The sequence below is a fragment of the Uloborus diversus genome, chromosome 10 (assembly GCF_026930045.1).
Source record: "Uloborus diversus isolate 005 chromosome 10, Udiv.v.3.1, whole genome shotgun sequence".
NCBI lineage: Eukaryota > Metazoa > Arthropoda > Arachnida > Araneae > Uloboridae > Uloborus > Uloborus diversus.
Window position 1 is genome coordinate 15,205,970 of NC_072740.1, and position 72,089 is coordinate 15,278,058.

Consider the following 72,089-nt stretch of genomic DNA (forward strand, 5'->3'; position numbering starts at 1 on the left):
TACATAAACCCCCTCCTTTCCTAGGAGGAACTCTCTCTTTAGAGTAGTAATTATAATTGCATATTAAAGGAATTTTATCATCTTCGCACCAGGTCTCCTGGATACAAATTACATCCGGCTTGGACCAAGAAATGAAAAGTTTTAACGTGTCAATGTTTTTACAGATACTCCTGCAATTCCAGCAAAACAAGAAAAAAGGCATCACAAACACACACACAAAAAGGGGAGAAAACCCCCCGAAAACAGCAAAATTAAGTGGAGATATCCGCAGGCGGAGTATCTCCTGGCACCACTGTCATGTCCATAGGGTACCCTAAGATATCTTCACACTCGCTACGAGGGGTACAATATCCCTCCTCGGATAAAAAGTCATTTATTTTTATTAGTTCTTCATGCAAACTTTTATTTTCCTTTTCTAGATCATCTGATTGGGTCAAGTTTGTCTCTTTATTGTTAATTATTTTCATTCTATTAATTTCCAATTTTAAATTAAGGATCTCTTGCTTCAGAATTTTTATGTCATTATCTTTTTCTTCTATTTTTTTTAGTAATAAATTTATTTGAGTATCTTTTCCTTCCTTTAGGGGACTGTTTGGTATTTTGCTCGGTGACTGTGAGCAAGTGGCATTCGCATAGGTTTTATTGATGATAGTGTTAGTTGTTTGTGTATTTCCTGATCTTTTATTCAGGGAGGGACATTTGGTGTCTGTCGCTTGATGATCACCTTGACAGCGGAAACAAATAGGTTTTTTGCCGCATGCTGTATGGCTGTCTCCACAGTCTGGGCATTTAATTTCCCCTTTACAGAATTTTTCAGGGTGTCCCACTTTTAAGCATTTATGGCATATTCGAGGTCTGTCTATGAATTTACTAATTCTGTACCTTACTCTGCCGATATTCAAATGTTCCCTGTTACTTTTTCCTATCTCTTTGATGAGAATGACAGGAATTGGCTCTTTTGTTCCCTTTTTAGTAAATCTACAAATTTGGGACACATTTATATTTTCTTCTTTTAGTTTTATAGCAATGTAGTCGAGCTTTATGTCTACGTCAACATTTTTAATAATATATTTTGTACAAATATAATCTTCTATCACCCTTTTATTAACCTGAACATCTAAAAAGGTTTTAAGTTTTATTGTTTTTTCCAATGTTTCCTGATTATTTGTTGTCAGAATGATATTTCCATTACGGGAAAAGACAACCGAGTCTCCTTTATTTGTGAATTTGTCAAGTTCCTTGTGAAACTTTAAGCCTTTATTTGAGGGGATTTGACCTTCAATTCCAGAAATGGCTAATTTTATATTTTGGCATCCATTTTTTAATGCTAGCTTAAATATTTCTGAGTCAAATAGGCTATTTTGATATACTAAATGGTCATGCTTACGAATTTTATCACAAGCCAGACTTTCTTCGTTATCAGATTCTTTACTTTTCCGCTTTTTATTTGTCATTTGGATATAAGCATTATAACCAACAAATAAAAAAGAATAACCACCACGAGAGAAAACCAAAAAAAAGGGTACAATACTTGAGTCTTCAAAATAATGTCCCACCGGAACGGAAGCAAAACACGAGTCAAATGACTCAAGGAAAGGGCATAGAAAAACTTGTCTCCTCCGTCAAAACGATGCTCCTATGTCCAAATGTCAACTTGACAACGAAATTAAACGTAAATTTAGTCACTTCATTTGTGATAATAATACATTTAAGAATTTTACTGTATTTTAAGTGTTTTTATTAAAAAATTTAAAGTGTTAGTACTTATTAATGAAATATGATGTAAAAGTATTTCTTAATAATCAAGGAGAATTAATATGAATAAGAACTAACTGTAGGCTAATTTAAACTGTTATATAGAAAATAAATTGGGTAGTACGCATTTGATGTTGAAATAAATTGGTCATGGGTTATGGTATCAGTTCTTAAGTTTTAAAAAAAAGTTTTATTGTCTTACCACTGTAAGGAAACATATTTAACTTTAGTTCGTAGCAATATTTATAATTCTATATTTTGCAATTCTATTTTCGCTCTTGTTATAAGCTATGGAGCAGAATCAAATTTTAAAAAAATCTCCCAAGTTTTATTGTCTATGAGTGTGTGTGCTCGCGCTTTATTTTTTTTTTTTGCTTGTTACTTATTGCCTACTACCCAAGGGGTTCGCCAACTTCTTTCGGAGTTTGGAAGGGGTTCGCTTAAGGGAAAAGGTTGGGAACCGCCTGTACTCGAGATTCTGAAAACGAAAAAAAAGAAAAAAAAACGTTTTTTTTCCCCAAAAGTGTATGAAGTGGATATAATCCGTTTTGAAAGTTCCTCAAATCATTTTTTCTTCTGTCGCGCAATAAGATTTTCACTCAATGTCACAATGGCTCGTGGAAAAATATCCATATCTAACAAAAAGATAAAAAGTGACAGGATTGAGAAAAACAGCAAAAATATATAGAAATTTATATCACTTAAAGAAAACACAGTATTTATGACGAAAAACGTGAGGTTATAGCGCCTTAATCAATTGGTAGACTAAACAGCTGTTATTTTTAAACAAAGATTGAACAACCTAAAAAATTCGAAAATTAAAAATTTCCAACTTGATTCCATTAACTCGCACAAGGGTGTAGTTGTAAAACTTCAAGTTTCTAAAACTAATCATTTCGTAGAACCGTATGGGATACACTAAAAGGTTTAAATTATTTAATATGCATAGTCACAAGACAAGCAGAAGAATATTTGGAGATACGATGAGGATATTAAAATTTATAAAAAGGAAAAATGTCTTTGGGATGAATTTCTGTACAGATGGCAAAACCTGATGTTATTGTTTTAAGCTTTTCAAATTCATAGCTAATCTTGACGTAACAAAAATTACTACTCCAATGGAGTTGCACGCATTTTAAGCCAGTTTATCGGAAGCATCTGTTATTTGAAATGGGGTCAGTAATTTTTAGATATCTTTTAGTTTTTATTGGGTATTGATAAATTGAATTAAACCAGCATAACTTAACTGACACAGAGCCTGTTGCTATAAACCTCTATTTTTATAAATAACTAAAAAAATTACTTGAAAAATTACTCCCAATTATTGAATGCACTTTTGGTTTTACTTAACGTAATGTGAAGACAATGTAGTAAAACTTAAGCCTTGGTTTCCTAGAAGCGAATCGCCGATCTTCGACGTCGCTCATCGACGTAACGCTGAAATCAAAGTCAAGTGGATTCCGACGTGACCACTCAGAACGCCGAATTGGCTCGGGCGCGCATGAGCAGAAGAATCACGTTTTCGCCTCGGCGAGGAACGACGCCGACGCTAAGCGTGTTCGCTTCTAGGAAACCAATGCTTTAGGAAACTTGGAAGACGTTGGAATGTGCTACTTCAACGAAATAATTTGAAAAAAGACTAAAAGTACACAAATTTGATTATTCTGCCTTGTGCAGGTAAAGGGCAGTAACTGCAAATTTTATATATTTCAAATTTTTGCATCTTTGTCATCTATTGTACGTTAGCTTTATTGTACAAGCTTGCTTATTTGGTTTCCGCTGAAAAAAAGACGCGAAAAAAACGTCTAATTTCACGATTTCCCTATGGTTAATAGTGAATCCGACACACATTTCTTCAAATAACTCGAAAACTCATTTCTGCAAATACTGCCGTTTACCTGCACACGGCAGTATTCATAACCCGAGGATATGCAAATATAATTATTTTATAGCCCTGAAGATAATGGTAATCATTTACTAACTTGAACTATTTTCTTCCAACTTTGAATGATTGTTATCCCTTCTCCAGAACAAATTGCATGCACCATGTGTGTCGACTAGGAAGCCTTCTTCTCTGAAACATTTCTACGCTTGTTAAACGTTTTGTAAATTCGTAAATGTGTTTACACGACCCTTTAGAGTTTAGAGTTATCGCGGTCGTGGTTAATTATTTTAAACAGATAAGCAACCCATCATCATTAACAAGGAATGCAAATTTTTAACTAAAACTTCGACGGTCGTAAAACAAGAATGAAACATTTTGATGTAAAGCAATAAATACATCATCTTATTGAACTCTCCTGGCATTTATTCGAGGGATGTATCTCCAAATTGATTTTACAAGTTACACTTTATATTCATTGTTAATCATTTCATCTTCCGCATCCATTGCATGTCAAGTCAGAAGATTTTCAGTGCACGATTAGTTTGAGAATTTAACAGCTTTAGAAACTTCTAACGTTTCTCATGGGAACGAAGCGCAGTAAACATAAATTAGCATATCGTTGCATCACTCTAACTCTACTGCTTGTTATTCATCCTTTAAACTCGCGTGCGTCTTTCGCTTGCATCAAGGGCAAGATTCCAATCTTGAGCTCTTTGAGCAGCTGTCAGGTCTTAGAAGTATCTTAGTTTCTTCAAAAAAGGAGTCTCTGGATTTTATTTTCTATGTAGTGTGGGCTTTGCGAGAAATAGCCATTAAACACGCAGACAGCGCGCAAAATGTCGATGAAGAGATTGATTTTACATTTATGTAGGAATCACTTTAAAACATTCACTCATCGTTTTTTGTTGTTTACTACTTCGTTTATCTAGTTTTCTGCCCGTGATAGTTAGGTAAATGAAATACTTTTACTGAAACATTTATTAATTTTCAATGTTTTAAAACTTACTATTTCAAAACTACCTAATGATTCATAGCTCTTACTGTGATTTTGCGTGTGTGTTTACTGTGATTTCTCTGATAAATTTAAATAATTTTGTTCAGACGATTTTATGGAATAAATACAGATTTTATATCGTAAACTATTTTATGCTTAATCGTGAAGAGATTCTCAAACTCTCTTTCACACTGGTAGCAATAAAGGCAGGAATAAAATATAAAGCAATATAACAATACCTGAAAGAGGTTAATTGCTAGTTGTGATGTGGGTTGTGTAACAAATCTTTTAATCGAGATGAGTTACATCTCAGTAAAAAACGTATCCAGCTAAAGTGCTGCACACAGCACTAATGTAAAAGCCCCACAACGCACTGTCTTGCTGTTAATGAGGGAGCCCAGAAGTGTTTTATTGAATACCATTTCTCAAAAAATATAGTTTTTAACGCATAAGGGTCTTGGGAAAAGTGTGGGGTTGTGTTTAGGGGGACTCTTCCTAGATCATCTCAAATTTGTTTTACTGGATGGAGATGTTGAGACTATGTTGACTAGTTTTTCTGGAAAATTCCTTTTTTAAGAAAATAATCAATTACGTGTGTTCTCTTTTCATGTATGAGTGCAAAACAAAAAAGTTAATTTCGGGCCTACAGCATCTTGAAAAAGCTCACATAGGCTTCAAGTGCCTCTTCTTAATAGTGCTGTGCCGTGACACTTATCGCCTTTACCTGAAGTAGTGCATCACCAGTGGCGGATATAAGGGGTGGGTCATTGGGGTCTCACCCCCTAAACCGTCAACAATATTATTCGTCCACATTGTGTTCAAACAGTTTATGAATAAAATGTTAACAATTTCAGTAATCTTTTCAATTCATTAATCATTTTTAAAAGCTAATATTTGAAATATTGCTTCCTTTCATTGCTTATGAAATTAACTAGTAACCTTATGCTTTACTAAGTTCCTTATTGGCTGATATGGTGCTTTTCATTGGCCCCCCCATGCAGTTTCAGAAGTTCTCCGAACCCAAAACCGTTGGTTCATCCATGCCGGGGGGGGGGGGACTAGATCCCAGTCCAAGTTTTTATGTAGTGGAAGAATAGGGATAGAGCTATAAAATATATTTTTTTGAAGAAATTCTAAGGGGCATGTTTTGAGATATTCAAGGTCAAAAGTTACGGGGAATGACCTTGAAACTTAAACCTGTCGTAAGAAAATCATGTTTTATATCAATAGAAAGCTCTATTCTTTAGCTTTACAATGGTTTTTTAATTTTTATTCTACTATATTTAGGAGAGAAGTTACAGTCAATAAGGAATGTCACAACAGTACAGTCAGCCAATAAGGAATGTCACAACTTTTCGTTTTTTTCGTACTTTTTCAGTTTTTTAACAGCTCTGTATTTCGTAAAATTTTTAAAGTAGAATTCTAAAAATTGGCGGGATAACTTATCTTGACATATGTGTCCCTCACACCAATTTTTGTTAAAATCGGAGATGGTGAGGTCAAAAAGTGATTGATCTGACATGGAATTGCCCAGTGACATCATAACCGCACCTAATTAACCACGCGGTGTAACCGGTGAATTGTATTCAACTTCTGAGCTTTTGGTCTTCAAAGGGTTAGGCCTCCCCAAAGCCTATCACATTATTTAGAGAAAATCATGGTTTGTATTTGGTGGAACTCGAAAATGATCTTGTATTTTGAGCTTTTGATCAAAACCGTTGGGATAAATTTTGTAAAGTATTCTCTCTAATCAGACAAATTAAAGACAGCAATTAAACAAAAACGCTAGAAATAACAAATCGGAGGGGCGTCTTTCTTTCTTTCTTTCACACACACACACAGATTGAGGTTTCTGCTATTCCACTGGGGAAGCTTATACCTCTATTAATCCACAATGTTTCCAGGATTTTGTTTTCCCAGGACAGCACAAAGACAACACAATAGATGGTGGTGCCATCTATGGACAGTTCGAGAGACAATTTAGAACCAGGCCAGGAGCCGAATAACTTCCTAGTCTGGCACCCCCAGAGGTATCGTTTACTTGGAGGACATTGTGACCACGAGCATATTTAACGTCGCCCAGTCACCATTAATGACGACGGTGGGTCTTCGACCAGTGAGGATCGAACCCGAGACCCTCCGGTCCCGAGTCCAATGCCTTACCGATCAGGCTACCACGGCCCTAGAGGGGCGTCGTTTACACCTGGACGATGCGTGAAAACACGTGTCTTTGATGACTCGACGAAAGTTGTTGGAGGAGATTTGGAATGTTCCATCTCATCCCCCATATAAACCAACTAGAGCCCCTTCATCTATTTCCATCATTACGAAATTCCCTTAGTTGAAAAAAAAAAGTTTTTCAGTCAAGATAAAAAAAAATGTTAAAAAAAAAAACGTTTCGCAAAAAAACGTGAGATTTTGGAAAAACGGAATTTTTAAGTTGCTTGAAATATAAGGAAAGGTAGTAGAACAGACCACCTACAAAATTTAATGAATGAATACTAAAGTTTAAGTCTTCTTTATTTCAATACAGAATACTTGATTCTTCAAAATCAGCTCGAACTTTTTGTTCAACGCATTACTGTATGGAGACCGCTTTCGGTGCCATTTGGCTGCATTGAATTTACTTCGCTTGAAACTGCTCAACTTCAAACTTGTCAACGGCTCTCCATCCTATTGAATCATCTGAACGATTTTACGAGAGTTTATTCTCACTGCAGTTGTGAATTTTAACGCAGTATTCAGAAGCTTAAACAGTAAATTTCACTGTAGTGCCTACAAAAGTAAAGTGGAAAAACATTTATTTTAAATTCAATGCTAACATTGATTAATTGGAAAAATCTTTGGTGACTTTCGCCTGATGTCCGATTTCTAACATTGCTTGGTTTATTGATAACATACATTTCGAGTTCGTAGACCCGTTTATGAACTAACGTTCAGTATGACAGAGAGTACAGGCACATAGTGTAGGATAGAATTAACAGCCCAGAGAAAGAAGTTACAACCAGGGAAACGAGTAGGAATCGAACCCACCACCTCGGGATTACTAGAATGACACGCTTCTCAACTGCTCTACCGAGGCCCCACTAACGTTGTTTTATTCGTTCTTCAAAGTGCAAGCTGCAAGCGATGAAATTTTTTGTCAACGTTAGTGGCATCAGTTTTGAATGATTGCAAAAATGTGATTGCGTGTGTGATCCTAATTTTGAGCACTAGTGTACTACTTAGATAGGAATGCAGTGAATGTTAAAAGATGCTCCGAAGCACGTGAACAAGATATGAATTATTGAGTTATTAAAGTACGTACATTGCTTTTATTTTTATGAATACGGTCAATATTTTAACACTCTAAAAACAACAATTTCAAAAATGACGAAAAAGTACTCAAATTTGAACACATCGCGAGTCAAAATGGCTCCGACTACGTGGTATTCAAATTTGAAACATCCAAATACTCAAATCAACATGTGTGCCCATTTTTGAGGTATTTGTGCTCATTTTTGAGTATGTACTCATTTCAAAACTGAGTATTATGTACTCCTTTTTGAGCATGAAATAATTCAACACATTATTTGAAAGCATGGGTACTCATATTTGAAACAAAAGGTGTCGAGAAAATTTGAAAGCATGAATGTACTTATTTTTGAAAACTTCATTTTTCTCAGTGAAGCATCATTTAAACATAAATGTATTTCTAGAAGTTTATCGAATAATAAAATATCTTTGAACTTGAGCTATATCATTATAAACAAATAAAAAAATAAATATAAATAGTGTTTCCAACAGAATTGTTTTTCCTTCATTTAATGAGAGTAACGTATTTAAAATAAGGGCCGTGTAACAGAACGTACTTCAAATTTTGTGAAGCTGAATCAGTAAATAAATCAAGCTTTCGAGTGCAACAAAGCATGCCACACAGTTGGGAATTGATATTTAATTTCGGTAAAATAAAATGAAAATTGCTTCTTTTTTGAATGACCACAACTCAAAGCTCAAAAAAATATATTTAACAATAAGGAATACAGATTTTACATTACTAAAGCTTGTCTCTAAAGTTAAATGGCCAGTTGAATTTTTTTCGTGAGTTGAAATACTTAACCTTATAAGTTTGTTTCGGTAACATAATGCTTTTGAAGCGGATCTGATAGGCAATTCCTTTCCAGTTATATAAATTTTCCTTTCCAAGAAGCAAAATGAAGTGGTGCATTTTGAATCTTATTTTTTATTTATTTATTTATTTTTTGAGGTTTGGGGCAAAAAATTTACTTGTAGTCTATTGTTTCTTTCTTTTTTTTTTAAATAAAAAAAGCTCAGAATGTTGTTAGTATTCAGCTTTTTTTTACACTTTTTGTTTGAATAATATGTTAAAAGGTACGTTTAATGACACTTTCTACATTAGAACCTTTTTGTGATAACGTAAATGCGAACCTAAATGCCTATTTTATAACGAATAATATTCTGTAGATTGCATATTTATTTTGTAGAGCCTAGACATTTTTTCCCCCAGATATTTAAAACTAAAAAATAAAAAGGATAAAAAAGGAATCACGGTGATAAAGTATTCGATCAGTTGAAAGAGGGCGAAGATAAAAATGCAAAAATAGTCGGAAGCTCTGTGCTAAAAGATAGAGTTTCAAAGCAGTTGTTTGCGTTTCAACACTTTTTCCTATACATGTATGCTTTTATTAGTTTTGAAACATCTTGTTTCTCATAAAATATTTTTAGCTTGCACTTAGATAATTTTCTAGAAAGTACGTAGGTGGGAGAGGACTTTCGGAAGGGCCCACATCTGTGGGAATTTGCCCAATCTCCACAGTTTGCTTTTAATTTTTTTAATTTCAATTTTTCTTTTTTAATTTTTCATAGAATAATATTTTAATTTGAAGTTAAGTTTTTTTATGCTTTTACATGTTTCATTATTTACTTTGACGAAAAAATAAGCTAAAAGGGACTGCTTTCTGTAGAGGAAAATAAATAAGATAGTTTAATGTTTTTTCACTAGTTCTCCAAAACTATTTGCACACATAACCATGTTGAGGTTTCTGATTTAATATCATCATCTTTAATTAACTTATTTATTTACTCATCTCTTGGTTAGATTTAACACATCAACGACTTCAGCGATATTTATTAATGATGCATTTTTAAAAATGCTTATGACTGTCTAAGATGTTCCTTGCGTTATGCATTTGTTTAATAAAGCCCGTTATATCGTGAGTTTGGTGTAATCGAAAATCTTTTTTCTTATTTAGGGAAATTCAAAAGGGGTATCTTAGAGCTATTGCATTCACTTTGAATTCATTTAACCTCTAAATAATTTATCTTCCCCATACAAATAAATAACTGAAAGAGGGGGGGGGGAGATCATATTCAAGTCTTTGGCCGTGTTGTGTTATTGAAATGGGTTTCAGTATGTGGTATTTCTGAAGCAGCTGTCAAAATCGATCTTTACTGAATTTATGTCTAAGTATTTAACACCATTTTCAGAAATAAAGCAACATTTATTCAAAAGGGAATAAATCAATAACTCGTTGAAAATGAAACTGCTGTTTTTAAATGAACCGCAAACTTCTGTTTATGGTCTTTTCAAATGCTGTTTAAATTTTTCGACTTTATGTTGGCGTTTTTTATTTTTTCACTCTGTTTTTTTCTTTGCACTCGTTACTTGGCAATTTATTCTGAAAACGTAGACAGCTTTAATTTTCGAAAAAGATGATGCTTTTTTGTTTAACTCCATAAAATTAATGTTAGTCGAGTTCTGAGTTTTCAATTCCCTCGACTTTTCTTTTGTGACTAATTTGTTCTAACTTTCTGAAGCAAATATTAGTTTCAAAACAAGAACTTTTTTTTCCCCGTTATCATAGTCATATCCAGGGCCCAATTTCCCAATAGACAGAGTAGGCAGTTGCCTAAGGCTGCAAAATTTTCAGGGGCGGCAAATTTTGCTTTAACCACACGTCTTTTAAATTAATTTTTATTCTCGAAAGTAAAATAGTAGCATTCTTCCATTTTTCACACAGATAATTTTTTCTTGTAATTTAATATTATTTTCAATTCAGCGTAAAGCAGTAAGTAAAGACGATAAGCGAGTGTCAATTACAGAAAGTGTCGTTGCGTTTAACCAAAAGTCGCAACAAGATTGGAGTTTAAGATTTTTATTCAGTACTGGTTTCTGAAGTGATTGACGTTTATTTTCTTTCTTACATTATTAATATTTAAAAATTGTTTTCTGTTAATATTAAGTCTCGGAGGCAAATGAAAATGAATGACGAGCGAAAATGGCTGAAAGATTTTAAATAAAGGAGGCATGCTAAATTAAAAACCGAAAAACAAAAAAGACTCTTCAAAATATTTTTAACTTGATATATTTTTTTTTTTCAAATGGGCAGTTTTCAAAAACGGAAACTTTGGACTCTTTGCAATGTAATCCAGTTACAATTTACTAAAGACATACCATCGAACAGTGAGGAGTGCTAAGAACACAAGTGAGTGAACTAAATAACAGAGGAAATTATTCAAGTCGTTGATTTGTTGATGAAAAAAAAAATAACAGGATAAAGATGCTGTTATAAATGACGATGACAACTGATGAAATTGTTAACGCACAAGACATTCATGTTCAGTGTTTATCAAAGATTCAGCTATGTAGATATTAAAAAACTAAGCTAGAGTTTCGATTTCAAAACACGGTTTTGATCAAAAGAGCAGTAATACGTGACTTCTTTACTAATGATAAAGCTGAAAGTCTCTCTGTCCGGAGGATGTCTGGATCTCTGTGACGCTCATAGCACCTAGACCGTTCGGCCGATTTTCATGAAATTTTGCATAAAGTTAGTTTGTAGCATGGGGTAGGCACCTCGAAGCGATTTTTCGAAAATTCGATGTGGTTCTTTTTCTAATCCAATTTTAAGAACAAAAATATCATAAGATGGACGAGTAAATCACGAAATTATCATAACGTGGAACCGTAACATGGGCACAAGCCAATTGGCGAGAAACGAAATTATCATAACGTGGAACCTTAACGTGGGTACAAGTCAATTGGCGAGAAAATTCACCATACATTATTTGTAAATATACAGGCGAACTAAAAGACCTTTTAATTTTTCTATTACGGGCAAAGCCGTGCGGGTACCACTAGTTTTAAAAAAAGTAACAGAATTAATTCGGAATGTAATCGTTTTTTTTTTTCTAGAATCAAAATCTTTTTGAGCAAACGATGACAAGTCATGAAACAACAAAGAAGTTACTTAATTTATTCTGAAAATAAAGATGCTGTCTTCTGTGAAACGTACTAACATGCTTAGCATTCGCGACAAATCTCGGTTACTGTTTATCTCCAAATTTTCTGTCATTATATTTTCCCTTATAGGTCTAAATGTCTATCATTTTTCAGTAATTCATCTGCATTGTCATTATTAGGAAATGTTTTAAAACTTCAAAGATTGAAAGGGAACATGCTTTATGAATCTTTTAGGCCATGAAAAAATAATAACCGTGATCTATTAATTGATAAAATTATAAATAAATATACACATTGTAAATATTAATTAAATTGGTTTTATGTGAATCGTTTACTAACCTGCCCAAGAGCAGTACTTGAGCCATGAACGATGTACATAATTAAATAATATAAACAGAGGCACATCGAACTAAAATTTTTGGGAGGAGGAAAATTCTAGTTTTACCGAATAATAAAACACGAGATAACACGCGTATCATACATACGTACATAAAATCTAATGAGAAGGAACGTTAAGCATCACTAAAAAACAATTTTTAAAATTAAAAAAAAATTCTCTGTTGTAATATTATCTTTAAATTTACCGAATCGACAGCAAAATTTGCCGAATAAGGAATTTTTTGGGGGATCATTGTGACCTCCCATCGAGGCACCCCTGAATGTGAAACGTCATCATTTCTTCATAAGCTTGACTGTTTAAATTTCAGAAAAAAGTTTTGCGTGTTTTTGAGTCTTCTTTTTGTGGGGAGGGCGCGGCAGACTTCAAATCTGCCTAGGACTGGCATAAAACTAAATTCGGCCCTGTTCATATCTTCATTCTAATTCAAATAATACAAATTATTTTCTCATTGTGACTATATTATTTATTGTTATGTTCTTTACTCAGACTTCTTATTGTTATTCTATTTATTTAATAAAAATATCATTATTTCTCTTGTTATTATCATAACTATTATTAGCATCATTAAATCATTGGTTTGGGGTCAAAATTTCGCGGCCAAAACTTCGCTGGACAAAACTTCACGGCCAAAACTTCGCCGATCCATTACTTTGCGTGGTTGAAACTTCGAGTGGACAAAACTTCGCGTGTCTAAAACTTTGCCGATCCATAACTTTGTGTGTCTAAAATTTCACCTATCCAGAACTTCGCATAAGTAGACCTTCGCGCATTCATAACAATGAACTTCCATAAACATATCGTATAAACTTAGCAAACAAGTAATTTTTTTTGGTGTGGGGGGGGGGGGGTATTGTTTAATGATTTCCAGGAACGCATTAGACACATTAAATTAAGATCAATTGATGACTTTTCCAAAAACGATTAATTGGTTTTATATAATAACGATTTAATGTTCTGTAGCTTTGACTGAAAAAATTTTGAAGATTAAAAATTTTGTTTTTCATTTAAATTTTTTTCATCATTTATTCCTAATCCTATTTTAAAACTAGCTTTTCAAAATTTGTGAGTAAAATTCAGAAGCGATCCCCCCTCGGTACGATTTCTGGTATTCTCAAAACTTTTCCCTCTTCAGCTCAATTTTAATCTGAGATTAAAAAATTCAAAAATCTTTAACTATAAAACCTTCAACTTTAAAAAATATTGGTTAAAAAAATAATTTGTAAAATAATGTCTTTTTTTTTGTGGATAAAACATCACCACAAATATTGTGTGTGTGTGTGTTTTTTATTGTGAGGTAAAGCTTCCGAAAAGAGTCAATCACTCAGTAAAACAAATTAAATAAAGAAAACGTGCTCAATCCGTTTCACAAATGAGGCAGTGAGAAGCAAAGGGGTGTAAGTGGCAAAATTAAAAATTTGGAACCAGTACAAACCAGTACAAATGGTACGTGAACCTCTCCTCTGTCTTGGGGCAAGAGATAATACTAGTAGCCCTGGTAGGTGCTGTTATACAGCATGATTTAGAAAAAGTTTTCAATGAAAGCCTACCTACGATTTTATCTTTAAACGCGTTTTACTCAAAACTTGAAAAAGTCCACTTACATCCCTTTGCATCTCAGTGCCTCAAATGAGACATTGTTTACGCATATATTTGCATTTTATTCTCGTAACTTTAAAGTTTGGTTTTAATTGTGATATATTGGAATCGAAGGAACCATTACGTAACATAATATGAAGTATCCACTTTCTAAAAAGTTTTGTTGTTTTTAAAAAGTAATGATTTGCACGCACAAATTCTTATTGTTTAGTGCATTTTTTAAACCGGAAGTTGATTCTTCACATTATGATACAAAATGGTCCCTTACATTCGATTGTATCGCAATTAAAAGCCAAAGTTTAAAATTCTGGGAAGAAAGTGCAAATATCTGCGAAACAATGTCCTGCCTGATGGGCAAATGAATTGAGCCAACTACAGAACAACCCGAAAAAGGTCCTAAATACAGTGAAAATTTAGGTGACATATCTGTCGTTCATCGTAGAAATGGTGTATCTCAATGTCTTTAAAACCCATATTTGATTGCAAAATGGTATCACAGTTGTATCTTTTAGTATAAAAGTAAAGCAATTTACTTTTCCAAAGATAAGTATCTAATTACAAATAGTGGCTGAACACATGTATTTTTTTAAAAGTAAAGCAACTTACTTTTCCAAAGATAAGTATCTAATAACAAATAGTAGCTGAACATTTGTACTTTTTACAGGAAAAATTTGCAAAGGGCTTTATGTAATAAGACATAGTAAAATTTACATTTACAAGGATATACACCACTTTTACAATGAACGCCAAATATATAGATATGCAGTGATGTTTCCATCAATTTTTCTGAGGGTATACTCCCAGTAATCCATTACGCAGAATATGTGTAAGAAATCATATACATAATATGTCATAATATGAAGATTTTTGAAGCTTGAGGGTATACGCTATATGTCTAAAAACTTTTTGGGAGTATACGGCGTATATGGAGTATACCTTATTATATAGTATTTCTGACTTTTAAAAGATGTTTTTGCATAAGATATCAGCTGTAGTGTTGATTGTTATCACCAAAATTTTAGATATAGTAACACAACTCTTTATTCAAATATGAAATACAATACACAACATACTTTTATAACAAATACATTTCTTACATTTTTCAAACTGAACATTTTTATATTTATGTAATATATTTAAAATCGAAGAGGTATGGGCAATTGACACAGACTCAAATCTTGCACATCTATGATTTAAATATTTTTAACAAAATCTATATTCTTAAAATCAACTCATCCTTGTGCAAATTATTATATGAAGTTCATCAACATGGAACATACACCGACTTAAAATGAAAGTCATTACCAAAAACATTTAAGTACAGAGAACAAGATTAACTCCTCAATTAATAATTCAGTCCGCGCTTCTTCTTTTCAAACGAGATGATAAAATTTCATTTTTAGGAAGTAAAACAAGTATACGATCATAAACAAGAAATATTTGGCACATTAAGTTTAAAATATATATAACCTTCATGTATTTCAAAACATATATTTATATATTATCAAATTATGTTCACTTATCCGAGATTCTTTTATGTGGATTTATTTATTCGACTTATCATAAAAAGTCTTTCATTTTATTATGCCTTATGAAAACTTTTGGCTCATAAAATTTTATTAAAAATATGATACCCGACTAGAAACATTCTGTGAAATATTACATGGTTTCACTGTGCATGAAAGCTACTATAATGATCTTCTTTGATGACTGTTTGTCTTTGAGAAAATAAATTACAACTGCATCATATATGAAAAATAGAAATGCGTTTATTATGATGATTTTTTCAGAGTTGAGATTGAATGTATAAAAATAGGCTGGATGTAATTAGTTTAATGCATCTAAATTAGTTTTTGATTAATTCTCTTTCATTTTTTGTAATTTTCTCCATTCCTTTTTTTTTACTTTTGAAGAAACACAGAATCTCTTTAAATTAACTGCAAAGAGTCTTGGGCTATGAGTTTTTAATTTAAACTCAACAGCTTTTGAATATTATTAGAAGTGTTTTACACATATTGTATTTCAAAATTAAATTTACGGGAAAGTTCAAGTTGTGATTTGTATACGATCTATATTGTATTTTTTTATGAAAACACTGAACGAGCCTTTCTAAGGATATTAGTCCAAAAGGCATACCATTCCCTGAGGTATTTTTTAATTAAAAATGTTTTCATAGATCGAATACATCTTTAACTCTTTGAAATCGAAGACTTTTTTTGCTTAATATATCATTTTGAGCTCAAATTCATTCAACTTTAACTCAATTTAATGATTACCCGGAATCATGAATTTTTCCATACTATAAGAGGGGGCATCCAAATAGCATTATGCTGGAATAACGATGCCCCTTAAAGGGTGAAACGGAGTTCAAAAGCTTTTAATCATATGAACACATCACCTACCTAATGTATTTTTCAAAATATTTCTAAAATACTCTTTGCTGCAATGTCAGTGAGCATGTTTAGAGTCACTTCTTAAATACTTCATGCAAAATAAACATTAATGACAAAAAAAAAAAAAAAAAAAAACTCACTGGAATTTTCCTTTCTTAATTTCCCAGAACTTACGTATAAATATCGCAAAGAAAGTAAAAAAACAACCCTTCTTACTAGAAGCCAAATCGGCATAGTTTTTACATCCATAATTTTGAACGTTAGGATAGATTTTGAACAGGAACATGTTTTAAGTTCATTGAAAAATAAAAATAAAAGGTTCTGAAAAATTTACCAAAACCTCTACGCAACCCAATAAGCTGTTCGCCCTATCCTGCAAACCACAGTTCACTTAAATCAACTAAGTAAAAATTCAATTCGCACTGCTATTTTCAGATGTCTGCGGAAATTCAAACTGAGTTCTTTCACTACTACTTCTAGAAGCTCGCCGATAGAACAGAATAATAAAAGTATTCAATTAGAGGACAGGTCTTTGTGAAACACTTGAATGTAATAAGAAATTTAATTATTTGTGAAATATTTTAGGAGAAACTTTTCTCAATACGGTGGTTTTCGTTGAGTTCAGAATTTCTGTGGGGAAACCAGCAGAAAAAAGTATAAAGTAATACTAAGCTATATACATAATACGATACAAGACAGTAAAATTTTGGCGACTTTTACTTGTAAAATTACACAATGATATTTTGAATCATTCGATATATTGGAATTAAAATAGTTTCTGAATTTCAAATTTTGGCATCCAAATTTTCCTTTTTTATTATACTGTTTTTCATAAATGACCGCTTTTACACCATGAGCTAATAAAAGCACTATCATCAATGTGGAAACTTTAAACACCTTTCTTATGTTTAGTTTTGCTGTAAAAGTTTCTCAAGCGCTTAGATAATCTATATGAAAGTTAATGTGATTATAAAAGCTAATTTTCTACTTGCCTCCGCTCCGTTACCATGCCAGTTAAAGCTATATAAATGCATGTATAAATACATTATATAATTTTCTAAAACTTTCACATGTTAGGCTACTCTGTAGCATCCGTAAAAAACGTACATTATTCTTTGAATATACAGTTCACAACGTGTAAATAGTACTCATGTAGACATAATTTCTTCATTTTTTCAGACATTTTCGTGTTACATCAATAGTTCAAGCGATATTCTATCTGTATAATTTATTCTTGGGAAATATGTTTACAGCACAAAATACAATAATAGTACGTTTTGCAGGAAAATAATCAAGCTATTTGAAATTAAAAAAAAAAAAAAAAAAAAACACACACACAAAATGCAGAAGGTTTATCTTCATATTTTGCGAGTTTAGTATGTAATTTTAAACCGAAAATGAACTGTTAAGGTCATAAAAAAAGAATTTCTCGGACTCAAAATTCAAGTAGAGACCGAAACTTTGATAATTCTGAAAAAAATAAGACGATAAGTTTTCAAAATTTATCCTTTGAATATTGTAGATGAAATAAATAGGTTGGAAATTTTTTTTTTTGTTTATTTTGTTAGCTGTTAGATCAAAACCCTCGAGAAATTCTCAAGTAATCTCTTATAGTGGTTTTTCTTTGTCAAGATAAAACAGTCTGATCAGTGAGTGAGCACTTTAGAGCTCACTTTCAGAAAGTTATAATATCGTTAATAACTGTTGCGTTTGATACATGACTCAAAAAACATTTTTATTGACACTGGAAGTATTTTCATGATTCTTCGCTAGGTTTTTTGGAGTTTAAATAAAAAGTTGTGCATTAAGGGGTCACATACCTCAAAAATGATCAAACGATCAAAAAATATTTTATTGCTTATTTCAAAACTACAAATTATTCCAAACACAGGGAAAAAGTTTCATCGCTTTAGTTTAAGTATTCAAAAAGTTATGAGTAGTTTTAGGTCATGCTCGCTATGTGTTCTTATGCAAAAGAAAAATTTTAAATTGCTTTTTCTCGGTGATCGTTTTTTTTTTTGTGTTTTCATGTCATTAGAATCCCTAAGGATTTTTTTCTATTAAAGATACAGCTTTAAAGTAATACTTTTTGCAGTCAGGATAATATATTTAACAAAACTGTGCATTGGATAAGCGTTTTATAAATTACTCAAATGTTTAGAGCATGTTATACCTCTAAAAACAAAATTAAAAAAAAATTATTATTTTTTACATAATTAATCACAGAAAATGTTCCAATACATATATAAACAAATGAATGCACAGGCTTTTAGAGATGAATATTGTGATTGCTTAGCTAATTTTTTTTTAAATAAGTGCAAAAACAAAAAGCCTTAGGGATTTAAAAAAATTGAAATTTTACTTTTTTTTTTTTTTTTTGAATTTTTAAAAAATGTGGGTAATATTTTAAGATTTTGAAAATAAATTTTTGGTTGCGAAATGAGTGTGTATGTTATGGTTTCAAAGAAAACACAATATTCATAAATTAAAAAAAAATATTCAAAAGGTACTGTGACCCAGTAACTCTGCACGCCTAATCAGGACATTTTTTAGTCGTTTCCTTTATGTAACTAAACAGAAATAAGTTACTGTTGCCTATTCCCCCCCCCCCGAAACAAAACCCTTTTAAACCTTACTTTTTTACAAATACTAAAAAATTGTCCATTCTTTGGGGTGTACTCATTCACTGCTCAGATTACCCTGTCATGGTTTAAATACATAGAATAAATTTCCCCAATAAAAAAGTAAGCAGCATAAATAATACTTTCTACAATATTTATAAAATAAATCGTATCTTCATTTATGCATTTATCATGTCTGATGCTTAGGAAATTGTACGTACATTCAGATATATGAAGCATTTCTACAATAAAATGAAGAAATTTCCACATGTCATTCAAAACTTTAAACAATTATTTTTAAACATATCCAATTTATGTGCATAAAAATCTAGCAAGACATACTTATAAACATTTAATAAACTCACTAATTCAATACTCAACAATGACTTTGAAATTGTAATATATAAAGGTCGTACTTATAACGACGTCGAATAAATATTTGGTACTGGCTTAGCTTAGGGGAATCGGAGGCCTATTTTAGCTCTAAACATTGAGACAGTAGTTTTTAAGAAACAACAGAGCAGTATCTTCTTTTCACTAATTTTATATCTACCAAATATTTTTGCTCTCTTAGATGATAAAAAATATCTCCCCGGAAAATAATGTCATTTTGCATGTTGTTTAATATAGTTCATATACAATGGCTTCTCGTCACCTTGCTATAATAGTTAATCACCTGCTTTATAGCAGTGAAAATCCCATGCTTAGAAGATTATTTAAATCTAAGGTAAAACATTCACCCGTAAATTTTTAATAAATTTATATGTTTACTTTGTTTTACTTAATGAATCACGAAGAATATCATAAATCTTGCTATTAAAAAGGCGTTTAATATCTTAAGTCAACTAATAACCTGTAATCAGCATTAGATTCAATTTTTTTTTTGTTTTTGTTTTCTAAGCAAGTTGTCACTTAGATCTTTGAAGATTGAGAGGAAAAAAATATTCGTTAGTTTAGGAGATGAATAGCGGCAAATATTTCTCTTTCAGTTAATCGTCGAAATCTTTTCTAAATACTATGCACTCATACATAATTATGCAGCACCAGAACATCGTTTCAAAGTGTTATATAAAACTAGTTTTAAGTCTGAGAGAAATAATTACCGCTTTTCAGCAACTCGACTAACTCAGCGGGGAAACTCGTGCGTCAAGATGATTTTGGAAACAATTTTCGTAGTCCAGGGTTGGAACCATGGGCGTATCCGACTGGGGGGGGGGGGAGGGCAAGGGGGGCAGCTGCTGCCTTATATACTCAACTCAATACATTTTATCGAGAGAAAAAACGACAAAATGCATAATTACATGGTTTCCAGAATCTGGGGAGGGGGAATTGACTCCCCTTGATCGTCCGAATAACGGGTCTGCCTCCCTTCCTTTCTGAGATGGATACACCCTTGGTTGGAACGGAATAATTTTTGCAAAATAATACCAAACAAAATGCAGTTCAATGAAACATACTTGCCATATTAGTATATAATTCACAAAATTCAATCGATGTATTGTTTCTGACGCATGAAATATAATATAAACTGTTGATAACTTGCTGCTTCGAATATTTTCGAAATCAGTAAAACTACAACACTAAATTTATCCAAAAAAATAAATATAGCTTATCATTAACATGTTCAGAGAGAAGCAGAGTGTATAAACATATCAATAAATTACATAAGCATATGGTGAAGCAAAATCACAAGCACAACTATAAGCAAACACTTTTTTTTGGATTAATACGGTATGCCAATTTTACCCATGTGGGTAAGACATATATGCGTCAAAGTTAAATTATTAATGTATATATGCTTTGAAGTTGGCAGCTGCAATGAAAATTGTACAGCAGCAGGGGGTAAAAAAAGAACGTTTACGCACATAGTATTTAGAATAGTGGGAAATTGACCTAAAACCCATCGAGCTCATCAAATGACAAAAAATGCGAAGAATTTCTAATATAGTTTTTTCTAAAAATTAAAAAATAAACTAAGTAAAAGGAAATGAGTAAATAAAGGAATAAATAAAACCGAAAGCAATGTAACTTATTTACAATGTTTTAATTTTTCTTTTTTTTCGACACCCTTATTTTTTCGAATTTGTCTATTTTTAGAGCAACGTGTACTACTCGTATACATATCGTAGAGTGAGTATAATAACCTTAGAGCAGGAATTAGTAAATTAAGGGAGCAAGTCCAATCAATGGCTTAGCAAAAGCTGAGGCAAAGACACCAAGTCATGTGACTCAACAACGACGAATGGTCGACACGTTTTGCTTGAAACCGGCGAAAGAAACCTGATTTCTTCCACACAATACTTTGCTTTAAAAGCTATCACGTGACTTGACATTTTGGCTTCTTGAATGAAAACTTTTACTCCCTCCATTTTATTTCTTCTCAATGACTATAACTAGGTAACTATTTGGCACGATTGATGTAATTGCGAAGAAAAAATTCCATTTGGTTAATTCCACAACATAATGCAAATATGTAACTGTGGTAGACAATGCATTGGTGCTACTTAGAAATTTCAAAACTGGATAAGTTTATCAACAGAAAAAAGTTCATTCTCTAACTCGGCGAGTTTATGCATCTAGTTGTTGAACATATCAGGATTGCACGAATGGAGCAACAACTTGGCAAATCATCCTATCAACTTCCCATTACTGTCGCATAACGACCTTAATTACAAGCCCAGCTTCCTAAATTGAATATAAAATAGAAATATACTGAATCACTCTTCTTAAAAAAATATCAAGCTTGAACACTTGGTATCTAAATATTGCTAATTCAATATCGTAAATACTCATAGTGCTAAAACTTGGTAACTGATATTTTCCTAGTACATACCTAGTTTTCATTGACTGTTTTTCAGAATTATTGAAAACTTTTGCTCGACAATAGGCATAAATAATTACTTACTAAATAAAGCATAAAGTTTAGAAATGGTTTAAAAATAACATTTAATCAAGAAATCATGTGCTCTAAAAATTGCAAAGGAACATTAATTTCGAGTTTTTCTCGAAACAGCTGAACTGTAGTTACATAGTTATAGTATTCATCCCATGAAATGATAAATTACATCTCGAAATCAATGTAGCTTTCTGTTTTAAAACATCAGCTGCAAGTAATTCGTATCTTCATGCGAAGAAAAGATCGTATATTTCAGCTTAAAACTATAAATTGAAAATATGTGTAATTTAAAACGAGTAATGTTACAAAAGCAATAAAATGTTTCACTTTATTTCATTTTTAAGACTTCTTCCGCTAAATAAAATTTCTATTTGGTTTTTATGAGTTTTGACAAACGGGATACCTTTTTACATAAGATGACTTGCATTCAATCAGAGGCATTACTTTTCAAAATTGCCTTTCTAAATAAAATCATTATTTATGTTTTGGTTTTCTGAATTTATATTTAGAGATGTTTTAGCCTTTAAACGAAAAATGTAAGTACATGTATAGTTAGAGAGGACAACTCTCAATTCTTTAAATCGGATTTTTCATTAAAAACTAATAACCAAATGGAACGTGAATTTCATATTTTGTTTTATATAGAATAAAGGTTAACAGTCAATACTTTTTATGTAGATAAATAGGTTATCATAAAACCGATTTGTAATTCGCAAATTTATTGTAATTGTTTCTCGATGATAAAAAAAACATTACACACTTATTAAAAATCAATCGTTTTTTATGTTTTAAAACAAATGTCCATTTTAAAATTGAATGTTGGAGTAGGGGGGCTTCCTTTAAAAATCTGATTTTTATGTTTGAGCATTGAAAAAAATTTTTTTCTGTATTCGCGATTGGTTGGAACCAAATTTTTCAGCTTTCTGGTGCACGGATCTTTCTGTGGTGGTTTCAGTATCACTAAACGCAACAAACACTGGATTTGCATACCCTGGGGGTAAGTAAACAAACCGAACCTGTAATTTTCTTTATACTTTAATATTTGCTACTAAACATGATTTTCTGATTGAATCAAGTTAAAACTTACTGCAGAAAGGAGAAATTCTCAACGTGTAGAGCACACCCTTAGGGGGGGGGGGGGAGCACCTTATCCGTAAAGGTGAAGCGCGTGCATAGCGAAAGCAATGCTGCTGAAACATTGATTATTTGACTGAAAGGATAACAAATCAAAATACATGCTGACATAGTAAAATGCCAAACAACATGATAACACTGATGTAATATATTTATGAAAAGGGTTTTATTAGTGTATTCTTTTTTAAATAATTATTTTATGAATACCATTCAATGGAACATCTTTATTTTAGATTTTATCGTTATTGTTTGTTGTGAATCTTTCATATATTAGCCCTGGTAGTTTCTGGAGAGAATTTCGTGGCTTTGTAGTTGTTATATACATGAAAGTAGTAAAGTGAAGTTAAAATAAGTGCCTAATTCAGTGCAACATAAAGTTAAGATCTGAAAACTTAACACTGGTGTCTTAAGGTGTCTAGTAGTAAAAATCAAGGAATGCGTGTTCAGTAATTTAGCTGAAAAATTGAAAGAAGTATTGAACAATGCATTCGTTAAAATATTGTTTAACGAATGCAGTTGGAATTTGTTATTAAGAAATAGAAAACGAACTACAGTTTAAGTACGGAATTTTAGTTACGGTCGGTAATGTAACTTAATCATCAAACGACCTAAAGTGTTATTATTTAAGCTGTTGTTTTATCAGGATGGCAACGAAGGAGTCGCGATGAAAGTTATGATTAACAACTTTGTCGCGAGTATGAAAAGGTTGAGAAAATTTGGTATAAGTATACATTGAGAGAGATAGTTTAATCGTCTGAATAATATGGTCCTAGCTGGTTATATTCTTTTATATTCATCTGGTGCTTATGAATCAAATTAATATTCTTTTTAGGATTTTTCTGAATAAAAGTTAGTCGTATTACACTGTGATTTCTGAATGACTACAAATTTATTTGACCATCATAGACTTGAGTCTTTCTACCTGCTTTTAGTATTGCAAACGTGTTCCAGATGTAAACCATTCGTCAGCAAATCCTCAGATTTAGGGTAGATTAGTTTCATGACGCAAATGGCTAATGATCTGAAATTCAGATTTGTGTGACATTTGGGATAGCCGAACTTCGAAAGGGTTCCGGAATTCAAAATTGTGTTCTGTATTACTATAGTATTACAACAGTAACTCATGCTTTCCAATTTATTAAAAGCTATAGAGATGATAGTAAAAATGGAAATTAATTTAATAGTATTAGTTTGTTTTTAATAATAACTGGAATATTTTTTTAATTTCTGATTAATTATGAGTCCCGTCAACTTTAACGTACATTTTAGATTGTATTTGAGCTTTAGAAAAGGTAATATAATGAATTAGATAGCACTCAGAAAATTTATTTTTTCTTTTTGCGCAATGTATCTGAAAAAACTATTCTTTAAAAACAATTCTTAATAAAATAATTGTAACGTCCTCATAATGTGTACTTTGTTTTTGTCATGAACTGGCATTTAAATTACTTCCATCTCTCATCACAGTTGCCAACTTTTTAAGACAAATCGCAATCATAGTAACAAAAAAGAGGAGCAGCATTTGTCTACACTGAACAATATTATAAATTAAAGGAAAAATGTCTTTTACCCTCACTCAAATAATAACGCACATGAAGCCTGCATCTTGCAGGGAACTTTGCAGTATGGAATTCTGAAGGGTGACTTGTGCATCCATTGGTAGCAGTTCCACGGTCAGCGGATCTTCGCCTCTAGCTCTTCGACAGCGAGTGCATTTACAAACCACAATCACTTCCTCTTCTTGGACGACAGGTGGTTTGATTGGGAATTCTTCAAAGGAAGGCTGTTTTCGTGCACTTTCAGAACGCAGCATTCGTTGCTTTTCCTCGTATACTTCGATTGTGCATCTTGAGTCATTCAGATTGGCATTCTTTTGCGCACAAAGAGGACAATTTTCTCGGGACACTTCAGAGGAACGCTTCTTTTTCTTCTTACCAAAGCCAAACTATAAGAAAACAAAAAACTCATTACAAAATTGGATTCTTGATATTTTTCTATTATACTAAAGGAATCATACTATAACGAAAGCCGCGACAAGCAGGGGTGCCCACAAGGGGGTATTATGGCGCAAGTTGCGGCATCAACATTTTGGGGGTGGGGGGATTTTTAAAATTGCTTTTTATTTATGTATTTATTGATTTATTTTTAATTTAAATTAATATTTATTTTATTTTATTCTGTTTATTTTTTATTTCATTTATTTAGTTTTTTTTGTGTGTCTGTGTCATTGGCGTAGCACAGAAATTTTCTAATAAAATAATAATAATTAAAAATAATTAAATACATAAATAAATAAAAAATATTTAAAAGAATAAATAAATAAAAAATATATTAAAAAGAAAAAAAAATATTAAAAAAAAATAAATAAATAAAATAAAAAAAGAGCTAAAAACAGAAAAGGGGGGGGGAGTTGAGAAAAATTGGGGGGGGGGGGAATATTCGCCATTGAACTTGGGGTGGGGGGGTGGGATGGGCACCCCTGGCAACAAGGCTTTGGAGACTCTATAAAAATGTTTACCCCCATAATATTCCTCGTTTGAAATCAAATCTCATCAACGTATGTCTGAATCGTAGCTTCTTAATAAATATTTCAGCAGCATAAATACATTTTTAAATTTACGAGATTAAAACCAATTGAGGCAATGAGAAGCAAAGGGGATGTAAGTGGACTTTTTCACGCTTTGAGAAAAATGCATTAGAAGTTCAGATCTTAGGTTTCCATTGAGATTTTTTTCTAAATCCTGTTGTATATAGAAAAAGACGATAAATAGATATGAGATTGAATCAATAATCTCATAATAGATATGAGATGAAAATAAATAAATATGAGATTTTTTTTTTCTAAATCCTGCTGAATATCCCCTACCAGGGCTACTAATACTTTTTCTTGTCCTATTATAGGATAGGGGAGAGGTTTCCCTATCATTTGCATTGGTTAGCACTAAAATTTTAAATTTGGCACTTACATCCCTTTGCTTTTCGCTGTTACAATTTTTTAATTCTTTTAAAATCATATCTTAATTTATGAAAGATTTCTCCTTCCGTTTAACTCTAATCAATACCAACATTTTTTTTCTTCTTTTGGTAAAAAGTAAGGTTAAAGAATTAAAGTGCAAGTCTTGTGTGCTTAGCATTATCTTACCATATTCTTACTCTAACTACACATTGGTTCAATAATTAGTGAAGAATAAAATCATTCGTGCTTAGCTGGCTGGAGCAATAGGGACGTTGCCTGAATCGTTGCCAGGGCTTTGCTGCTAGTGGCGTAGCCAGGATTTCATTTAGAAAGTGGTCCAATTATATTTAAAATTTTATAAAAGAAAAAACCAGCCCTCCAATAGATATCCTTAAATTCAATTTTGTTTAAGGAGGTCCGGGACACAAATCGTCAAATTTTGCATTAAAAAAAAAATTAAAAAGCTTCTAAGTTTTTTTTTTTCTGCTTAAAAGAACGTTGAATCTTGTTTCTATCTTAACTAGAACGAAAGATATATTTATTTTTGTTGCATGCATTTAACTAATATTATATTTTACTTTAAAACTTTTAACGTGTTTTTCTCCAGGATGCAATTTTTCCCGATTTTTGGCATTCAAACTCTTATAGAGTATGTCGGGGTATCTTGCCCCGTCAGATAAGTTGCCCCAATAACTGTATTTCACGGTTTCAGAAATAGGGCGCGCCCGTGTCGAAATTTTTTAGATTATTTGTGCATAAAGAACTTTTATGCATACACTACAGCCATTTTTAGTTGAATTTTTAGGGGTAATTACAGCCTTATAGCAAAGTGAAAGATAAGAGGGACAATTTTTAACGCTTGATCTAAGTTAGTACTTTTTAAGAACTTTTGTCATAGCTACTAGCGTTTCAATATTCTGTTAAATTATCTGTTGATATAGTAAGAGAACATCATAAAGAAGGCCCTTATCATTGATTGCAGCAAAATTGGCTTGCTATTTAAAGAAGAGGTGGTGGGGCGATTAACCTTGACAAAAAGGTAATTTGCCCCCACCTGATTGCAGACTATTTGCCCCACTGATGAATCGACAGGGTAATGTGCCCCACATTGAATATTATTTACTTGTGTTGATATAAATCCGAGAATTACCTTTATTTATTTTCTTTTGCCAGAAAACTATAAGATCGCGATCGTGTCTGCATTAAGAAGTTTTTATTTTTAAATGTAAAAAAAAAAAGAAATATTTGAGGACATTTAGTCATAACATTGAAAAAAAAAAAAAAGCTTACAAAATATTTGAAAAACTGAAAACTAAGACGAAAGTTTTTCTGGATTGGAGAATTCTTTTCTGAGATTTAAATTTTTTTCTGTTTTATGAAACACAACATTCAGCATATTTAATTGCTAAAAATGTTGCTTCAAATCATCGGTGTTTTTCAACCTGTGAGTCGCAACCCCTGTCAGGATCGGATACAAGGGGAGGGTCATGGGGACATGATCCCCCCCTAAACCATTGACAATATTATCCGTCCACATTGTGTTCAAACACTTAATGAATAAAATGTAAACGACTTCAGTAATCATTTTTTAAGGGAATATTTAAAATACTACTACTTTTCATTGTTGATAAAATTAATTACTTTCGTTTTTCCTCCATCAACTAACTTATTTCTGGCCGATTTAATACTTTTTATTGACACCCTTCTATTTCATAATTTTTTTGCACCTAAAACCATAGGCTGGTTTGTGGGGAACCAGTATAGGTCGCAACGTTATTCTTACTTCTCCAGATGTATGAATAGTAATGCTTCAAAGTTTATAGCATAGACGAGACAGAGAGAGCAGCGTGTAATTTGAGTTTACGTAAGTCGGACGCAGTATTTTCAATTCATTTATCATCGTTAAAATGAACAAATGTTAGTAACGTAAATTTAAGAGCTGCGCGTTAATACACGTCACGAGATCAGATTAAGCGTTGCACCATCTGTTCATTTATGATAGTCATACTTCTTTAGCAAAGAGTATCTTATATAATTAAAAACTGAGCGTATATATGTATGTATGTATGTATGGATGGATGGATGTCCAAGTTACTTCTCCCGAACGACAGTGAACTGACCATCGAATCAGGTATCGATAGGTTCGTTATCTTCATGTTTGGCTATTTAACATAATCTTCCGGTAATAATTAGCGGAGGTATCAATAAAAAACTATATTAATTATGACACTTAGATTTGGACATAAAATTCCTATTTTTCGAAGGCTTTCCTCCATTCAAATTATCATTCAGTGCTTCATCTCAACTTTCCGTAATAATGCTTTTATTAAAATTTATAGCGTGTAGAAAATCGTTGAGACGAAAGATCTGTTGCCATTTTTTTCTCGAATAAGTAAAATTCAAGTAAACTTTTGTTTTAAAGGCTTTTCCTGTATTCGGGGGATTTAAAATGTTTACTTTTTGGTTATTTTTCCGCAATCTGCCGCAAAATTTTACTGAATTTTTACTTCCTTTTACGAAGTAAAGGAAGTATTGTATTCGCGAAAAAAATTTTCATACAAAAATCGTCCTTAATTTCCATTTTGCTCCTCCCCGAATGAATGTAGAGTTTCTTTCTGACCCGACCACACGTGGATATATGCCTAAGAACGTATAAACACCCGAAATATCCACTTTGACGATCCCTGAATTAATTACAACGAGTTTTCTCGTGACGTGCGTATGTGTGTATGTGCGCATGTATCTCGCATAACTCAAAAACGGTATGTCCTAGAAAATTGAAATTTAGTATGTAGACTCCTAGTGGGATCTAGTTGTTCACCTCCCTTTTTGGTTGCATTTGGATGTTTCCAAAGGTGGTCTTTTACGCGTTTTGAGGGGGAAATCATTGTTAATTTCAATGCAAACTCAAGTGGTGTTATAATTTGGCAAACACTTGGCAATATATCGCCAAGCTTTTGGTCGGCAAGTGTTTTCGCCAACTTGGCGACAAATTTGGCGGTTTTGTTTAGTTTTTTTTTTAAATCTGGTTTTATTTTGGCCACTATTGGCGATATTTAGAGTTAACCATTGAATCACATTAAAATGTCCAATATTGGGAAAATTAATGTGTATAAAAGGTTTTTTTGCTTCAGTTCGCAACAAACTTGGGGTAAAAATATTTAAAGTTTTTTTTGCTTACTCCAAGGCACTATTATCATTAAATTGACGTAAAAGGAAGTCATGTGATTTTCTTTTTTCTTTTTTACTTCCTTTTACAAAAAAGGAAGTATTGTATTCGCGAAAAAATTTTCACTCAAAAATCGCCCTTAATTTCCATTTTGCTCACCCCCAAATGAATGTTGAGTTTTTTTTTCGATTCGACCACATGCGGAAAAGTGCCTAAGAATGTATAGACACGCGAAATATCCATTTTGACCATCACCGAGGTAATTACAACGACTTTTCTCGTGACGTCTGTATGTATGTGCGTATGTGCGTATGTATCTCGCATAACTCAAAAATGGTATGTCCTAGAAAGTTGAAACTTGGTACATAGACTCGTAGTGGGGTCTAGTTGTGCACCTCCTATTTTGGTTGCATTCGGGTGTTTCTAAAGGGGTCTTTTGCACCTTTTTGGGGGGAAATCATTGTTAATTTCGATGCAAACTCAAGTGGTGTTATAATTTGGCGGTCACTTGGCGATATATCGCCAGTCTTTTGGTTGCCAAGTTTTGTCGCCATAAAATAAGGAAATAGCATTAAATTGGTGTAAAAGGAAGTCATGTGATGCACACATCAGCTCGTTTTTTTTTCAAGCCTGAGTGTTGAACACGTATCACTTGACATAACTTTTATTTTCTAGGTGGACCGTGCAAAGCCGGACGACGCAGCTAGTAAAAATATAAGAGACGCTTACAAAAAACTGGTAGCTACAAATGCTTGGGTTCGAACGAATGATACATAAACGTTTGATATCTGGTTAATAAATATTACTGGCAGCTAATCGACAACATATTTAGATTGGTATTATTTGTGTATTAAAGCACAATGAAGCCGCTAAAGCATTCGTGGAATGCATTCTTTCTTTGCCATGTGATGAAAATTAAGAGACCTCGTAACTCCGAGTTAATGGTTAGTATACGTCGGTGTATTTCTGTACACTCAGTTTAAAAACTTTTACAAAAGAAAAAAAAATAGCATCATTTTCATTTTCCTTTGCGTCGATGCTACTTGCAGATGATTTTATTTCTAAAAGTGTATTATTTAAATTTGTTTCTAAGAAGTTGTCATTTTTTTTATTTTATCAACAGCTAATTGCATTATGTAACTTTTTGCAACTTAATGAAATTTGATTTTGTATCGCTCGCGTTTAACACAAATGCATAGTAAATTTTTAAAATTCAGAACTGAGTAAAATAATTTTGAAAGTGTCGAAATATGTTAAAAATCACAGTAGTTCTTTTTTTTCTAATTTCTAAATTTATTATATGTTACAAACATTATAACGCATGAATAAAATGCATTAAGACTTTGTTTTTGCGTAAATTAGCAATTATTACGTTGCTCGTATTATGATTCTTATTGATTATCATTCATTTAGTTAAATGTTAAATACTTTTTGCTTGTTATACGAAGTTTTGTAATGTTACCTCAAGTGGGGCATTTAACCGGATGTAGTGGGGCGAATTATCTGACTGTCAAAGTAATATGCCCCAAAGTAGCAATTTTTTTTTTTTTTTTTGCAATAAAAAAATTAATGCGCAGTTTTTGGTCATAATAATTTTTTTTTACATTATATGGACCTATGTTAAAACAGACCGGAGGTATTATTTTTTATTTTTCGTCATTGTACTTTTTTTAAATAAAGTTTCCGCAAAGGTAGGGCAAGATTGCCGGACTTACTCTAAGTCAAGAACTGATAAAGATAAAGTAATGAAATTTGGAGCATATCTTTTTCGAACAGTATACTTTAATTTTTATTCGGAAACTTTGAAAAAAAGAAAAAACGTTTTCTGGAAAAAATATGATTTTAAAGAAAAAGTATCTTCGAATTTTCCTTCAAATATTTTCTATTTTTATTCAATTAATATTTTTTAAATTGCCGAATAAAAAATAAAGCTTAGATATTTGTGCATAATTTTTTGAAAAAAATTTGTCTTTAGATGAAAAGATTTGAACTTATCTTGTAAACTAAAGAGGTTTTTTTTTTGGTTTTTTAAGATGTTCAAAAGGTTTAGCGTAATCAAATAAAACATTTCGTTTATCTTCAAAATCTAAGTCAAATATACATAATATTTTTTACGGTAAAAATTGTTATGTTCGTACAATAGAAACAGACTTTTTAATAAGAAGTACTGTGGCATTAAATCTGCTCCATCAACGCGTATTGAGACTAATTTTGTTGCTAAAAAGTAAAATCGAAAAGTAAAACATGGAAATGAACTACTTTAGGGAGAATGCTTGTGGTTGAAATAAAATTCTGTTTAAAACGCATAACTATGTGAGAAATCAATAGACGAGAACCCACATTTTGCGAAACCACCCTATTTATTTTTACAAGAAAATAGGTTAAAAATTATTACGGTGACATAAAAGCTGATTCAAAAAATATAGAGCGGAAATTTAATTCTAGAACTCAACAAGAGAACCAAATATTACTTTTGGTTTATTCTTCAGTAAGCAAATCTTTCGTTTTTTTTAACACACATTTTTTTTCTAAGAAAACTGTGTTCGTCATTCATTTGTTACTTTATGTTATTCTTAATTAAATTACTATATATGTAAATATATTTTCAAAAGGAAAAAATCTTAAGTTTACTTTCTGAAGCACATGTGATTGATTCTCATGGGATATGAAACACACCATTGCGTGAATATTCAGATAGCTGAGCTTAATTTTAATATTTTTTAGGAAAAAAAAGTTTTGTTTAATAACCAAATAAAACTCATCTAATGAAATTTGCATTCTCGTGTGAGAAGCACAATTCAGGAATTTCAACTCAGAGTTGTTTGCCTTCTTCTGTCAATTACACTGTAATTTATCGGAGAATGAATATTAATAAGGAAAAAAAAATATTTCTGAGAAAAAAGAGTCTCTCAGTTTCCAGAAGTTCCGATAAAAGAAGTATTTTTTCTGCTTAAAAAAAAAGGGCAGCTACATATTTCTTCTGTCTAATTTCAATAAAAATTAAGGAAAGTAATGCAGAGGTGTCAGGTACATCAGAAATAATTGATTTTTAACAAAGGGGCAACTTATGACAAAAGTATTTGTAATTTAATCAAGATATTCTTGAAACTTTTACCATAATTTATTTATTTAAATTTGATTTCTATGAAAAGAGTGATAAAAGAACGAAGAAGTATAGGCTCTTTTCAGAGCATTGAATAAAATACAAAAATAGTAGCAGCTGGAGCACATTTCAAGACCGAGATAAAAATGTTTTAACCATAAAATTTAAAAAGCAAAGATAGTGTCCTCACAGCAATGTTAAAAATAATAGGCACAAAATACATTCCAGCTACTAGTAGTCGGGTATAACTGTGGCGTAGAATAACCTTCCGTTCACCTGGGCGGAACCCTTGGACTTTTTTTTAGTTAAAATAAGTAAGTAAATAGCAAATTTGCTCATGCTCAAAATAATGAATAAATAAATAAATAAACCCCAACGTACTCTTTATTTAATCGGTAAGTTTTAATTTAACCTTGCTTACGGTTGAAAAATCATCAAGATGCTTGTTGTTATACCCTACAATAATTGTTATACGCCGTATATTAGTTCGAATTCGGACCATACTGCGCTGTTTTTCCGTTACTAACAGCAGTCGGAAATGTAATCATGATGAGTTTATTTATGTTACTGCGACATAATCCTAAATTGATGTTTTTTTTCCCTAAAACTGCATCATTTGCACTTATATTATATTTGATTACAATATATTAGACAATTCAGTGTATGACGTGAGAAAAATATATTTATTAATATGTCGTAAGTGTATCAAAATGACACACATTTGGAGCATTTAATATTTATTCATGTTTAAAGCGTAATAATCGAGATTGATATTTGCTCATAAATGTTCCAGCACCTACTTACAGTTTCAGCATTCATTCTATTCAGTGCCTTCAATGTCTTGTTCTATAGCATGTCCTTGAACTTTCCTGACATAATTATGTACTAACACATTGTTACTACTTTAATGCATAGGAATTCTAAAGGCCGTCATGGCAAAGTGTGAAAACGTGTAGCGAGATTTAGTAAAGGGGGGACGATACGAAAACACATTTATTGCAATCAATTACAAAATACAAGACTATAGTATATGTGTTCGTTATTCGAGTCAAATTTTCTTTTACTAACAGTAAATCAAATCTTTTATAATCTTATTTGTCAATAAGTACGCTTATGTTGTATTCATCAATTATTGTTAACAATATTATCTGAACAGCGTGTGTTCGAAGATTGAAGAAAACAAAGATAGGACACAGTTTTCAAAAAACTAAATTATTGTTTTGGTTGCATAGCTTTATATTACTGTACCGAAGACTTTCGTAAAAGAAATACTCATATGCATTTTCCGTTGCAGATTTTGTTGTATTATATTGTTTGTTTTCTGTAGTAAGTGCAAAAGCAATCATTTAGAGTCGAAATGTTGTTGAAACAAACAAAGAATTACTGAAACACATTTCATTAAATTAAAGTTCAAAAATAAAACTTAAAAAAAAAAAAAATCAGTTTTTTTTAATAAAATTTTTTTTAATTTTATTAATGTATTACTTTATTGTGTTTTTGCTTGTTTCATTTTAACTCTTCATATGTTTTCTCTTCGTCACTGTTTTTATTAGTACTTCATTTAAATTATTTCGTTGATAAAAATTGTTTAAAGAAAAGAAACTTATTTACGCTTGTATTGAAAATATTTAACTTTTATCAAAAGCCTTTTCTTCGAGAGAGAGAGGGGGGGGGGGGCAAGGGGAAATTCTTCTCATATTTAAACGACATGATCCATTATATTTAATGTGACCATGCGTTCCGTTTTGAACGGGACAGCTTCGTTTTCAGGAAGCCTGTCCCGTTGTCTCCGCACATAGTGCTAGGACGCAGGAGTGTCCCGCTTTCTTAAAGTTAGCAAACTACTCTACCATATTGGAAAAAAAGGAAATAGTTAGAAACTTGATCACACAGATGATAAAATATAGAGCGACGGTCAAGTTAGTCACATACAGTGGCTCCCAAAAGTGTTCGTACACCTACGACTTTCAATGAAATAGGCCATTATCCATTGATTAGAATTAATATTTCGGAACAGGTGTTTTATTATAAGATCTATGATCTATTTTTAACAAAACTACATGAAAATTTTTAATAAAACATTAAAACATAATTTTAAAAAAATCAAAAACCAAAAAGTGCCGGAAATTTTATCTCACAAAAGTCTTCGTACACTTTAAAAAAATGTCAAAAAATTAGTAAATAATCTAACTTTTTACAAAGTTATTATTTAGTAGAATATCATGCAGTATCAACAACAGCTTTTAAACGTCTGGGAATAGATTTCATTGTTTTTTCTTTCTTTTTTTGTGCAATTTCTGAGTAAGTGTTCAGCCGCACTTCGAGTCTTACTGTTTCTAGTTCGCTTTTCGTTTCAATGGTGTATTTTCGTAATCTAGCTACCAGATACCTCCAAATATGTTCCATTAAGTTTAAATCTGGCGATTGAGGAGATATTTCTAAGCTTAAGGACAATTTTTGAGGCACCAAACGCAAACGTGTGCTTCTTATCGTTATCTTGATAAAAAACAAAGCTGTTTCCGATTACCAAATTTTGAGATAATAGTTTGAAATTGTTTCAAAAATATTTAAATGAATAGCATGATTCATTATTTCATCAAAAAGTTCCAAATTTCCAAGTCCTGATGCTGTAATGCACCCTCACACTAGAACACCTTCACCGTCCTGATTAATTGATTCAACTAAGTTCTTAAGATTACATTCCTCATTTTTTCTTCTATTTACAATTATACAACAATTTAAGCCAAAGTGTTGAATTTATTTTCATTTATAAGTAAGACGTTGTTCCAAAACGTTTTTAGCTTATTTATCATTGATATTACGACGGAAAGCGTAAGCTTACTGTTTTTCGCACGAACAAGAAAATTTCTGCGGGAAGAGGTCCCATTTAATTCAGCTAATCAGAGAAATTGGCGAACAATTTTAAGTGAAAATTAAACGTAAAATGTTTCATTCAATTCTGCAGAAACTTTTTCAGCACTCAAATGTGTATTTTTTATAATTTTTTTAACTGTAAACCTCCGATCACGCATTGTTAACTTTGCCAGTTGACCTTTTCTTACCTTGTTTTCGATCCGATTCTTCTCTTTAAAGCATTTTATCAAGCACTTCACTATAGAATGGTATAAATTACCTAATTTAGAGACATTTCAAACCAATTTATGGCTACTGTGAGGGAAAAATAATCAAATTTTGAATAGTGTTTGTTGTTTTATACGCATACCTGCCATTTTAAAATAAGCAGCATATTATGGAATAAATAGACAAAAAACTAACTGCAAATGACTTTTCAGTGTCATTACAATGCAAAAATTATAAAAAACCCACATATGATCATTTTAATCATGAATTTATTCGAAAATATTTCACTGTACGATGACTTTTGTGGCGTATTTTTTCTCTTTCTCTTCGTTTTTTGACAAATTTCAAAAATAAAACCTGGCAATATTTTGAAAAAACTACTGGGTTTTATTCAGAATGGCATAGGAATGGTGTGAAAAAAAATTGGACTTCATATTCGAATTCAGTTCTGCGTTATTTTGGTTTTACTACAAAATTTCCAGGTGTACGAACACTTTTGGGAGTCACTGTAAGTGAAAAAATAGCGATCGAAGCAAGCATAAATACGTGATTAGTAGATCATTGTGTAGAAAATATTAACCTTTTTGACTTTTATTTTATAAGTCACCCTTGAAAGATAATATCAAGGTAGCAATTTTAGAGTCACCTTATATCTGTGGGTAAAAATACGGGAGTTGTACGTTCAAGTGTGGTTATGCAATTGAAACTTTTAAAATTATCGAAAGCAGGCAATTCTCACACATTGTCAGCAATTTTCGTCTAATTTTAAGTAGTGTTTTAGCTCTTTTCAAACCTTTTCATCAGACAATCCTGGAATGCGAGACGGAAACAGAAAACAAAGTGTCAAAGTTCTCAGACTTGGTTTAATTATTAATAGTGATTAAGTGTATTATTATCTGTGTCTCTATTAAAGACTGATATGCGATTCTTCTTTTTAATCTGTTCATTTCTGTTTTTTGTATTAATCACAAACAGTTATTATTATTTTTTTAATAACCAGCATATTGTTGCCTAACATTTTAAAGCGTCTCGTTTTGAGGGGAAAAAATGTGGCTAATTTAATTATACTTTCTCTCAGCCTTTGTATTAACTAATCTATAATCGTCAAATAGTTTATTATAGAAATTAACATTGGTTGAACTTGGTGGGAAGTTACTTCCTACTGCCTCATGAAGGGCTAGGCAAAATTTGAGGTAGACAAACTATTACTGCTATTAATTAGTAGTTTACAAAACTAATAATTACATACAAATACCCAGACTCTCTCTTTATCTATATTAACTATACAGATTTTAATGATTGTAGGTTAGCCACGCAGTATGTTTCCAAACAGCTTAGTTGCCTTCCATTTGGATATTTTCACATTTTATTCCTTCACAACATCGCCTGGGCTTTTTTTCCCTTCATATACTTCTCTAATACCTATCGGTTTCTGTTGTATAAGATTTTCAGCTTATAATTATTTCCTGTCCAATCATTTGATCTCATCAGGCCACGAAAAACGTTGTCCTCATTATGCTTTTACTTTTGACGAGTATTTTCGAGTCATAATTTGTTCCGATTCTCCACTAATTGGCAGTTGAAGAAACCGGTACGTACGATCCAACTTATATATCAAGGATTTTGTTTCCTAATTCACAAGTTTTCCTCTCTGAAACATTACGGATATCGGCAAAATAATTTTCTCCCTATTTCCTTCCATCAGGTGAAGTAATCTTTACCAATAATAAAGCTGAAAGCCTCTCTGTCTGTCTGGATGTCTGTGACGCGCATAGCGCCTAGACCGTTCGTCCGATTTTCATGAAATTTGGCACAAAATTAGTTTGTAGCATGAGGGTGTGCACCTCGAAGCAGTTTTTCGAAAGTTCGATGTTGTTCTTTTTCTGTTCCAATTTTAAGGAAATTTTACCGAGCTAATTATCACAACGTGGAATAGTAAATTACGAAATTATCTTAACTTGGAACATGAGCGAGCCATTTAACACAACAAATTAGCGAGAACTTCATCATCCATTATTTGTAAATATACAGGTGAGCCAAATGACCTTTTAATTTTCTACTACGGGCAAAGCCGTGCGGGTTCCACTAGTACATGAAAAAAACCTGAAATTAAAATTTTGGATAGGACTGGGAACAGTCCTGTATTTAAATTTGTGGACATGCGATGGGTACAAAATTGCTGCAACGAATTTTAATACCGAGATACAACTTCTGGAAAACATTGTTAGGCTCCGGTTCCATGAAATTAGTCAGGAATACATTGAGACATAGATATCCTTTATGCGGGGTCATTGCAAAGCTTTCCTTTTAGCTCGTGGGGGATCTACTAAACATTGAAGTGTTCCCTCGTGATTGTATACACTTCTAACTATACGTTATATGATTGTGGATAGTTAAAATTTGCATTGGACTACAAAATTATTGTATTTTATGTTTTATTCCACGTTTCATTAAATATTGCATTTTTAATTTTGTTTCATCTTTCAAAGTAATTAAGAGGAACTAATTTATTAATCCAACAAATGTGATTGAGGTTAATTCTTCAATTGTATTTTACCGGAACAATATCATAATTTCGTAAAACACAGAGTAAAAATATTGTTACCTCACTTTTCTACTTTTTCCTAAGTGATGCATTATTTTTGTCTGCCACTGTATACTAATTGTTATGGTATTTTTACATCTCTCGAGAAACCGTTCCGACCTTAGGGTAATTTTGTACAATGTATTAAAAAAAATAAAAAAATAAATAAATAAAAAAAAACTAGGCTACGTAAAAAATTAAAAATTAGCAGAGACAATTTTAGGAAAGGAACCAAATTAAATATTACTAAAATCAAACTTGAATCGCCCTATGAAAGGAAAAATAAGCAAACACACACCTAAACCTGTTTTTATGCGGTGGATAGGGACCGCATAAAAAAATCGTTCGAAACTTTACGAGTAGGTATAAAAAAATTGTTTTCGCAACACAATTAAAAATACTTTTTTATGCGGTAGATAGGAATCGCATAAAAAAAGTCTCACGTAGAAAATAACCCAAAAACTTACGAAGTAACTAGGAATTGCTTCTTTAAATATAATCAAAATTAACCAAGTGATGATAATTTTGCCAAATCGTCAGACAAAATTTTTCGATTAAGGAAATTTTTGTGAGGTCAGAGTGACCTCGGGGCGCCCTGTCGTCATTTGAAGATACTATCTCGTACTCGTTTTATAAATAATATCGTCAACTAATTGAAATTTTCATTTAAAAAAAAATCACACACACAAAAAAAAAGTCCGCACAAAAATCGGTTTGAGTATAAACATCATTCTTTTCCCTAGCAGAAACCACTTTTTGCTTTTTGTACCAGTTGATGTTTTTGATTTATTGAGAAAATGTCACTTATTCATACAGTACGTTTTGCCATCGAAAATCATCTACTCCACAACAGATTTCTGTAGAAATTTAAAATGAATCTACATAGTTTTTTTACGTTCTGGGTTTTAAAATAAAGTATACAATTTGAAAAGAAAAAAATACCAAGATGCAATGGGGTTGTTTCAAGTTTTTAAAAGTGTTTTTTTCTGAAAGAGCATGCTTAAAACATGGGATCTGACCATTTTTAAATAATTTGTTTAGGTTTAATATCTTTAGAAAACTACTTAAATCGGTGCGCTTTCATTGTTTACGCTTCTGTCGTGTGACATCACAAATGATGAAATGCCATTCAGTGTTGCCATTCACAGCTCAAAATATTTAATTCGCATATTTACTCACGTGTATTGGAAGCGATATGGTTGATATCAAGCGTAGAACGCAATTTTAATTCGCTTCTTGATTATCATAATTTGGAAACACAGTGAAAAATGCGCCAAAGGACATCATTTGTGACGTCATAAAGACCACGCCTTGTTTTCAAAATCGGACATTTTAAAAAATTAATTAAAAAATAACTGTTGGGAAAATGAAAGTATTTTCTGGGTCCATGTTATTTTTTTTTACTCATTCTATCAATTTCAGTTACTAAAATTAGTACTTGTGACTGAAGGAAACAACTCCATTGTTCAATTATACTTGAAAATCTGAATTTTTGTATATATCAAGATTTTGGAAAAACTTGGAGAGTTATGGCAGTTAAATGATATATTGTAAATGCACTACTTTTCACGAGACTATAATTTTTAAGATTTTCGCGAGGCCGTCGTAAACACGAAGACTTAAATCTTGAGTCTTCAAACCTTGAATATTTATTGCGGTTCATTTTCTAACTTTCTGTTCTTTTCTTATCAAAATCGCAAATTTTTTCTGCTACCAAAAATGACCAATATCTTCATTTTCACGAGAATTACGGCTCATAAAAATAAGTGTCGTTACAGTAAATAATGAAATTTGACTTATGAAAATAGGGATTTGAGAATTTTTAAGAGAGTAAGAAGTGAAGTCATAATTTCAAATCCCGATTCCAACTATTTTATAAACCCACACAGCTTTGTCCGTAGTAGAAAATTAAAAGGTCATTTGGTTCGCCTGTATATTTACAAACAATGGATGATGAATTTCTCGCCAATTTGCTATGTTAATTTGCTCGCCCATGCCACGGTTCCACGTTATGATAATTTATTAATTTATTCGTCCACGTTATGATAATTTGCTCGGTAAAATGTTCTTAAAATTGGAATAGAAAAAGAACAAAATCGAATTTTCGAAAAATCGCTTCGAGGTGCTCACCCCTATGCTACGAACTAATTCTGTGCCAAATTTCATGAAAATTAGTCGAACGATCTAGGCGCTATGCGCGTAACAGACATCCAGAGACACAGACTTTCAGCTTTATTATTAGTAAACATTGAACATACTAACAGGAAATATCCAACGTTGTTTAGCACAAATAAACAGATTTCAGAATACACGTGTTTCGAGGTTTCAAGGAACCCCTTTTTCAATTCAAAGGTGTGAGCTTCTAGATGTAAAGACACTCAGTAAAAGCAAAACTTTTACTGGGTGTATATTTCCTGTTATTCCTCGGCACAAAGGTATTTATTTATTGCTTAATTGAACATACTGTTAAATTCCAAGTAAAACCTCACATTAGAGAGATTTAATGCAAAATAAAAAAGAAAAAAATATTCTTAAAGTCTTCTCTCAAGCACAGAGATAAATTTAAATCTTTAATGTGATGTTTTAAATTCTGTTTGCAATAAAAAAAAAAAAAAAAATACGAAATTTCGATTTTGAATTTGCAGTACTACTTTTTTACAAATGTCAATTGAGGTAAAAATACATTGCGTGGGTAGAAACTATTAAAACACTTCACTATTCTGCAATAAACAGTCTTCATACATGGATAAATGGTCTGAAAGTGAAAGTGCTCAACTCTCCGGGCACACAGTTTTTGCAAATGGCGTCTTCGATCTTCTCTTTTGAAGCAATAGAAAAAAAGGTATTATTTGTCAAAAGATTACATTTCGCTTGAATTGAAAGAGATGGAAAATTTCGTAAGTGAAAAAATTGATTCTTTTGGAAGAAAATACTGAATAGAAAGATTTTTAGCTTTAAATTCAAAAATGGAAGAAAAAAAAACTTTTGGTATGATTTTAAACTCTTTATTTTTCAGTGTTGATATCAGAAAAAAAAAGAACCATAATTTAAAGTAAACCATTTTTTACATTTGAAGAAACAATTTTCACCAGTTCCCACGCGACGGAGTAATATTTTTAATTATCAATAAAAAAATTGATAATAATCCAAAACTATACGTTGAAATATAGCTTTAGTATTTTTTTTAACACTCTTTGTGTTTCCACTCTATGTATTTTTTAAGTTTATGAAATTAAAATGCTATTTTAAAAGCTATATTTACTTCGCAAAAACCACATTGGTAGTGTCCTATTGGAATATTTTTTATAATTCCGTTTTTTATTTTGTCTCTAAATCAATAAAAATTAAAACAATTTTCCACTTTCACCACAAGCTTCTATAATTGTCAAAATACATTTATTCCTTATCCATCAGGAAATTTAAATTCACTTTAAAAAAAATTCTGAATGAAAAATACACTTTTCAAGTAAAAAGTTTGAAGTACATCTGGCTTTAAAAATATTATTACTATTTTTTTTTATTGATTGCGGTGCCTAAATTTGGTGTTTCATAGAAAAGTTTCGAGTAATTTTCAAAGTTAGTGGATTAGTAGCTACAACACCGCTACAAGGTTGCAGAGTATTTTTGAGACCAACATTGTTTCATCAGTTAATACAGAACCATTATTATTTTACTGTCTTAATACAATATTGTCGAGCTGATATTTAGACAGCATTAATGCAACACTCTGCAGATAGTCTTAATATTGAACCAGGATGTAAAAGTGCTTGAAAATAGCTATTGGCATAAAATGATTGAGGAAGACAGAGCTAACTACGATCAAAGTTCATGTGACATATGGCTACCATATTTACTTCATGTTTAATTATTTCGACTCTTATCAAATCAATAATCATTAGCGATTTTCATTTTTCATTAAAACAATCACCGAACAAGTAATCACGTAAGATAACCTTACATATACCCCTTCGTTGCGTTTTCTGTTGTCAAAAATAATTCACTGAGTAGTATTTAATCTAACACTTCAGCCATGGATAGACAGCTAATTAGTTTCGTGACTTCATTCTAAACGCATAACCATAGCTTAACATTGGTTCTATTAATTTATGGATTTATATCTGCTAGCTTTTGCGCAGGTAGCATGTGTGTTATTGGACTAAGACTTAATGAATATTTAACACTCAAAGGCAGGATCAACTCACGTTTCATGCTGATGCATGGATTAATTGGTTTCATGTAATATCTAAGATGATTTTCTTCGTGTTTTACTCGTTTGTTTTGTAGCTATACTGCGTTGTTTCAGGATGAATTTTGGCTGGAGTTAAATCATTATGAGCATGCTTAAGACGTTTGGAACTGAAAAGAAGTCCATAATGCTCTTTTTTCAATTATTTTTTACGCATAAAACACACAAAAACAAAATATATCAGTTAGAATTACAATATTTTGGGACCAATCTTTCCTTGTATACAAAATGCAGCATATCCACCACCCGTATTTGGAGAGGACGCTATGTGAGTTGTGGTGGGGATACAATGGTGGAAGGGATATCGATGGATAGTAGTGCACGTGTCATTTGCAGTAGTAGCAAAGGCATGGTGCGATGAACATCTTCATAGGTTATGAAATAGTATATTCACAATACTAACTCTGTGATTGCTACTCAGGAAGAATTTTCCATTCGATTCTAATTTGGCCGACTTGATCCTGTTTGTTCTTCCAATTCACTCAGAAAATCTCATAAATCAATAATTCTAAACTTCATTAACTAATTCCAAAACGTATTTAAACAAAGGAAGATATTTTATTGAATATAACATATTACAGTTCTCCGCCGACGTAGGGCGAGAAAAAAATATTCAACTACCACGTTGTTATTCACAAACTCCCTCCTGTTCCGTTACAATTCTTCGCTGTTGCCATACATAAAAAGAAATATAAACTGCAGACGATAAACAGAAAAACTATTAAGCCGAACATTGTACGTAAAAGGAAGAAGCCGTAACATACTCCCACCCATCAAGAAACTATTCTTGATGTGTTGGAAGTTTGCACAATTTTACAATTGGCCGTTTGAAACTACCTTTTGCAGTTTTTAAAGTAACAACTCTTACCACACCATCCTTACCTGAATGGGTAGCAATTATTTTACCTAAAGGCCAAATAGAAGGAGGAACGTTATCCTCTCTTATGAGGACTATATCCCCTACAACAAAATTAATGCCCTTAGTTTTCCATTTTTTTTTTATTTTGGAGTGAACTCAAATAGTCCACTCGCCATCTTTTCCAAAATCCAAGTTTCATTTTTTGAACAATATCCCATCTAGAGCGTAGTGACAACTTACTTTCCTGTACATACTCAGGAGGAGAAGAAATTACTTCACCTATCAAGAAATGGGAGGGTGTTAACATGCTCAACTGGCTCAAATCACTATCATCAAGTGTAATGAGAGGACGAGAATTAAGTCAGAAGAGTGGTTAGTTCTTCAAACGTTAAATTTGTATTCCCGATAACCCGTTTTATATGAAATTTTACTGATTTAACGCCTGCCTCCCATAATCCACCAAAGTGAGGACTTAGTGGCGGTATCATATGCCATTCAATATTCATTTGGGACAAGAAATAACTTATTTTTTCATCTTTATTAATAGAGGACACAAAGTTATATATAGTTGACAACTGTTTTTTAGCCCCGACAAAGGTAGTACCATTATCAGAATGGATGTGCTTTGGAGCTCCTCTTCGGGAACAAAATCTGCGCAAAGCAGCAATAAAAGTTTCAGATGTCATATCACTAACTAACTCTAAATGTAGAGCCTTGATGGCAAAACAAACAAATAGCGCTATGTAACCTTTAGTAGTTTTGGCACCCCTACCTCTATGCTTCAAAATACTAACTAGGCCAGCATAATCTACCCCACACACTGAAAACGGTTTAGTAAGAGTAACTCTATCTACAGGAAGATTACCCATTATTTGTTTTGAAACAGAAAATCTATATCTACAACAAATAACGCAGTTATGAATACATTTTTTGATAATTTTTCTAGCACCTATAATCCAATACTGTTGGCGCAAAATACCTAGTAATAAAGTAGTACTAGCATGAAAATGTAACATATGAAAATGTTTAACTAATAATGAACTAATTTTATGCTGAGCTGGTAAAATAACTGGGTGTTTAGCACTAAAAGGCAGCTGCGAATTTTGCAACCTTCCTCCCACCCTAAGCAAGCCATCTTTATCAATAAATGGGCATAAACTTAGCAATGAACTTTTACATGGTAGAGACTTGTCATTCTTGATGCAATTAATTTCATCGCTAAAGTACGCAGATTGAATATAAGAAATTACCACTTTACCTGCCTGCTTTCTTTCAGATGTAGTCAGTGGCAATGGTTTATCATTGCTCAAAATACCTGGTTTTCGCTTACGATTTCTCACTCTACAATTTGAGATAAACCTAAAACAAAATGCTAATATATCAATAATTTTAGAAAATGAAGAAAATTTCTGAAATAAGTTATCAATGATACTACAATTAACAGAAGTATTGAAACTAAATTTAAAGTTCTTTTTCTCCTTCAAGACAGTTTCTGAATTTTCAGCTCTATGTAGTTGTTTAGGCCAGCTTTCTTCAGTTAATTTTAGCCACGAAGGTCCTTTCCACCAAATTGTGCAATCCGGAAGATATTTAGGAGCTAATCCCCCGGACGCAATGTCTGCCGGATTTTCCTTCGTTGGGACGAACGACCAACTTTTAACTGGTACTAAGTCTAAAATTTCAGAAGTTCTGTTAGAAACATAAGGTTTCCAATTACGAGGAGGAGACGACAGCCAGGTTAAAACGACTTGAGAATCTGTCCATGCATGGAATGAGATATCACAGTCTGAAAATATGCTCTTTGTCGAAGAATACAATCTTGCTAGTAACAGAGCACCATTTAATTCAAGTCTGGGAATTGAAACAGACTTCAGTGGAGCAACCTTGCTTTTAGATGTCAAAATAATTACTTCTGACACCTCATCAGAACGAGGCTGCACTGCATAGATGACAGCAGCATAAGCACATTCTGAGGCGTCACAAAAACCATGAAGAATAATGTTCTTATTAGTTGTTTGAATCCATCTCGGAATGCGAATGTAGCACACTTGCTCAAAGTTCCTTTGAAAAGCTTCCATTTCGTAGCAAGTTCTTGAGGCAGAGGACTATCCCAGTCCAATTTCAAAAGCCATAACTGCTGATAAAATATTTTGATAGAAATAGTGCATGGTGATAAAAACCCAAGAGGATCAAATAACTTAGCTGATTGCGATAAAAATGTTCGTTTTGTAATATTACCTTCAAATTTGAAATTAACTTTAAAAACAAAGCAGTCGTTTAAGGAGTCCCACGTGAGACCTAAAGCTTTAGAGCACTCATCTGGATGAATCTCTAAATTTTGAACTTCTTTGGGTGAAGTAGGTAAAGAATCAGACAGTACTTGTGGAGAATTAGAATGCCATTTTCTCAAATGAAATCCTCTAGCTTCCAAAACTTCAGAAAGTGTTTTGATTGTTGCAATAGCTTCTTCGTTCGAATTTGAACCTGACATTAAGTCATCAATGTAGGAAGAATTCTTAATTATAGATGATACAGTAGGATCTTCGTTTTCAATGTCTAAACCAATTTGATGCAACACTCGCGTCGCTAAAAATGGTGCTGCTGAAGTACCATAGGTAAGAGTACATAATCGAAATTCACTAATTGGAGAACTCTCCGACTCCCTCCAAACAATTCTCTGTAGATCTTGATCCGCAAAATCAACAAGAATTTGCCGATACATCTGTTGAATATCTGCTGAAAATGCTATTCTATTCATACGAAACCTCATGAGAATAGCAAATAAATCTGGTTGCACTGTTTGACCAACAGCCAAGATAGAATTCAAGGAATGTGAATCAGGTGGCTTACATGAACCATCGAAAACAACTCTGAGTTTTGTAGAAACACTATCATTCTTGATAACAGCATGATGAGGAAGAAAGTATGTATCAGAGTTTATAAAGTCAGGGCTTGTTTCAGCACGTGTCATGTGTCCCAATTTTTCATAATCAATCATAAAACTTTTATATTCATCTTCAAACTCTTTATCAGTTTGAATTTTCTTTCCATTGCAAATAATCTCGATACAGCTAGTTTCTTAGAGTTTCTTAACAATGATTTATCTTTGTAAATTGGCAACTTGACAACAAATCGACCCTGATCATTAATTTTAAAGGTAGTCTGAAAATGAGTTTCACAAAATTCCTCTTCTTCGGATAGCAGTCTCTTTTTCACGGGTAATTCTTCAGTTTGCCAAAATTTCTGAAGAATTGCATCTATATTTGTGTTTTCTTCGACATTAATAAAATGCGAATGAGCAATGGGAGACGAAATGTCACTACCGAAGAATTCTTCCAGCAATAACCCATCCAAACATCGTATTTTGGGCAATGGGTTCATTCTTCGAACCAACAATTTTACCATTTCGCATTATCGTGAAAAAACAGTCGGAACCCAAAATAATGTCAATTGGTTGCGGACGCATGAATTATTTGTCCGCAAGATTATTGATAGCTTTAATATAACCTAAGTCCTTGATATCCAAAAATTCAGATGGTAACTGAGCAGTTAATTTATTCAAAATATATGCTTTAACTTCGATGCGCTCATTAGAAAATTTCGACCCAATGTCAAGCATTACGGAGCCTCGAGTTTGACCTGCGGACACTTCAGCGATCCCAGTCAAAGAAATTCTATCATTTTTTCTTCTTAATCGTAACACATTCATTAAATTCTCACTGATGAATGAGCACTCAGATCCTGAATCCAGCAAAGCCCTGAAAGTGTAAGATTTTCCAGAACCATCTTGAATTACAACTTGAGCAGTAGGAAGAAAAGAAACACTTCTAGTATTGTTTACAGAAGTACTGGAAATAACACCCCGATTTACGTTGTTGGAGTCAAGTTCACAATCAGGTGAAAAACTCTCTCGTGGATTGTCATTTTCTTCTACGGTAGTTTGAAATCTTTTTTTCTCAACTAAATATTTAGAAACACTAGCAGTATTCCCCTTAATATTTTCATGCAATAATGTATTGTGCTTTGCTTGACACAGCATACACTTTAAATGTGAATTCGGACAGTCTTTTACCCTGTGCAAATTTAAGCACAAATAACACAATTGGTTTCGTTTTACAAAATTCTTTCTCCCACTAAAATCCATGCTTTTAAATTTCACGCATTTAAACAAGGGATGCACTCCATGACACTTAATGCAATTTTTAGTAATTCTGACATCTGAGCTATTTTTTATACCAACATTATTTTTCATTGGTTCTACTTTTTTTAACTCGTTGTTCATTATTAACTCAAGAGACGAACATCTTGTTTTCAAGAAATCAAAAAATGATTTCAAAGAAGGAAAGTCTACGTTAGCAGTCTCAGAAGACCAAAGCCTTCTACTTTCTGTATTAAGTTTTTGAAGCATTAAATAAATTAACCAAGGATCTCTACTTGATGCTTCCTCACCAAGAGCTTTCAATCCTCTAATAATTTCATCACTTGTATCCATAAAGTTCTTTAAATTTGTATCATTCGCCTGTGAGATACCTTTCTGTTTTAAAAATGTTCCTATCAAAGACTGTACAATTTTCTTCTTTTTATCATACCTATCCAATAGCTTTTCCCATGCTTCCAAATATGAAGCGTTAGATAAGGGAATATGCTTAATTAAAGACGCTGGCTCATCGGTGAGCAACCCTTTCAAGTATTGAAACTTTTGTACATTAGATAATGAATCTTGATTATGAACTGTTACAAGATAAAGATCTTTAAAATTTATCCAATCATTAAAATTGCCAGAGAAAGGCGTAATATTTAGCTTTGGCAATCGGAAATTACTTAAATTTCTCTCCGCATTTTGCATTACAGTAGAACCACCACCATTAATTTGTACTTCTCTTACCTGAGACGGAACATGAAAGCTTTCGATTTTATTTTGATACTGAGCTTTTAATCTAAAATATTTTTCCTCAAATTCTGCTGTTTCAGAATCTTTATCATCTAATAATACATCAAGTTTCTCAAATTCCGTAAATAAAGTATCTAACCTTTGAATACGTATCAAAACTTCATTTTTTGTATTTATATCATTAAATGTATTCTCAAGTCTTGTTACAGAAGCTTTAATTCTTCCTCTGGAAGCTATTATTTGAGTTCTATCTGCCCCTTCCATAATACTAAATCGAAAGTAATCGAATTAAAGTCCAAATTCTTAATTCAAATAAATTTATGCATCTCGCATAAACCAATATCAAATCAGCATCAGTTCCAAAAAATTAAGTGTAATCCTCAATAAGAACTCATAAAAATATTAACCGTAAAATATTCTACAAATCAAATTAACACTTCAAATAATAATATTTTCATAAAACATCGGAAAATGATCTTATGCAATAAATACAAGTAAATAAAATATCAGCTGTAAATCTTCTCAAGACGTCCAATTATCTTCTTAACAGATTTTATAAATAGAATAAAGAATTTTAGAATAAAGCACTTATCTTAGTATAAAGCACTTATCTCAGTATAAAGTACTTATCTCGCCGGGTGCCTCCAATATTTTATGTTCTTCCAATTCACTCAGAAAATCTCATAAATCAATAATTCTAAACTTCATTAACTAATTCCAAAACGTATTTAAACAAAGGAAGATATTTTATTGAATATAACATATTACAGTTCTCCGCCGACGTAGGGCGAGAAAAAAATATTCAACTACCACGTTGTTATTCACAAACTCCCTCCTGTTCCGTTACAATTCTTCGCTGTTGCCATACATAAAAAGAAATATAAACCGCAGACGATAAACAGAAAAACTATTAAGCCGAACATTGTACGTAAAAGGAAGAAGCCGTAACACTGTTCCAGATGGAAAAAGATCATGTTTATGTATCTAACTTTTAAGCCACGGTTACAACTGAAAACAACACCGCCTGGCCGACCTCAGACCGTTACAAAGCTGAAAAGTGTGGAAAATCTAGGATTATCCCTTCTGGAATCACAAAGTATTTAGCCCTTAGATCAGGAATTAGTAAATGGAGGGAGCAGATTCCAATCATTAGCTTTGTAAAAATTGACCCAAAGACCCCAAGTCACGTGACAACAACAGCGAATGGTTGGCACGTTTTGCGTGAAACAAACGAAAGAAACCTGATTTCTTCCAATGCTTTGCTTTAAAAGCTATCACGTGACTTGGAGTCTTGGCTTCACGAATGAAAGTCTCTACTCCTTTCATTTTATCTCTTCTCATTGGTTTACCCTATAAACATGCAATTGTCCAGAAGTTTGGTGATTGAAATCTAAGAAAAATCATGCACAGTGATCTTTTAAACGTGAAACGTTTTTCTAACTAAATAGGATCATGTCGGAACCGAATGCAACATTCTTGATGAGTATAATCAAAAAGCCACCATTGTGAATATACTCATAACACAACACATGACGATGCTCACCACACCATGCCATTACTACTAGGCAAATGGCATGTATACTTCTATCCATGGATACCACTTCCACCATCGTATCTGTAACAAAACACACATAGCACCCTATCTAGAAACGGAAGGTTGATGTGCCGCACCCTGTATTAGAGACATTCAAACACACTTTCTTTTCAAAGCTGATAATAGATATGACTTAATATATTTCGATTTTGTACTGTTTAAATTGAAATAGAGTATATTTTCTATCAGGCATGTCAACAGAAGGAAATATCGATCAAATTGGAAATTTGCTGAATACTGGGAATATGTCGGGAAGAAAAAATATTTCAGAATATAGCGTTCAACCGCGTCACAGATTTATAATATTTTCTTTTTGTAATGAACGTAATAATTTAATAAAGGAAAAGAGTGTAATAACTGACTTAAATCACTAATTCGTATTAAATCAGATTCAATTTATATATGAAATGTATTACTATTTGTAAACAGTTTCGTTACCTGGAAATTATACACGAAAGTGTAATAATGGAAAACAATTTAAATAAGTAGCAATCGAAAGGGCATTGTAGAACATGTTTATGGACGCATAAATTATTTGCTCTCGAGCCGCCATTATCAAAATATAATGTCTCAAACTCTGCAAAATTTTAAGAAAAGTCGTCAAATTTAGTGAGATTCAGTGAGTAATAGAATCGCACGATTTATAGATGGTGCAGACGGAGAAACCACGTGATCAGTTTATCACCAAGTCTTTAAATTTGGTGCTATTCTAAAATTGCTGCTGACTTTAAGACCTCATATCTCGATAACAGGCGGTTGAGGGCAAATAAGTTTTACGTCAAAAATATGTCTCAAAATGCTCCTTCGATTGCTACTTATTTAAACTTTTTTTCAACATCGTACTATTCGTGTGGTTCCTTGCTTTGATATGGATGTAAACGCAGCTAAGGTTTGGGATCAGGACTTAATTTCTATCAAAAGAAGTGCTGTAGCACCAAAGGTGCCCACAGGGGGGAAGGGGATATGCCGCAAGTTGCGCCACCTAAATTTTTGGTGGAGATTTTAATTTTTTTTTATTCATTTATTTAAATTTATTTATTGATTATTTTTAATTTAAATTATTTATTTTATTTTATTTATATTTTATTTCATATATTTATTTAGTTTTTGTGTCTGTGTGTGTATGTCATTATCGCATCATGTATTTCTCTAATGAAATAATAATAATAATTAAAAATAAATAAATAAATAAAAATATTTAAAAAATAAATTAAAAAAAGAGAGCTAAAAATAAAAAAGGGATAGAGGGTTGAGATTTTTTTGGGGGGGGGGGGTGGCGGGGAAATTGGTGCCATTGAACTTAGGGGGGGGGGGGGGAATGGGCACCCATGTGTAGCACTATTTTCTACCGGTCATATATTCACACGCAAAATCTAAATTCTGGCCAAAAGAATAAAAAAGTTCAGGAGCATAGCTCACATAGAAATTAAACTATGAATTCTAGGCTGCTATCGTGAATTTTCAGTACCAGAACGTTCAATGTTTTTCTTATAACGGTCTGCAATTCATTAGGAAGGGGACTAAAACTGAAAAATATTATTAAATTTATTGTATTTGTTTTACGAATTGGCACATAAAGGAATTAAAAAGCAAGAATGTATGTTGTTTAAATAAAAAAATAGGACACAATTCATGTAAAGCAGGCCGTTTAAATCTCGGTTTTACCTACATTGAACATTCTTGTTGCACATAAATTGTCTTTATTTACAATAGTTTTCGACGTATCAAAGAATTTCAGTACATTCTTGCATTTTCTGTTCTTAACTCACGGTGCAATAAATCAATGAGCGATAAATAACTTGCTTGAGCTGCTTTGAAGACAAAACCTGAATGTCATTGACTGTCAATTCAGAACAACTTTCTTCCAACACTAATACAGGAACTAAATAATTTTCATTCCGTTAGGAAAGTAGTATTTTCAACTTTCTGCATAATTTTCTAGAGCATTAATGTTTACATCATCAAGTCTGTGGGGCGATTTTATATTTATCGTATGAACGACTTGCCTAATTCAGCTCCACCAGGGGCGCCGACTTGCAAAAATTATTGAGGGGGCTAGACATCACCGGGGGCTTAGGGGGTTATGTACTTCCACGGAGGTCCCCCCCCCCCCTCCCCAATAAAGGTCAGATTTTTGTTCCTTGAAAATGCCAATTTACATATTTTCTGGTGTGTATAATTTAAACAAACAAATGTGATATGGCGTTTTCAAAGTAAAACAATCTAAAAATTGGTATACAAATTTTCTGTTTCAACTAGATCATGTCACTTGTCTTAGTAAGAGACATTTTTTTGTTCATTTTTACGGGGAGTCGTGCAGTGCCGTAGCTAGGCATTGAAAAAGGTAAGGCACTTGACTTGCATAGAAGGGCACTCCCATCAGAGACGGGGTCTAAAAAAAATATATTGTGTGGGGGGGGGGGGGCATACCGGAGGGTCTTGCAGCGGGAAATTTTCTAAAATTGAGATGAAAAATAGTGAGTTTTAAAGCATTTCAAAGTTATATAATGAACATTAGAACCCCGAAAACTCGACAAGCCTGAAACATTTTTTGGCTTTGAAAAAAGGAAAAAATAAATACAAACATGCACAGTATTTTTTGTAAAAAGGTAATTTAATTTACACATGTTTTTTAAGACCAGTTTTTTTTTTTTTTTTTTCATTAGTGTTATCGACTAACATACTCATATGTAAACGCAAGTCTCTCAATGTCTAGGTCATTTTTGAAAAGCAGTTGATTTTTCAAAATTTGTTTCACCTCTGTTTAACAAAAGCAAGCACTCTTGTTCAACTGCAATAACCTGTGGGAGTTCAGTTGATGTAAACCGCCCAATAATGCAAGATTGCGCCATTTCGCAAACCTCATCAATGTATTGCCTTGTAGTGCTTTGGGATTTCCTATTCCTATTTCTATTCAGAGTCACAACTGACTACAACTGTATTTATGTCGATGACTGCATACTAAGTGCCTTGCCTCCATTATTTTATATACCGATAGACCGGCAGCACCATCACCGGATTGAACAGTTAATGAGAATTTAGAACTAGTCAGGAGCTAATAGCTACCTGGTGCACCCCCAGAGGTATTGTTTCACTTGGAGGACATTGAGACTACGAGCAGACGACGTCGCCCAGTCCACTTTAATGACGACGGTGGATCTTCGACCATCGAGGTTCGAACTCAGGACCCTCCGGCCCCGAATCCGACACTTTACCGATCGGGCTACCACGGCCCCTTTGGGATTTTGAAAGTGTGCGGTGAGCTGGCCTCGTTGTTTTCATACTTCTTTGGTATACGTCGATTCTGAGGAAACGAAGGATGTTGAATTTGTTCATTTTGTGAAGGTTTTTCTTTTAAACACAATACCCAAAAGTATTCAAAACTATCACGCCTCTCATTTAATATACAAATCAAACCCTCGTATATTTTTTCCAGATCAGCAACACTTAGATGAGCGCGTCGCATCGCTGCCCACCAGCAACTGACTTGACCCGTAAGATCGCGCACTGGGACAAATTCTAAGTGTGCTTGCTGCACCGTAACACTATCATTATTCACACCACTCGTTTTCAGTTAACCTGTTTACTACCGCAATAATGTTTTAACTTGTTACTGAATGTATTTTACAAGAAAAGCTATCTTCAAAGAAAGAAAATAAAAGTAAAATTTATGAGTTAAGAAAGCATAATATAACTAATAATTTTCTTGATTTATTGGGGGGGCTCTGCCCCCTCAAAAATATTTTTGAGGGGGCTTGGGCCCCCTCAAGCCCCATGGAGTCGGCGCCACTGAGCTCCACATCACTGTTCCTACAAGCAAATAAGGCTCTTTCAGTCATTTCAACCTACCGGTAACATTATTCTCCCCCTTTTGATTTCTAAAACCGTGAGCCATTGAAATTATAGTAGCTATAAGCAGGGCTTATTTTTTACCAAAAGAATTGTAGGAGCCCTATTGTTCTTACGACTCATTTTTTACGCGTAAATAGCCTGAATTGTGTTTTTGTATTTTTTTTTTTTTTTTTTTTTTTTAATACAATTGAAAAGAAGTATAGAAGCTCGACTCCCATGAGCTCTTATGTAAATTAAGGACCGGCTATAAGTAAATAAAATATCGGCCAACAAGTTTCGTTCGAAAGAGTAAACTTCTGTCAAGTTAAAAAAAATATTATTTTTTTAAATAACTAACATTAAAATCCTTAAAAAGCGCCCATATACATTAAGGCATAGCAGTTTCTGTGAAATATACTTGATAATTAATGTTAAATTTTATGCATTTAAGTCCCACCAATATTTTTTTTCTAACATGAAAACTAAAAAACGTTGTTTATTTTCCTAATCTTAAATTGGTACCACTGGTTCAATGCATGAAAAAAACTGCTGTTCCGATAAAGGAAAACATGCCATTTTTTAAAATTCTTCTATTCATGCCTTTTTAAAAAGGTTCATAATCTCGCAAATGAACAAGTTACTGGAAATGCCTATTAAGTATTAATTGTAATACTATAATAACACTTACTACAACTTGCAAATCTTACTATTGTTTAACTAAATAGAAGTACTAGAAATAAGATTTTAGAAACGTTAAACACAAATCGCGTTGTAACACAAGCTACGCAATGCGAAGACTGATGAAACTTCAACTTCATACCATGCAGTCTAATTATTTATAGCTTTGCTTTTTAACTGATAAAATGCAGTACATAGTTTCATGATAGATTTAATGCCTGAGCTGCAATTTTGGCAGTGGTCCAATCTAGGCAGTCATCCCCTAAATCATATAAAGAAACAAATATCAACTATGTGATATTTACTGAGTAATACTAAGTTAATTATTTTTATGTTGTGCTCTCTTATGAAAAAAAAATTAAAACTATTTTTGCGATCTTTTATATATTGATTTGGAAAAAAAATTAAATTCAAAAGAAAAGCACATAACTGATTTATGATTTAAGCAACAGCATAAATAATTTTAAGTAACAACATTGGATACTAGTGTGTATTTTAAAATTTCCATGTTGGATTTAATAACAACCCCTTTAAAATAACAGAAGTTATCTTTCCTGCCTTTATTTCTTTTGAGTACTTTAACTTATCTTTATCAAGACGGTTTTTATTTTCCATCCAATATCCCCAAAATATCTGTGCTCAGCCGAATTCATTCACCTGGAAACTATCTACTCAATAAAAGTATTGATCGTGTGGTTTCTTAAAACAAACAAACTTTTCATCCTCATAATTTTACAAAAAGAAACTTTTCTCTGAAAGTAAAAAATAAAATAAACCATGAAGCACTTATTTCAAACTAATTTTTCTGCAGAATAAAATGAAAACTTGAAAAAGGGGAACTTAAAACTATTACTTATATTTTTTTAGATTGAAAAGTACACAAAATATCAATTTTTTTTTAACTGTATTGGTCATTTTATTCTGCGCATTTCATATAGAATTTCAGTAATGATTCATGTCTTACGTTCCCTATGACTGAAAATGCTCGGATTAATTGGGATGGATTTCAAAACGAGACTTGTTGTAAAAGAAGATACAGTTGAAACTAGATTTTACGAACTACTTGGAAGCACGGGAAAAGTTCTTAAAAACGAGAATTCGAAAACTGAAACGTATTAAAACTACACAGCGTATGGTATACTTCTTTGGCGAGTTCTATCAACATTTATATATATTTGCTTTTTTTCGCTCTAAATGAAAAAGCGTCTCAACACAGACATCCCAAATGTCATATCGTGGGTTTACGCTCTGATGATCACTTCAAATTAATTTGTTTCTTAATATAAATAAAAGCAAAGTCGGAGGAAGATGAAATTACAACTACCGTATTACCCCGCATTGTCTGGTCTGCCGGAAAAAAGCGAGGTAGACCAGCATGCCGGGAAATTCAAATTTTCCGGCATGCCGGACAATTCGAGGTTTATTTTTCAACAAAACAAAAGTAAATTACCCCATTTAATTCCAATCAGAAAGCAAACCGCTGTATGGGGAAAAATAAATAAATCCCGAAAGTAACCTTCTTTAAAAAAAAAAACTGTGTATTGCATATAATTTGTGCTTGTTATTTATGGTAGGTCATTATTAATGTATTTAATTATATGTCAATAAAGTAATCAATTTGGAAGCAATCATCATTGCTGCGATTTGTTCATAATTTTTTTAAATAAATTACTTTAGGTTCCTTTTAGAGAGGAAGTTCAATTTTTATTCATTGAACCTAGATATGGTAAATTCTTTAGCACTGGTTTAGGGGCGGTAACTTACTGCTTAAATGTTTGCTTACTTAGTTTTAATTTAATTTTTATAAAATTATTTGTTATTAAACAATATTTTTCTTGTTAAAATAACAAATGACATTGTTAATAATAATTTTTACAAAATTAAACTGCTTATTATTACTAATAAGATATGTATAGAACTTATACTCATTTTTAAGCTGAACATATATATTTTTTTAGTATTTTTTTTTCCTAACCTCGATTTTTATGGCATGCCGGAAAGGACCAGGTAAGTGTTGTTGAAAATCTGGTGACCCCCGAGTTTTGCGGCATGCCGGATAATGCGGGGTAATACGGTAAATGAAATGGAGTATCTTCTTCCCTGAGATTATCTGTCCATGGCGTTGAAATTCTAGAAATTATTGATTTTAAGTCGAGTTCGTAAAAAGATATTTTTGCCTTTCCCTGATTGTGAAGGAAAATAAAAAATTACTTTGTTTGAATGTTAGATTTTTCGGACCCAGAGAACAGTTCGTAAAATCATGAGTGTTTTCGTAAATTGGAGGTTCCATTTTGTGCTAGATCAGGGGTTCCCACCGGGGGGGGGGGGGGGGTAATGGTGAAGACCACGCTATTGAAATTTTTAAGGGGGGGTCGTTTTCAGGGGTATTTTTCACTTTTTTGGGGGGCTCTTGCTTTAGAGGGGGTTTTGCGATATTTAGGGAGGTGCGCCTTTGCTCTTGGGGGGGGGGCACTCCTGTGCTAGATACAATGAACTTACAGCAAAAACGAAGCTCATACTGTTGGGTAGCAAGCATATTATAGGGTTACTATTTCGTGGATTTAATATTGAAAGCTTAGAGTTTGAGCTACGGTGCTAGTTTCCAAGCTAAGCTGTTAGCTGAAAAATAGTGGCATCCGACATTCATATTATTCGGCCTCGGATACTGGCTCTTAGTTGGTTTTGATGCTCGTTTCTGGCTTTTGTTTGTTTTTCCGCGATCCTTTCCTGTTTCAAAAAAAAAAAAAAAAAGCGGGGCATTGAAATAACACTGTGATTTTTGAGGGATTTCTCTACAATATGTTTTGTCATGCTTTTGAGCGGTGAAATTTATTCTTGACTCGGGTAAATGGCTTTATCCGGGCATCATTCTTACCAAATACGAAGCACTCAAAGCAATATCACTATTTTTATTTTTCTGTTTTCCGTTAAGTTTCGCTGATATCTGATCTTCATTTACCCTTGTTTTTGCTACTGCAGACATCTTTTTAAATATTTATACACGCTTCGTATTTTAAAAATTTGCATTTGTAACACTTATTTAAAATTTTGGTAGAAAATGTTCCAATTTTAACAGAAAACTTAATGTTCCTTAATATTTTGAGCGGCGTGCATATCTATATGTAGATACATTAGATTTATTCATTCATATTCTAGAGTAAGATTTATTATATTTGTTTAAAGCATAACGCAAATATCTCCAACGCGTTTGTGATTTATTGTAGAGTGCTCTCTACATAATTCATTTACTTCGCAGCGTGGTTTGGCAATTGCATTTCCTATCTGTAATAAACATTGCATGCTTTCCATCGGAGAAAGAGTAGTCGTTCTTCAAAAGAAGGAAGAAATTTAAAGATTTTTTAAATAACAGTGTATGCTTTGAGGTTTTTTTTAAATTTAAGTTTTGGTTTTTAATACATTTTTTACAAGTAAATCTTCATTATTTACAACATATTACTGTGAAAAAAGATTATGCTTTGCTCAAAGGTGTATTTTCAATGCAATACAAAATATTGTCTGAGTGCATTTTTTAGCCTTAAAATTATAAGGTACAGGGGTTAAATTTCATACGAAAATGTGGGAAATGCATGAGAGCACATGAAGTTGTTTTTCGCTCAAATTTAGTTACACTTGAATTTTTTGCGGCGATCAACAGTTATTGTTAATCAACGATCAACAATTCTCTGTTAAAATAAAATTGAAAACTTGGGCCGTAAAATGTTTCTAATTTATTTCAAATATTAATTCCCCTACGCAGTTAAAATTTTTGGAACTTTTAATACCATTTTCTTTTTTACTGTTTTTCCACTTCACTAGTATTGGCCAAAAAAAAAAAAACATTAACAGCTTTTTAGAAAGCACTGAGCTGCTCAAAAAATAGTAAACACTTAAAACGCTATTTTGAACAGCAATTCTGTTTGATTGTATGATTTAATACAAGGTAAAAGTTTTGCCAGTGTGGATTTTCAAACGCAGTTTTACAGAAAACGACTCATTTACTTAAATAAACTGCTGTAAATATTGACTATAACTTATGTGCGCTGAAGTGAAGCTTTTGTAAATACTGAAGAATTATTATTTTAAGTCAATAAACTAGAAACTGAAAAGTACCACTTCAAAAGTAACTGAGCGCAAAGAACTCCGGAATTCTTGCCGTACAGAACTATTCCTTGCGTTTTACTGAAATAGTTTTGTTCTTCATTGCCTCAGCTTTTCCTTTAAAAAATATAATCCTATTAAATCTCTTATTTAACATCAATCTAATAATATAAAGCTGAAGAGTTTGTTTGTTTGTTTGAACGCGCTAATCTCAGGAACTACTGGTTCGAATTGAAAAAAATCTATCTGTGTTGAATAGTCCATTTATTGAGGAAGGCTAAAATTTACATCGATATTTTAATTAGAAAAAAAAGTTATTCAATGTTTTATGTGATTTTTAGCAGTTTTTAGTACTTTTTACATCACAGACCCATAACCAATTGCGCCAAAAAATAGTTTTTGTACTAAAATGTAGGAAACTTAATTTTAAGTATGATGAAAAAAAAGTTCTTTCAAAAAGAGTGATTTTTGTGTTTTTTATACATTTTTGGCCGTTGGGAGGGGTTGCGTAGATTTTTTTATTTCAACGAACTTCCTTTAAATTCTCAGCATGGTCATCGCCGTGCGGGGTACTGCTAGTATACAAATAAAAACAGCCAACCATACAGTATTTTCGCACTTTCGATTGAATATTTAGTCTTTTTTTTTTCTTTTGTATTTGCAGAGCATTTTGATTTAATTTTAAGCTACAAGAACACTTTTTTAAAAATAAGTTTTAATCAAAAACTACCAAATTTTAACTTTTTTTAATTTTGCATTTGGCTTTGTCATGAGGGACAAGCAAGTCCCGCAAGTAAAACAGTTTAATCAACCACGATCGATTTTCTCTGGCAGGATGAAGTCTTAACGGCCCTGTATTCAGCTGCTATAAACTCATACACTTTACTTTCATTACTTTTCTCGAACTTGAGAGCTATTTTGTGTTGCTTTTCTTTCGCCGGATATCTTCTGATCGATTAAGTTAGAAAGAACAAAGACTGTCTTCCAACTTCCATTGCTCTACTCTGATTACTTTGACATTTTTAACTTTGAAAATCAAGTTACAAATATGATTAAGTCATGTTTGAATGAATTTCTTTTAAGATATAACCATTTTCTGTTAATGTACTAGATGTATTACTATTTTATTTCTTTTCATATATTCTTGAATAAAACTCTCAGACTGTTTTCATAAAATGGATGGATTGTATTATCTTTTGAAATAATTTAAACTTGGTGCATTTAGCTCATCATATTTCTATCTGCTCGATAATACTTCAGTATACATAATACAAAGTTAATCTCATTGGAAGTATTTTTGTTTCTGATACATTATCAGTAGTAAATACTGCCTTCAGGTGATATTCATGAAAATATGGCGAACATTAAAAGGAAATAACCAGAAATAAGAATCGTTGATAACTTGACCTAACAGGCAGTTTGATGATGGTATCAGGAACGGAGGCAAAGATGGTTTAAATTATATGAAATTTCCTTAATCAAAAACTGAAAATGAATTATACACAAATCGAAAGAAGTAAAAATAAATACATGGTAAATAAGTAAAAGTTTTCATTTGTGCGAAAACAATGTTTAAGACAAGAACTGTCGTACGTCCCACATCGCAAAACATTGCAATAAACTTTGCAATTTTCGCTCAGCAACGTTCATTTTCTCACGTTGAGTATGTCTGCATAAGCGAGGAACATCAGGAACTAATATCCAAAAAGCAGTTTCAGCATGTTCGACTGCGAAAATTGGTCATAGTGTCATCATACATTACATAACTGCACTTGATCTACTGTATTTTTTTAGAAGCAATAGTATCCGTTTGCACGTGAAATCTATATAGAGATTTTTAAATTGTAATTACACGTTTTTCCAAAGGCATGAAATATTAGTTCTCTAGAAATGGAAATTAAAGCACAAATTGAGAAAGGCAGTGTTTTTAAAATAAAATGTATGAGTTTCAATTAAGAAAACTCAAAATGGTAGTAAAATATGTCTCCTAAAGGTACTACTATAAGTTTCAAGCACATCAGAAATTAAAATTTACATCCAACCAAGTGAGGTTAGAATTATTCTTATTCATAGTCGTCGGCAAACGACACTAGCTGAAAAAACAGGCGCAGAGAACATAAGAATGAATAAAATTAAATGAATGAATTATGCATGAGTGCAATGAAGATCTTAATGAGATATGGAAGTAGTTTGAAGTAACTTGGGAAAGAATCGCCATATTAGTTTGTACATGTGTTTCAAATGGGACAAAATTTTTAACAGTTTAGTTAATTCTTTCTGAAATTCCTATCTAATTGAGAGCTTTGTAAATATCAAGTATGCAAGCTGACTCTGCAAAATATTTGCATACTTGTGTTTTGGGGTAATGGGAACTGAAAAAACTTTGGATCTTCGAGGTTCAAGCAGCAGCCACAGTTACCTTGTTATTCCGAAACGAGTGTATATGCAATTTATTTTGCAATTTTGTGAGATACAGCAATGTTCTTTCAGAATTATTTTCAAAAGTAAACGTTTACTGCTTATTGTAGATCATTTTAATCTTAATGGATCTAACTCTCTTATTTTTTAAAAAAAAGCTCCTAAAAACATACGTATAAAACAATATGCAATATTTAATATCATATAGTACTTATTTCATCCATAGAAATATGCATTAAAAGATGCACACTTATACAATTGTTGAGTTTATATCTATTCGGTAAATTTTCCTTTTAAACATTAAACTTAATAATTCGATATCTTTTTAGTTATGTTTGATTTTTGTCTAGTCGTTTATATAACTTTCATTCAATTACATTGACAGTATTCTACAAATTCGTAAAACTGTCAAACAACATGCTGAAATAATATGTTACGAATGGAACGACATCCTTTGAATTACCAAGTAAATTAAACATAAACTATTCTTTTCAATTACAGCTCTTTGTTTTACATTCCAATTCTTGTAATTACCTTGAATATGACATTACGTTCCTGTATAAAATTTAAATGAACATGTCTTAACTAATTTGCTATCTTGAAGATAAATAGACGCTCAGAAATGTATTGATTTCCAGGACGATATCTTTTTGAATTTCAAATTTTCGAAATCTAATTTTTCCAGTGCCCTATTTTTTTTTACAGTTTTGTAGCTTGAATTTGCAGATGCATCTTCAAAAAAAACAGTAAATAAAATGAAAAAACTGATTGTATTGATACTTCTTATTTCTAGAATATCTTTTTGGAATATTTAAACATGATGCACTTTATTTCTTACAAATCGTAGCTATGCTATATTTCAACATAAATTGATTTTTGTAAAAACTTCTTAAGTAATTTAATTAATTTTTCTAAATATTTGATGAATTATTAAATTTATTGAAAAAATGTGCCTTTACACCAGATATACCCTAAGAGTAATTTTCGAATTAAATTTCACTCAAATTTCACCAGATATGTTTAAAAAGATTCAGATATAAGCCATATTTCCATTTAGATTATTTTAAGTTAGCCCTTCAGCTCTGTATATATGCATTACGTATTCTGTGCTATGTTTTTAAAATTGGTTCAAACGGCAGTGTAATTTTTCTTTTTAAGTCCTCATGTTCATTTTCTTGTTATGCTCGCACCGAAGTTGAATCCAAACATTCCACAAAAGCCCCAAGAATAATTAACCGCCGCAAACCCGTTTTTAAACTCCTCAATTTGCAACTTTTTTGGTGCTTTAAAACTTGAAAAAAAAAAGAATTAGTGCTTATTCGGCCCACCTTAGTCCATATATGAGTTTTTAGCAGCAGGCAATGTCATTGCGTTTCAAATTGTACCGACAATGGCGCATGGTGGTATTCAAATAACTATGAAGCAAGGGTAGATCTTGCTTCAGGTTTGGTAGGGAGACGTAATCGGAAGGGAGGCGTGGTCATAAGGGAAATATAAAGACTCAAATGGGGGATTTGGGGCCAATTTTTTGAACCATGTATCCCTATTTAAGTATTTTATTTTTTCTCATTTGAAACCATGAAAAAAATAAAATAAAAATGGGTAAACAATATTTAGTTCATACCTATAAACAATACAAAAGGTTTAATTGCTTCATTTTCAAGTTTTTTTTTCTTGAACTTGATGAGTAAGAGAAATTTAAATACTTTTCAGGAAGGTAAATTGAGAAATTCATCTCAAGTTAATACCAAACCGAACATGTTACGACACGAAAAGTTCGATTGAAATACAGCAATATCATTTACACGTGTAAAATGTTTTTCGTCGTCATCGACATTTTAAACTCCAGAGGAACGACATTTGCACCTGGTCATTCATAGTCTTGTGCAAACCTCAGCACTTCCTAAATTTTAGCCCTTGAAACTGACTATTTAGCTTTAATGTATATCGTATATTGCTCTAAACTAGCTTTTATAGGTACTAGGAAAGCTAGTGAAATACACATTAAACACGAGGAGGAAATTCATACCGACAAAGAAAAAAAGTCGCAGCACCAGGTCCCGATCAAGCCAAGGTGATGCAAAGTTACTAGTAAGATTTGGTGCTTCTCTCACAAGGAAATCTACAAGTTTTCCAAAGTAGCAGTTTCCAAAAAATGGAAGAAATATACCCTACTTTGGTTCGCATAAAATTGTGATGCCCAGATCTATGCTCAACTAGTGATTGCTATACCGGTACACCGAATACCGGTATTTCGAGCTATATTGCAGTTTCGTAATACCGGTATTTGCTGAGGTAAAATATCGTTATTTTCGGTATTAACTAAAAATGATAAATAGTTTGCTGACCACCTTGTCTTGTGGCCAGAGAAGTCTGACTGCAATGGGGAGGTCCCGGGTTTGAGTCCCGGCACGGGCATGAATGTACTTCTCTCTCTTGTCCTTTTTTTTGTGTGTGTGTGTGTGGATGTGTTGTTGTGCTGTGAATGGTTGCCTACCCTATAAACGGGTCCTTATGGCACCTGGCTGCGCACCCCAAAAGTTGGTGATGTTATACAATTGCTTTGACTAATTGATCATAACATATGATACTTAAAGTTTAAAATCCTTAAGGGGGACGAAATATGGCATATATACCTTAGAGCAGGAATTAAAATGGAGAGAGCAAGTCCAATCATTGGCTTAGCAAAAGCTGGCCCAAGGATCCCAAGTCACGTGATTCAGCAACAACGAATGGTTGGATTGTCTTGCGTGAAACAAGCGGAAGAAACCTGATTTCTTCCAATGCTTTGCTTTAAAATCTATCACATGACTTGGGGTCTTGGTTTCATGAATGAAAGTCTTCACTCCCTCCATTTTATCTCTTCTCAATGATATATACCCTATGTTTTACCAAACATTTCCATGAAAAGTTGGTTATTCTCTCTGCTAAGAAGAGCATTACTTCAACACTTTGACAGAAATCAATACATTAGTGTTTTCCCGACCGTTATTTTTGGTACATCCTATTGATACATTTTACATCAAAATCAACCTCTTTTAGCTAAACATTTAATATGTTTGATCAAATCTTCAACGAGTTATACATTCAAAACTGTATATTTTCTTAAATAGTTTTAAAAACAGTTTTCGCTTCGTTCTCTCAGTCTAACTATTCAATCTAAGTTTGCTGTCCAATAAGGAACTCCACATTTATTAAAGTAGAAGCAAGTATGTTAATAGTGATGACAGAAAATGAATTGCTCGCTTAATTGCATAATTTTATTAATTTAGCGTTGACACTATTATGAGGCATAACTTAACCTAGTTTCTTCCCCTCTTCAGCTTTCACTAAGTGGTAAATTAAGGCACTTAATTGTCTTTGTAACTCTTTCGTGACAATAATGTAAAAGCAAAATTTAAAAAGAGTTGTCAAGCACCCTTCTTTCTTTTTTTCTGCAGCAAGCGTTCTTATTTTAACGGCAAATGTGTTCACTGCTTAAACGAAGGAGTTTCCGAAGACCCATTTAGCTAATTAACAGGAAACTAAAAGGGCGAAACTGAATGTAACAATTAATTGAAATAAACAATAAAGCCAAAACAATTAATAAACTACAAATAATTTCTGTCAAAACTCTCTTTGAATAGTTGCACAAAGATGAAACAGAGTTATTTACAGATATAAAGCAATATTATGTTTCAAAAAGACAGATTGAAGACTCATTTTAGTTTTTGGCAAGGGGAGGGGGGGATTTATTTTTTTTTCTAATTTCCAATGATTGTGAGTACCCCCTGCTGACCCCACTAAATAACCTCATAAAACTAATTTTACGAAGTCTCAGATTTACTTAGAGCTCTATGCCATATAACTTTGCCCTACTTCAATTTTTTAGTTGAGAAGCACATAGAAGGCAAAATGCTGCATTGTCCAGATAAGTTTAGGGAATAAGTTTATACCTCTTAGTTTTTGAAGCTATACTTGTTATCGCACGTTGGCGCCGAAAAAAAAAAAAAAAAAAAAAAAAAGACATAACAGAGCGTTTCTCCTGCTACCTTCAAACTTAACTCGTTTTCAAATTCATCTAGAGCTAAGTCTCTGTCGTTGTAGCGCGTTTGGCTGTTGGCAGCAAGATTGGTGTGGTTCAAATTCATTCGGGAGAGTTGTGAGGTTTTTTATTTAAAAAAAAAAAGAATGGTCGACAGAAGCTATGCTTTTATTAAATAACTAGCTAAACATACCCCGCGTTGCCTGGGTCAGTAGAAATGCTTTCTACTTTAGCTTTTAGCGAAAAAGGACTTTTTAATGTATCTTACACTTTTTAACAAATTACTAAAAGGAAATAAATACAGGATAAAGATTTCTAAACGTTTTCAGTCAAATAATTAATGTTATTTTGCTTTTTATCCTCTGTTACACATTCCGGTCAGATTTAAAACCTCATGTTTTCCCCCTCAACCATGTTTTTACAATGACTCAAGAGTTGAAATATTTTGAATGCTTTTTTTTTTTTCAAATGCTATGCAGCGTTTCTCAATGTCATAAAGTATTTGAGTTAACTTAAATTATTTTTTAAGCTACTGAAATAATTTCTACTTTAGCTTTTAGTGAAACAAGACATTTTAATGTATTTTATACTTTTTAACCAGTTGTTAAAATGAAATAAATACAATGATGTGAGAAAGATGACATTGTGACTTAATGTAAAGAAAAAAAAGTGCAGCCGAAAATATATTGATTACATTTTATACTGAAAATATTTGCAAGTAGTTATGTCTTACATTCACAGAAAATGCCCTTGTACTTAAGAAAATGGAGTTCTTCAAGTTCAACTTTGTTTTCACCCATATGTGGCTTTCCAAAGAGATTAATTGACAATAAGTAGGATATGTGGGGAGATAACATTTCCGGGCTTATTGGCCGTGGTCTAATTGGAGTAGAAATTCCAGACGTTTCGGCTTGCTTTGCTGCAGCCATCATCAGTGGTTTGAGTTTGGTGAGACTGATGATCTCATCAGTTTCACCAAACTCAAACCAATGATGATGGCTGCAGCAAAGCAAGCCGAAACGTCTGGAATTTCTACTCCAATTAGACCACGGCCAATAAGCCCGGAAATGTTATCTCCCCACATTGACGCCGGCCGTGAAAGATTTAAACAGTATTTAATAAGTAGGATAATTAGGTTCTTTAATTCCTAGTTTCAGTATTTACAAGAACTTAATAAATCCAGCGTTTTCTTAACGTATTAGTAAATCAGAGAGAAAAGAACGACGTGTACTAAAGGAATTTATAGTTACATTTAGGAAAAGACAATCATAAAGGGCAAAACGTTCTACCGAAACTATAATTTGGTAGAAATAATTAAATATTTACCCCTTTCTCAGCGAAAACGTTTCTGCGTTGTTTAATTGAATTTTAGTTTCAGAAAGTTTGAAACAAACTATAATTTGATCTACGCAGTTGCACCAAACTCTGTAAATTAGTAAATATTTGTTTGCTGGAGGAATTGCTTATTAAAATTAAGATAGCAATAATACGAAAATTAACTTTTCATTCAATCCTTGGAACATGAATTGTCTAAAAAAAAATTGATACTGGAAGAAAAAGTTTATCATCTATGCCACTGAGAGCGAAACGCTCAAAATATGCAAACTAGAACAAACCTGTAATGCACTTAAGTCTGTAGACCTGTTGAAATTTATTAAATTATATGTAGCTAGATTTTAGTTGCTTATATTAATTTTTAAAGCATTTATTTTAAGTTTCGCACTTTTTGATGATACTTTATATCTTTACCAGACACAAAGTCGCTCCTAAGCTGTAATGAACTTTAAGAAAAAAGTCAATTTTCTTTCTTTCGACGAAATTTTACCTAACGGCACTATGGATTCACAATTTTGTTTTAGTTTTGCTAATCCATGTCAAATGAAGTATGTGATCTTAGCATACTTTTATGAAGAGATCTATCCACTTCTTTCAAGGCTAAGTTTCTTCAAGGAGTGAAAATACTTCTTGAATTTTTTTTTTATAAGACTGAAATTCATTTCAGAGAGAAGAGAAATGTACAAAAACAGTAAGGAGTGTAACATTGATCTTAATAAAACTAACTTTCTAAGGGCAAAATGGAAAAGGGCAGTGCAAATGAGAGGATTACTAATTTTGATTTTTAGCGTTTAGAATGTTTGAGATTTTGTACCGAAAGAAAATTAAAACGGCCAAATGCATTTAAAATACTCCAATTGCATTCTTCCGCAATGGTCAACGATGCTAAATTTTTATTTGAAATAAAAGCGTCAAAATACTCTTGAGTACATTTTTGAGGTGTAATTCCAATTTCCAATGAGTGAAATACGCTTGTAGAGGCGTTACATATGTATCTATCTACCTTTATGTACTGTAAAAATAATTATAAAACTCTAAAATTCTCCTTAGCAAAACTCCAAAATTTACATATTAATTCTTTATAAAGAAGGAGTGATATGCCTTTGGACATCTTCAAGCATTTGGAAGAATTTTGTATAATAAATTAAATCTAAACTTTAGAAATGACCTTCTCTGTGCGTTTTTTTTTTTTTTTTTTTTTTTTTTTAACGTTTACGGAAAAGTTGGCTAAAAATGTTGCCAGAAAGTCGAAACTTTTCCTATGGGATTCAGACGTTGTAATTTTTTTAATGCTTTTTGTGTAACTTGTATTTTACAAGTCTTGTTTAATAATGTGGCCACTTTACTTAACTTGTTTAGATGATCTTTGTTTCCCTGTCCTAAAGTCCTTCATGGTTTCTGCAAATTCCTAAATTAACGTTTTTCGGTAAAGTTTAATTTACTATATGTTTGCGTTACAAACTTTGCAATTGATTTGACAGCTAGATTCACTTTTCACAACTAATATGTACCTTTAAGGTGCACGCCCACTAGCACCGTAATGTAATAAACCCGAGAATTACTTAATTAAAAAATATTCCATCCGAAACTAATCGTTGTAAAGAGCTCTTATCAAGATGTCCAAGAAGATTAACTTTCTCTTCCGCTACCTCTCAAAAGGATACAATACTGTGAGAAAATCAGTTTTCTTAGGACTTCAAGATCGGAAACTTAATCAGAGATGCTTAAATTATAGCTTGTGTGAACGTACCTGCTAATCTCTGGGAGAAGATGCGATGCTCATGTGAATGGCAGCTACACTTGCCCATTTAAACTTTCTAACAAAGTTTAGGAACACGTGTGTCGTTTAATGATTGCAAATTTCGTTATAATCAATACCTCTAATGCTGCCATTAAAATTCATGAATAAATACACTTTAGTTTGGTGTTAACCAACAAACTAACATTATAATGATCAGTGACTATATTTAAATATACAAAAATGTCATTGCAAAACTTTTGGAACGTTATTAGTTTTATCGTGAAATGTTTCAGCTTTAGAACTGAACATTTCATTTTGTGAAACATCAAATAATTGACTTTGATTTTGCAATTTACTAAGGAAAACGATGAAGCATAACATAAGTTAGGTGTTTTAGAGCTGGTAGATTATTACGGAGAGATCCAGTTTCTAAGAATTCTAAAAGAGTCACTAATTTTCTTACAAATCCGCAAACTCCGAAACCATAATAATAGGTACCCATAAAATATTGTAGGTGTCGTCAGTGTCGGAAGAGAAGCTGGCATGAGCTCTAAAGAAGCAATCTAAACACATTTCATCTTTCAGTCGACTATGAAAGACTTGAATTATCTTATTTTTTATCATACTGACGAATATATTTCTCTTTTTTCCCGATTGCAGAGCAGCACTTCATGCAAATGTACAACAACATACAAATATTACAAAAATATGACCCTACTGAGTACACTTAAGATACTTGCAGCTCAATCGCATTTTAACTGTCGTATTCATCAGCAATTCTTATTTCCGCCAAATACAGGAACTGCCGCGCCGCACAGTGGTTCGAAACGACAAAAAAGCGGAAAAAATTCAATAACTTCGAATATTCTCAAAAAATGCTTTGGAAAATTGCTAAAATTGTTGCATGGTAATATTTATCTTTATGCTTGCTGATCGTATTCACTGCGGAACCCCGATTTTACGTCCCTCGAATCTACGTTTCCCCCCACATTTTACGTTTTTTATCATCAGGTCCCAGTTTTTCCGTACACTAATAATATTAATTTAACCCGGATGGAAAATTTGTTATTCATTAATTTTCCGCATTTTACGTTTTCCATCGGCTGTTAAAAAAAAGAGAAAAAAATGTTTTAAAATTAAGAAAAGTGTTTCCCTCTGTGCATTTTTAAACATAACACTCTGTTGAAAGTTAATCCATGAAAACAGAAACGCTTCTGCTCCATCCATAGCTGACCTTAAAGACTTATCGGCCGCAAATGAAGATGAACAAGAAGAAGAGGAAACACAACTCGTCTCTTCTTTCAATACTGCATTTAAGAGTTTAATAATAGTGTAAGACTATTTTCTTTATCATAAAGACCAGGAAAAAACTTTGCGAAGTGTTCAAATTCTGGAAGATGCTGCATTTACTTTGAATTCAATGACTCATTATTACTGATTATTTTCAACCCAAATTCCCGAATTCGTTACTTAATGTGTTAGAATGATCTAAACTGGTGTGTACAATAATGTTCTTTTTGTAAAATATCGCATTTTTACATTTTATAAGCGTCATCGTAGCAACCTTTATTACTATTTTTGTTTCCTTATCTGATTTTTGCTTTTTATACATTTCCCGTATTTTACGTTTTCCCATATTTAATGTTTTTGGATTTGCATTGACGTTTTCCCATATTTTATGTAATTTATGTTTGATTCAGGCCTTTGAGAAACGTGAAATCGGGGTTTCTCTGCAGTTCAAATTCATTTCTATTTTTAGTGAAAAATATAAATTAAATCAGCCGTACGCCACACGCAAGGTTTATTTATTGCAATTGATACCCTCGAACAATATTTTCTGGCAGTTTTGACAAACTGAGAACAGCTTTATACTAGAATGATTTCGAAAAGGAAATCAGAAATTTCAAACGTTTAATGATTTTCTAATTTCATTGTTTTATGAACAGAATGGTTATTTGACTTTTTATATATAATTCTGTATGAGTTTTAAAAATGTCTTTCTCATATGTATCTTTTTTAAAACCAAACGGGTCCGAAAATTGTTATTTTCAGGTTACTACTGCATTGCATGTAGAATAATGCTCCGCATTAAGCCATAACAACGTAAATCTGTTTTTAAAAAATCCTCTATATTTATTGATGAATGTTTCAAAAGCCCCAACTTTCGAAAACTGTAAACAAACGTTTTTAGGCTCTCCTGCAAAGTAGTGAAAGTGTGACATACGTTAGTCTGGAGCTGTCAAATTTGATGACCAAATCCTATGATAAAAAAGCAATTTACCCCTGTCATACCGTTACGAGTTATTTTCTAACTTACTATATTGGTATTCGTAAATAGCGAAGATCAAACATAAACATCTGCCACGACTGCAGTCGCAGGTGGTCGCAGCTAAAATGTTGTTGTTTATTTACAGGAAGGATTAAACTATTGATACATGTAAATTTTAGCTGACCGGAAGCCGCCGATAAAAGTATATTCCACAATACTTTTCATTATATTTTTAAGAAAATGATGGTTTTTTATTTCAGGTAGTTTTCAATTTTGATGAATTTTTAATTTTTAACTACAATGTAATATGCATCCTATAAGTTTGAAAAACCAATCAGAAATGACTTTTATTAAATTTCTGTCCTCCTTATTGAACGAATGAATTAAAACTGAAAAATAAGGCGTACGTCCGAAAAAAGTAAAAACATAATTGTTCAACAATCTCGGCCTATTTTTGTAAAAACGATTTTTTTTTTCAAAAAAACTCATGGAGTAAGTTACTACAACTCAAGGGCTAAGTAATTACGGCATGAAATATTTTTTATCTTAAAACTTAAAAATGGCTATTTTTTCCGCCCTTGAACCACTGTGCGCCGTTCGAAGCCTTTCTCAGTCAATGAGGAGGTTCTATCGGGAGCTCGAGTGTCTAACGAATATTCGAATCGGCTGGTGAATAGGACCGTAAGTCATCAAGTTATGACACGTGTAAGTATGAGAATACGGATGTCTTTAGAAAAGCATGCACGCTCCTGATGATAGGTGGGATACATTTTTGAAACAACTGTCGGAGCCTAGTCATTGAGAAAATCATACATTCATGACTTGGCACGATAGACTACATTTAAATGAGGAGAACAGGGGGGGGGGACCCCCGTAAGTCAACTTTTACAGGGAAACGAAGAAATAATGATGCAATCTAGTGGTTGCTGAAGTATACTTTTCGTATAGTCTATCATCTTTTAACAAAACTCCGTAAGTCAGCTAAAATACTGTCCGTTCCCGAAAGCAAAGACCAGCACCCGGGATAGATTCCATTTTTTAAAAAAAGGAAACAGGTTGAGGATGGGCATTTTCCGATCACACTTTCTTTCTGTTCTTTTCGACGCTACTTTGGAAGAACTGCTGAACACGTTATTTTTCACCTTTTACTTCCTGGCTGTTAAATCTCAGTATTTTAATAAAATCAGAGCAGATCTGACGCATGCGCAAATTGGCGGAAGGTCTCAGCTAAAGAAAACAGACAGTATTTGTTCAAAAATAAGTGGTACTGGAGAAAAAGCTTAGCAGTTAAACATTCAAATGCGTTTTTTTTTTTCAAAATTAGATTGTTTTGACCACGGGGTTTTCCCCCATGCCCTTCATTTGACAACTTGTATCATCTGTTTAAACAGAAAAACCTATGAAAACGAATAATATGTGACTTTTCCCCTTAAGAACTTGGAATGTTTCATAAAAACAAACACTAGAGGATAATTTATTTAGTCTACTTGGCTATACGAAACCAAGCGAAGCATCAGGCATGTAAAAGGAAATCAATTATACCCTTCAAAAGGTGATACCCTTGGCAAGATCCTGACAGCTAGCAATTTCAGCTAAGAAATATGCTTCCCTCTACTAGCCATACTAAGCAAAGAACAAATGATAGAAATTATTTCCTTATTGTTGCTCGGATACCATTTGTATCATCAGCGCTATTGAAGCGATTCTTGCTGAGCATTAGGATAGATTGGTATGAAACAAAGGAGCAGTAGTACGTCAATCGTTGTCTGAAATGTTGCGGCAAATGAACTTTTACGGAAGCGAAAATAGTGATCACACCATTTCTCTTTTAGCCTAGAAACAATTTTCTTTTTTCCAAGTGAGTTTATCTCATGATCACTTCCAATCTTTGTCGCCATTACTTCTTAAAAGCCATTTCCAAAATTTTCTATCTTATTTTCATTAAAAATGCGGAGCTATTTAATTTGAGTTTTATACAACTCTGCAAAAAACTTATAGCCCATATTAAATTCAATCAATTAGAGTATAAAAACTACAATAAAAGGATTTAATTTCTTAAGGAACATTAGTTTTTATGCTTAAAATTAGGTAAGGTTGCAATTTTTTACTTAGAAATGCATTCTTCTAAATGCATATAATGTACCGGGTGATCAGAAAATGAGTCAACATTCGAAAATTAATAATACACAGAATAATGTATGTAGAAAGAAAAAATTGACACTCGTGCTTAAAATGGCATGGAGTTTTATTGCAAACATAAAAACATATGTGCAGGATTTTTATTCTCTTACGCGC

General features: G+C 32.4%; 1 protein-coding gene across 1 annotated transcript; it reads right to left on the reverse strand.

Annotated features, from left to right (window-relative positions):
- Window positions 1-24,493: 24,493 nt before the first annotated feature.
- Window positions 24,494-45,886, reverse strand: LOC129231670 (uncharacterized). The gene is made up of 4 exons (XM_054866033.1): window positions 44,968-45,886; window positions 43,520-44,884; window positions 42,925-43,016; window positions 24,494-24,862 (listed from the first exon to the last, which is right to left on the reverse strand). Exons 1-4 carry the CDS (start codon window positions 45,884-45,886, stop codon window positions 24,494-24,496), a joined length of 2,745 nt encoding a protein of 914 aa, XP_054722008.1.
- Window positions 45,887-72,089: the final 26,203 nt, after the last annotated feature.

Bases quoted from the DNA above. Each gene is read 5' to 3' on its own strand.
- LOC129231670 (XM_054866033.1), bottom strand. From the start codon at position 45,886: ATGACACGTGCTGAAACAAGCCCTGACTTTATAAACTCTGATACATAC. The intron at 44,885-44,967 runs GCAAGTGTGCTA...GTGACGCCTCAG, and splicing joins GCTTTTCAAAGGAACTTTGA to AATGTGCTTATGCTGCTGTC. The intron at 24,863-42,924 runs GTAAGAGTTGTT...GTTTTCTTATAG, and splicing joins ATTCAGGTAAGGATGGTGTG to TTTGGCTTTGGTAAGAAGAA.